This window comes from Haliotis cracherodii, unplaced genomic scaffold, assembly GCF_022045235.1.
Source record: "Haliotis cracherodii isolate W230 unplaced genomic scaffold, xgHalCrac1.p SCAF_12, whole genome shotgun sequence".
NCBI lineage: Eukaryota > Metazoa > Mollusca > Gastropoda > Lepetellida > Haliotidae > Haliotis > Haliotis cracherodii.
Window position 1 is genome coordinate 2,144,849 of NW_027266267.1, and position 72,089 is coordinate 2,216,937.

At 39.3% G+C, this 72,089-nt stretch overlaps 2 protein-coding genes, 1 long non-coding RNA gene and 3 pseudogenes across 4 annotated transcripts; 1 reads left to right on the top strand and 5 right to left on the bottom strand.

Annotated features, from left to right (window-relative positions):
- Positions 1–1,334: 1,334 nt before the first annotated feature.
- LOC139458054 (uncharacterized) lies at positions 1,335–1,874 on the top strand (annotated as a pseudogene).
- Positions 1,875–16,326: 14,452 nt separating this feature from the next.
- Positions 16,327–17,237, bottom strand: LOC139458055 (baculoviral IAP repeat-containing protein 7-like). Its single transcript, XM_071239368.1, has 2 exons — positions 16,909–17,237; positions 16,327–16,504 (listed from the first exon to the last, which is right to left on the bottom strand). Exons 1-2 carry the CDS (start codon positions 17,235–17,237, stop codon positions 16,327–16,329), a joined length of 507 nt encoding a protein of 168 aa, XP_071095469.1.
- Positions 17,238–18,781: 1,544 nt separating this feature from the next.
- LOC139458056 (uncharacterized protein F54H12.2-like) lies at positions 18,782–20,083 on the bottom strand. The gene has a single exon (XM_071239369.1). It carries the CDS (start codon positions 20,081–20,083, stop codon positions 18,782–18,784), a length of 1,302 nt encoding a protein of 433 aa, XP_071095470.1.
- Positions 20,084–20,903: 820 nt separating this feature from the next.
- LOC139458057 (uncharacterized) lies at positions 20,904–24,946 on the bottom strand (annotated as a pseudogene).
- A 9,084-nt stretch (positions 24,947–34,030) lies between these two features.
- On the bottom strand, positions 34,031–46,330 carry LOC139458058 (uncharacterized; annotated as a pseudogene).
- A 9,270-nt stretch (positions 46,331–55,600) lies between these two features.
- On the bottom strand, positions 55,601–59,170 carry LOC139458105 (uncharacterized). Of its 2 annotated transcripts, none has more exons than XR_011652650.1 (4): positions 58,946–59,170; positions 58,414–58,472; positions 57,198–57,269; positions 55,601–56,285 (listed from the first exon to the last, which is right to left on the bottom strand). It is a non-coding gene; the product is annotated as an uncharacterized lncRNA (long non-coding RNA). The 2 variants fall into 2 exon arrangements; XR_011652649.1 differs by having other exon boundaries at positions 57,191–57,269.
- Positions 59,171–72,089: the final 12,919 nt, after the last annotated feature.

Below are 72,089 nucleotides of genomic sequence, written 5' to 3' on the forward strand. Positions count from 1 at the left end.
GCTATCATCCTGGGTGTCATAGGAAACGGTAAATATTTCGTTGTCCCAATTGCCAGACCACGAAACCTCTTCCTACAATAGAAATTATAATTCAGGCTATTTTATAGTATATCCAAGGTTTTCATACTCGTTAAACAATTTGAACGGTAAGTAGTTGCACGCTTTGACTTGCTCAGAAAAAAACAGCCAAAAACAACATACCCCGAAATCAGATTCAAAATCCTGACTCTGTTCAGCGGGAACGTTTTCAACATTGGCAATTATGACGTCATCATCATCTTCCTCGTTGACCCTTTTGGCTTCCAATAGTCCCGCCAATAGCTCCAAATCTGTGCCGCCATCGCTCCACGAATCAGTGTCTGTTTCAGATGCTTTCTAAAATAGCGGTAATAATTCCATACATTACTAACGGTACAATTACACACGTTTTTTACATAACAAATGTGTCTATAAAATACATTAGCTACACACTAGTATTTTAGAAAACAATTTAAACATACCTCAAGATCAGCTTCCGTAGACATTTCTCGTTCTACATTCTTTAAGTGTTCTACTAAGATCGAGTCATCATCGTCATTTTCGAACTCATCTTCAACAGTGACCAATGGTTGGTCCTCTTCTTCCTCGCGGAGATGTTCTAAGAAGGCGAGAACTTTGTCTAGGTTATCAGAAGTCAAAGTCTTCAGGTACTCGGTTATTTGTTCTTGGGCCATGATCGTATCGTAGAAATGTACTTTCGAAAGGCGGACTGACCAGTTAATATAGCAGTTAACTATTGTCATTAAACGTCATGTATTGACGATAACGATCGAGTAACGCCTTGTCCACGATGTCAAACAATAATATGGTGGCACGACAGCCGGATTCAATTACGAATTGATCGATGTTAAAGGAGATATCGAGGACAAAGAGAGGTCAGATGTCCTCTCACTAATTAAGTAAATAGTTGTCCCTTGTAATACACTGGTCAGTGGAAAACTTAGCCCCCTTTGACACCTAGTCACAGCCACAGATGGGTCGACAGCATTCTCGTCGCCACGGCTTTTCATTAAAATAATTTTTATCATAAGGGTTGACCAGCGGTCATGAGTCGAAGGGTTACGAGTTGGAGATAAACTTATACATGCAATATCATTGAATGACACTGGTCAGATCCTGTCCAGATACTGTCCACATACAGACCAGCTGCTAACCAAATGCGGAGAATTGTATAGGTAATCTAACTTGTGCTATCTAATAACTACGTTTCTCGGACAAGGGACGGAGATTTAACGCACTATTTATTGGCGAACATCTACGTGTTTCATTCCTGCAGCAAACTACTCTTCGCAAACATGTCAGATAGTTCACGTCCCGTCAACGGCCAGTGCTGTCACCTGGAACTCGGCAATGATGTGTTCGTGGTAGCGTCTACTTGGCGAGGTGTCCTTAAAATTCATGTATGTGAATACAGAAGGTCGGGGGAAAAAGTACATCCCAACCAAACGAGGTATTACCTTAACATTACAACGGTGGAATGAGCTTGTATCAAACAGATCCAGGATCGAAGAAACTCTAGAAGGCGGTGAAGGCGGCGAATTGAAATGTCATCTTGGCGGGAATGTGTATGCTAATATGCAATCAGACTACCCCGGACTGGACATTCGCAAATGGTATTGGAATGGTGAAGAAGACACGATAAAACCGTACAGCCGTCAGGGAAATAAACTCTGGTGAAATCAGCTAGAGAGTCTGCTGCACTGTTTTATTTCACTGCCCGATTATGTGCCCGAACTAAACATACACGTACCGTGTTATATGGAAGCAATATGAACCAAATGGGTTATTTTATGTGTTCGGAGTGTAACCCGAATGGACTGTTGGTGTGGGACTAATACGTCGTTACCGATGACCCCTTTACCTGTAGCTTTGGTCATCCTGACAACTTTGTTCCCGTGGCGTCTACACGTTTTCTAAGAATAAACATACATCAATCGTTCTCAATGTTTTTGTCTTTATTCTGACCGTCTCTAGTGGACATTTCAGGTGTCAATATTGCTGGAGTATTGCTAAAAGCGGCGTAAAACCATTCCCACTCACTCACTCACTAAAGCCAATTTCACCTCTGTCTTTATTCGATATTTATAACGTTTTCTACTCGGGTGTTCGACATGAGGTCGACTGCCGCCGTCATGTCAGGACATGTAGAACTATCGTGGGATACATTCACGTTTAAACACCCTTTCCGCGTATTGATAAGTGGAAGTAGCGGTGCTGGAAAGACAACCTTTGTATATAAGTTATTGCAGAGTTAAGATAACGATTTACCACTGTGCGAAACACCCGATGTCATCGTGTTGGTATTTAGCGAACAACAGGTTCTGTACGATGAAATATCGTCTTTCTGCACAAAACACGGTATATCCATATATTTTATACGTAACGTCAGCGAAGCAGAAATGTTAGTTCGAGATAAGAGTTGGATAGTCGTAGACGATTTTCTGGGAGATATTACGTCCGAGGAAGAGTCAGAGTTACTTTGATGGTTCGTGAAAAAGTCGAGTCACAGAAATGTATCACTGATATATTTACAGCAAAATCTATTTGCTAAAACAAAACACCATCGAGCTATAAGTTTAAATAGTACTCATATGGTAGTTTATAAAAACCCGAGAGATGGGTCTCGAATCGAAACATTAGCTCGTCAAGTATATCATACGAAAATGAAATTTATACGAGAGGCGAGTGTTTGTCCATAATGTTACATCCGTTGTCTTAAAGGGGATGGTATAACGATGCTAGTATTATAAGAGGTTAACCCTAGAGGTTTATGCGCATTGTGAATTAGTTGGAACGTTTTATCAGGATGAACTACAGCCAGTTAAAGAGCCTGATATGTACGAAATTGATAACATCATATCAGAAAGAATTAATCCTGAAACTGGTCTGCCCGAGGCGTTTGTTTCTTGGAAAGGGTACTCAAAAATTTTCAATCAGTGGTTACCGAAAGATAGTATTTTACAAATCGTGTAGCTTATATATGGCTCGATCGAGAGATTAAAGGGGTAATACCGCAATGGATTCAAACCATACAAACTTTTACGTTACGCTACCGAGTGATGCCTCTATGGTTAACAGGCCTGAAAACAAAGCAAATGAGTACACGACTGATTTACCTTATCCATTACATTTCAATAGACACGAATGGGAAGTAGGGGTATCACAAGTTCAAATACCGTGACATGGCGAAACGTACATAACCCTCTCAACACCCTCAGCGTATCGATAGTCGGTAAAATCCTTACGACCTAAAGCGGTTCCCGTGGCAACGTGGATTTGCCTTTTGCGCATGCCTGTTCGCTAACCATTCCCGAAGGTCATTATACCGGCAGCCAATTAGTTGCAGTGATCAACGAATCGTTACAGAGAGGTATCAAGTCCGTTTTGTGACAAAGTCCGATGAACATGTGTTTACGTTACACGAGGAAAAGCAGGCGGCTACCTTACCCCTTCATACCCTTAAAGATCAAACATTCCATAACCTGTACCTGTACAGCGACATTATCGAGTTTCAAGTTGTTGGAAACGCGTTAACTCCATTACACACTCACGTACTCATTAGTAAAGCCATGTTGGACGATTTTGGCTACGTCAAAGACTATAACCCTATACTGTACATACCATTAGGATACAAAACTGAGCAAAGTATTAGTATCTATATTAAAGACGATGCGGGCAGAAGAGTATCATTTCAAAGCAGGGGGGTCAATGGTTAAACTACACTTTCGAAAGAGAAGCGCATAATGCTTCATCCATATCGTAGAAAGAGACGTTCTCGACTTCAGTTTGGTGGGGGCGTACGCGTTTATACGAGATGATATTATCAAGCTGGCGGAGGATTTGGGAACATACTCTGTGCTTTGGGGGGAATTGCGTTACCTATGATAAAATCGATTGGAAAGAAGAGCTGGGGAATTTTTGTCAGAAGGCGTTCAATCCGTGAACGGGTCAATACGTGCCCTGCCGGCTAAAATATGCAGAAAGAGGAAGAGAAATAAACCGCGTAGACGATGATTCGTGCTGAGGCTATAGAATGTGCAAAGTCTGAACTAGATTTATTTTCAGTACCGGGTGTAGTGACGAGCATGACCGATAGTCAATGGGTGCGATATACTCTGACAACCTTTACAATCGGGTCTGGACCCATACGATTCGATATCCTAAATCCCGTTAATAGTTATATCGATTTAGCGCAGTGTTATTTGCGAATTGTTGTCAAAGTAACTAAAAGTAATGGCGACAATACAAACCCGAGAGCATCAGGACAAGATAATAATATACCTCCGGACCACCTGGCGACTAGAAATAATTCCCTTCACAGTCTTTTCCGCGATGTAAGGGTACAACTCGGTCAAAATCAGCAGGAGGTCACGCCCAGTTTCGGTATGTACCCCTACCGGAGTTATGTCGATTCGCTTCTGTCCTTCGACGAAGAATCTAAACAGAGTTTTATGACGTGTCAAGGATGGCATATGGACGAAGCCAACAAATTTGACGATCTCAATATGGACAATGCTCGCTGCAACTCGGGGACGCAAAAACGGTGGAAATAAATAGTTCCCACGCGTGAAGTAGAATACGTGTCAAGACTTAATTGCGATATATTTTTACAACCCCGTTATCTCATAGACGGCGTTAATATAAAACTAGAACTCATTCGTTCATCGGATCAGTTTTGGTTGATGTACGCGGTGGTGGTGGGACTACTTATAAAAGTGAGATCGTCAGAGCGGAATTTTATGTCAGACAAGTGGAAGTTTCGCCACGAATAAGAGAACTACACATTAAAGCTTTACAGAAAGGGATAACTGCAAAATATCCTTTAACGCGAGTCAAGACAACTGCTCACCATATACCAACGGGTGTAAGAGATTATCATAATCAAACTATTGTCAACGGAGATCTCGCGAAACGTATGGTCGTTGGTTTGGTGGAAAATAATGCGTATGTCGGTACATGCCATTTGAACCCTTTCAAATTTGGTCATCAAAGTTTGACAAATCTAAATGTAAAATTGAATTGCCAAGAGGTACACGGTAAATTTATCCACGTAGATTACGACGACGACTCATCCAGATTGTATGAAACTTACTTAGACCTGTTTCGTAATGGCGGTGGACTGTGGCGAAATGGATTACACGGTATAACGGCCGAATTTACGGATTTACCCTGTACGTTATCAATTTTAGTAACGATCTAGGCGCGGATGAAGGACATCACTACCCTAAACAATCAGGCAAAGTAGGAATCGAACTGTACTTTTCACAACCTCTAGCTCACCCTTTGACCATGATTACCTATTTGGAAATGAATAACTGCATTGAAGTGGACGCATACCGTAACATTATGATGACGTAAAGATGCTGTACACCTCGGATATAGACGCTTTTGTGAGAGGCGACTACGAGTTAAAGGACGTCTACAAAGGCACATTACCTAGGGATTATTTACTATGTACGCATAAACAAGAGACTTTACCGGCAGCCTATATCGTGAACACTGCGCCAGCTTCCCATTCAGGATTACACTGAATTTGCTTTTACGTACCAAATAAGGATACCGTAAAAAGTTTTGATTCATTCGGTTTGAATAATTCGCTTATGTATGCTGAATTCAATAGTTTTAAATATCTATACGGTAGACGTGTGTACAAATATTTTAGTAGAAAGCTTCAATGTTACGATATTGTTTTTGGCGGTTACTATTGTCTGTATTTTCTATGTTATTGGTGTCGACACAACTCCATGAGTTGTATTTTAAACAGTTTCACCGATGACTGTACTATAAACGATGATATGGTACACTCTTGGTATTGGAATAAAAAAGCGTTAAAAACGTATATGCTACGATTTTGTTGTTTATTCGGATATTAAAGCAACGCACGGCTACAGGTTAAACGCTTGAAAATAAGTATGACATGTTGGTACATTCGATATAATCGGGTGTGAATAGCTCCCGTCAACGGATCGTCAGACGTAATCCGCATCAGCGATCCGTAATACCAGCTGCTGCGCAACAGCCTCTGGTGATTAACACGATAACAACGGTGATGCGGTCAGCGTCAATGTCGCTCACGCACGGTGTCATAACTATTGTTTAGAAGTGACAGTTTCAAAATGTTCACGACTATAGAAGGTAATGAAAACGGTATCTATTTCTTAATACATAAACGTGCTTAAATACGACATTTGGAAAGCTTAAGTATAAAGACAGTGTCTATTCACGACATATTATACGTTGTCTCGCCTATTATGGAAGGTCTACACTTTCCAGTAACGTTAAACAATCCGAGTTCAGTCTTTATCAAAGGTAGCAATTGAAGCATCGTTCTCCATTCTTCCATGGTCATTGCTATTCCTTTAATGGTCGACTTACCAGCCAGAAACATTCTCACGTCCAAAACTGTACGGTTTTCAACTCGACATACGTTTAGTCCGGTCACTGCCGACAATTTGAACTGATTTCGCCACGGGTGTTCAGACTTTTTATAGTCTCAGATCTGGGTAGATATTTTAATGTCTGGAAAATAGCGTTAGAGGCTTCGATCGGAGAATTATTAGTTGTCCTAGTGATCCTTTCGGCTACCGTAGAACCGGTTAGAAGACACATCAGGATAGATGTACCTAAAATAATAATACGTTTCTTTCCTTTAATGGACAAATTTCTACCCAACCACCCACATTTAGCGGTAGCGATCATGGGAGGTTCGTAAACAGGTTGTTCCATGCTTTCTCAACTGTTGAATTAGCTAGTCGTTCGCCGGTTACGTGTATACTATTTAATATACAAAAGTATATTTGCTGTGCATTCATACGAAGTATAAGTCCCATAAGCAGATTTGGAGTAAATTGTCAAAACCATCCATTTCTGTCATAGCTATGGAAAAGATCAGACTGGAATGTTTCCTGGAATGGTTGTTCTGCAGCACTTTGAAGAGACAGACTGGCTAGAAAACTTCAGAATGAGAAAGGAAACATTGGATTTCATTTGCAGAAGACTTGAAGGTGAACGCTCTCCTTCCCAAGACACTGTTGAAGAACCATTGGGTGTCCTAAGAAGGTAGCAATTGCCATTTACTGGCTTGCAGAATACAGAGTCGGTAATCTCTTTGGTGTTGACAGCATTTGACAGCATAGGTGTTGATGATGACCTTGTGCCCCATCTGAGCATTGTGTATCGCAATCATGTCCATGACGTCCCGGGCTTCAGTCAGCGAGGTCCACGATGCCCGCGTGTTTGCCAATTCCGATATTTACATTCAAGGTGATAATGGCATTCTTTTCCCCACATGGAACAAGAAGGTTGGTGATTCCAATATGCCAGTGGTACTACTTGGTGATGCGGCCTACCCATTAAAGATTTGGCTTTTAAAGCCTTTCTCCAACAGAGCCAATCTAACTTCTATTCAAGCCATATTCAACTATCGCCTCAGCAGGGCAAGGATGACGATAGAGAATGCCTTCAGTCGTTTGAAGGGACGGTGGAGATGCTTACAAAAGCGATTGGACATTGATGTGGAGTTTGCTTTCACGGTGATTGGCTGTTGCATTGTCTTGCATAACATATGAGAGTGTCAATGAAACCTTCAGGGATGAGTGGAATTAAGACACAGAGGATGACGCAGATGATGAACAAGTGGGCATACAGGATGAACCTGTCCGTTGTGCAAAGACCCTTAGGGATTAAGTTGTTCTTCAAAACAATTATCTTCCCTTAATCCTAAAAGACATCTCGTTTCATCGTCGCTCCATGCAGATCCACATTTTTGGCCCTCATTTGTTCTTTTTCTGCTAGCCATTTTTGACGGTCTGGTCTGTTTAAAGTCTGGACATCAACTGGTTTCATTCTGACCAATGAGGATTAAGCGTTGCCAATTTGTATATCTAAACTGCATATACTCACAGGTTGTAGCAAATTTGCACTTAGTCCCAACTAGGTGCAAATTTACTCATATGAGTAAAATCTGCACATGAGTAAATGCATCCATACGGTCAAATTTGCTCACATAAGCAAATTTGCACATATGCAAAAAAAACACACGTGTGCAAATGCCACCGTATAAACAGGGCTTAAGTCACCGGTTGGAGTGCAGGTCACAGACCTGGAACTGTCACGTGATTGTCCAGCGTTGGACGTTCATTGGTTATCCGGCTGGTCACGTGATTTTGATCGCCGGACTGTCATCGTGGATTTATCATTGCGGCTCGAGCTGTTGGAGATATCGGACGTGAAAATGGATTCTCCAGATTTAAGCGCGGATTGCGACGCTAGTGTCGACTACGGATGTAAATGTTTGGATGCGGATAGCTGTCGGAGTTCGTGGACTGTGAAGTCGGATATTATGGTCATTCCCGATCATCCTTCCTACAGATATTTTAAAAATCGTTTAGATACCTACTACAAATTTCCTATTCAAATTAAGCAGACTCCTCTCGTGCTGGCCAGGTGCGGCTATTCTACACGGGAATGAACGATTGCGTTCAGTGCTATATGTGCGGTATTAAACTGTACAGATGGAAATATGAAGACAAAATCTTACAAGAACACAGAAGACATTCCCCCAACTGCGTCTACCTGAAGACCGTATTTGGCTCACCATCCACGACGATCTAAGACGTCGTCAACATCCACGTGTACAGCGGACGCACAGGTTCCTTATGGAACCACCAAATCTCCCAAAAGAAAACTTTTAACATTTTGCTGAGACGCTTTCAATAAAGATATCCTTTCTCTATTTCTTTTTTTCAGCTGGAGAATTTCACTTTGTAATTTTAGAATTTCTTTTTTATTATTATTGTTTAGAATAGCATTCACTAGGTTTAATTATGAATAAGTTACATAACAGCGCTCAAATCATAATGGGGTGGGACCCGGGGTGGGACCCTGGGTGGGGGAGAGGACCCTGCGGGTAGAAATCAGCCAATGAGAGGACAGAAATATATGACGTCATTACTCTGGGTTGGGGGTTGGGGGAGGGGGACCCAGCGGGTAGAATCAGCCAATGGGAGGGCTGCAATATATGACGGGCAGAAATGAGCCAGTGGGAGGGCTGCAATTAAAAAACGGGCATAAGTGCACTATATACTACTGACATATACTGTATCATCCCCAGGAACTGCTGCAGTTCAACAGTGTTCGCAGGTGGAGGTAGATTGTGAATTTCCTGAACTTTTTCTGGATCAGGTTGTACACCTTGAGCATCATAATAGTTTCCAAAGAACTTGATCCTTTATTTTCTTATCTCACACTTCTCAATGTCTTGCTGCAACTTTCATAAGTTGATGCAGGTTTTGATCATGCTCCTCTACAGTCTTTCCATAGACTGCTGTATCATCACTGATACCAAGTGTTCCAGGACACTGTTCAAGGATCAAATCCATCTTCTCCTGAAATATGTCCTGTGATATTCTTAGTCCAAAAGGAAGTCTAAGAAACCGGTACCTTCCAAAAGGTGTATTGAATGTTGTAAATATACTCGAAAAACCCAAAGGGTGATGCTCCAATGTCCATGCCTAGCATCTAGTTTGCTAAACACTGTTGGTTCACTAAACTTGTGTGTTATTTCTTCCAGGGTCGGTGTCTTGTGGTAAGGTTTCATAATGGAACGGTTTAAATCACTAGGATCAAGACACTCTCAACTTGCCATTATCCTTCCTATTCCTGTCCTGTGAGGACACTCAATCAGTAGGTTCAGTTACCTTAGCTATCACACCTAAAGACTCCATTCTTACCAACTCAGATTTCAACTCATCCTTAAGTTTAATAGGATACTTTCTGGCTGGATGTGTCACGGGTACAGCGTCTTCTTTCAGAGCTAGATGACTCTTTCCAGGAAATTGACCAATGCCTTCAAATCTGCCTGGGTATAGCTTCTGTAGGGTTTCCTTGTTAGGGATAGGTGCAGATTCTCCACGCTATGCACTGAATTCGTGAGACAATTTGGTGTGATTAGATTCAGAGCAAGGATTGAAGGTAATCCAAGCAGAATAGGCACTGGTGCATCTGCAAGAAAGAACTCTGTGTCCAGCCATTTACCATCAAATTAACATGGTAAAGTAATACTACTATACTGGGGAATTTCAGTACTATTATAAGCACCCAGCTTGACATGTCTTGCCTTTGTAGTACCAGATTTAGGGAAACCTGATGCATCAATAAATTCTGGAAACATTCTTCTGTATACACGAAGTGCTAGTAGATTTCCTTGTAAGCCTGTATCCACTTTAACCTTTAAGGTGTGGCTGCCTTGACGGTTACACAGCTTAACATCTAGGTTTACTTTCAGTTCATCAACGTTGTCTTTGGCTACCTCATCAACAAAAGTAACAGATTCAAAATGGAAACATCCAAACTCCTCACTCACATAGCGAATATCATGTTGTTTTTTGTGAATGTTGGTATGACTTTTGCTTATGCTGAGACTGTCGTGACATATGTTCATCATTCCTATGAGACTGTCGTCCACGACTCCCTGGCCTAGACTGTTGATGGTGCCTTAACTGTCTTCGTCTATGCTGCGGTCTCTCTCTTCCCTGTTGACACATTGCCTGCCAATGCCCAATTTTACCACACATTTGCTGTTGACTGCTGGACATACATTTCTAGATTTGAAAGAGTGTTTTGTTCCACAAAACCAGCAAACATGCTGAATTTCATCAGCTTTTAAAACCTTACCATCTAGATTCTTAAACTGTGACATATGGTTAACACTTGCTTCATGTCTCCTACCAATATGAATGGCTTCCTGGAGGGTTAATTTTTCATCACGTCCTAGCAATGTTTTCTGTACCTCTGGGTATTGAACACCAGCAATGAAAACTTCAATCATTCTCTCCTCTAGTGCATCATTGTCTTTAAACAAACACTTCATAGCTTTAGCTTTACATCTTGTGATAAAGTCATCAACAGTCTCATTGTCCTTCTGTTTGTAACGAAGAAACGCTAATCTATGAATTCTGAAATTTTCAGGAGGTTCAATTTGAGAAGAAAACTTTTGCCATAAATTCTCGGGATTGTTTAAATTTTCATCAGTTAGATTCGATGTGTTGAACATTCTAAGACCTTCCTTGCCAGACCATAAAATAATGTAACTGTGTTGATCTTCTGGCTTGATACCTTTAATCTTAAACCAAAGTTCACTTGTTTGCTTAAATTCCTTAAAAGCTGACCTCTGTCCGGGTGTGACCAGTCCATGCAAGGTGACGGTATTGACTCTGCCATGGTGATTTTGCGATCGCTTCACAAGAAAACTTGGCGCTAAGGAGTGTGTACTCAGTGAAAAGATCATCAGTCACACTGGAGAAATATGCTACGGTACAATGTTCGTTCCTGAATTGTTCTGATTTCATACCAAATACTGATAGTTACTGGTAACATGCACAAAGCTGTGAATAGTTACGGTCACAGTGACATCCATGATTCACATGGCGCGAAACAGCACGCCGACTGTCAGATACGTAGATACAGTTCAAAACATGTCAAAAGGCATGAACAAGATCCAGTCGGTGATGCGTAGACTTCTTTGCAACGCTGCCACCATGTAATAGTTTCTGCCCATGGCAGAACACAAGAAGACTTCAATTTAAACTTTTAATAAACGTGAGCAACATGGCGTCATCAACATGTGAGAGATGATAACCTACTAACCAGATACTAATCTATGATCTAAAACGAAATAGGATCATATCACAAATAGGTTTCTCATCATCCCATACAACACACGGCACTTTTTTCCCTGTTCAACTTTTAACGACGTAAAACCATAACCATTCACTCACTTTCCTGGATGAAGCATGTGAAGGAATGTTGTTGGTAATTTCCAAGTCACCCTTTTCCATCCAGTTAATAATCGATAAGATGAACCAGTAACTGAACCCGGGATCAATGGTGTATGCCATCCAGATAATATAAAGCCAGTGGATTCACAGAGCATGACCATCAAATCCACAATTTAAACTGGTCATGTACATAGGATGCAGAATTAAGAGAAAAGAGTACAATATTTAGGAGGAGAAAACATGTATCTTTAACATGCAGACATTAACAGATATGGTTTGATGAAGAAACGTATTCTGTCCCAGAATTACTATTACCTCTTGTTCCTGGTCCAGGTTTTGCAGGACCTCATCAAGTATTCTAAGTAGTTTCCCTGGTGGCAACTTGAACTTGGTCTCCACATTCCCTTGCAAAACTGTCATCTCTTTGTCAATACCTTCCTGTATACTCCGTAACATGTCCGAAACAACCCAGTGGCGAGATTTTATATATTGGTGCATCTCTATTTAGAAAATGTTCCCCCAGGACAATTACTACTGCACATTTAATTGCATGCGACGTGATATTACTTTGTTAAACTGGAAATACTTTACTCCAGACGATTACCGCCAGTGTATACTGTAGATAGGTATTGTTCCTGAACACTTACTTATTTCATGGAGATATAGGCTACCAGTAGAGTTCCCTTTGTCCACTTGGATGTTGGCATGACTACTATTAGAATTCCCTCTGTCCACTTGGCTGTTGGCATGACTGCCAGTAGAATTCCCTTAGTCCACTTGGCTGTTGGCATGAGAACCAGTAGAATTCCCTGTGTCCACTTGGCTGTTGGCATGACTACCAGTAGAGTCCCCTTTGTCCACTTGGCTGTTGGCATGAGAACCAGTAGAATTCCCTTTGTCCACTTGGCTATTGGCATGACTACCAGTAGAGTTACCTTCGTCCACTTGGCTATTGGCATGACTGCAAGTAGAATTCTCTTTGTCCACTTGGCTGTTGGCATGACTACCAATAGAGTTCCCTTCGTCCGCTTGGCTGTTGGCATGACTACCAGTAGATTTCCCTTCGTCCACTTGACTGTTGGCATGACTACCAGTAAAGTTCCCTTTTTCCACTTGTCTGAAAACAGAATATGATATTTTGTAAAATATTCATCATGGAAAATAATATTAGTTTCGTTTTTTAGAATATAACGCAACTCTTAACATTGTTTCAGTCATGTCAAAGTTGTAGACAAACAACACTTACTTTCAAATTTGGAAACAAAATCCCCGATATCACGATCTTGTCCCCCTCCCTCATTTTGATTACGTAGATGTTAGAGTAGGGGGCACCCGCGACGTGTCTGTATGTGTCCCCACCCCTCGGGGGACACACAAGAATAGATCCGTTTGGTGTACATTTTGTTGTCGATATATACTTTTTTCCGACAACAAAACAAGAAAACCACAATATCGCAACCAAGATCCCGCGCTTCGTTATGGAATGATATCAGTCGAATGAATAACGTTCGCTTTTTATAGTGTTATAGGACATACCTGTACGTGCGAAAAAATTGACAACCCCGTTGACATGTCAATCAACGAGTCGACTTTGTACAACAAAAATAAGGCGGTGTATCATTGATCTTCTTTTGAAAGTGTAAAGATCACAAGTCGGCATTATGTCTTTTGAAATTATAAAACTTTGTAACTCATGAGAAAAGCCTGTCTGACATATGTCGGCATTTTGTTTTTTTGTTTTTTTAACTATCATTAACAATGTAATTCTTGGGAGAAACTTCGTCTCACCTTTAGACTCTATAAACATGGGATATCTAATTTTATCATGATAAATATAATAATGTTGACACGTGTATCTATTGTCTCACGCTGAGATGGTTAACCATACACACACACACACGGACACACACACACACACACAGAGCCTCAATTTGAGTGTTGCTTACCAAATTTGTGTGTAAGCTAATTATGTAGGTTAGCAAAGGTTATACCCACACGGTTAGAGGTTGTCAAATTAAGCTATTATGATTATATGCATATGGAAGCGTGAATTTAAAATGACAAGTTCTTTGACGGTTGAAAACTTCGAGTTCTATAATTAACAGATTATATCAAGAAATATGCAAACTTGTAATACTTACATTAGCACAAATGTTGAAATTGCTTCTGGAATTCAACACGTCGGATGGTAGCTTCACCTGAAATAATGAGCTCTGTTGCCTCCTTAATTTCGGCAACCTCCAAAATTGAAATAACTGAACAGTCCCTATTTTGAATCGATAGAGATCGTTGTTCTCTATCAAAACTAAATAATGTTCCGCCAACTGTTAAGGTGAGTTGGGCACAGTACGACAGGTTGAAAGTTCTGTTCTCGTAGAGATCAAGTTCGCTCAAAAAGTAAATTAATATGTTTTTAAGTTGTTCTGAGACGTTAAAGTCCAATACTTGATCAGAAGACGAATCTTCCCCGATTCTGAACTGGAAACTAGTTGTGGATACGTTGAAAATTAAAGTGAAACCCATCGTCTGGTAATCTTATGAAATTTTGAAAATTGAAATTTCATTTATATAGCTTCACTTCAAGTCCAACTGGGTGTTTCTAGCTGTGGTTAATTAATCTTTTTTGTTTTTTTGTTTTCAAATAACACAATATCGATATAGGGAGTGCTGAGTTCATATTTATTAAAGTGTTGTGTGAAAGAATCGTGACGCATGGGAACCTGTCAGACACGTTTTTTGTTTGTTTTTTTTGGTGGAGGGGCAAGCACGATGTGGTTGTTGGATGTGTTTTAAGCATAATAGGTATGCAACCCTGCTGTTGACAATCGTGGGGGCATACAATACCCGCAACACCTGCCTGCTGTTAATAAAAGACGGGTCCAGACTCCAGGGCGTGATGCCTACGGCTAAATGTCCATATGTATGAATGTAGGTTTAATAAAATAACTTTCATCAAGTAGAGTTTATTCAACACAGATGGTAAACAATGACCATTTTTTTTTTTTTAACAAAGATTCCAGTTTTTTTTTTCTTTCTAAAGTTACTTCAGTGAATAAACAATGTAGACTTAAACTTCTTCTCCTTGTATATCACTGTCCATCCTTGGAAAATAGAAGACTTCATACATTTAACACGCAAATTGACATCGGGAACCATCTTAATCAGGGGTGAGGTGAGGTGAAGTGAAGTAGGGTTTAACGTCGCGTCCAAGATTATTGCACTGATATAGCGATGTACCTGTACGTGTGTGTGTTTGTGTGGCTGCTTGTACAAGTCCGGACTGATGCTGATTTGTAGTGCTAGCTCATTGAGATACCATGCCGCAGTTTAACATGAATATCCCACTCAGACACAGTATACTGACTCCGAGCCGACCAGTCCCCTTGATGCCGAGCTCTTGACAGGGTAACAACAACTATCATCTTTTAACGTCTTTTGGTATGACGCGGTCGGGGATCGAACCCCGGACCTTCCGCTCTCCGTGCGGACGCTCTACCACTAGACCATGGAGCAGTCCTCTTAATCAAAGACAATGTAGTATGATGGTAAAGCATCTAACCCCTCAGTAACATGTCATTGATACAAAGTGATGGGATGTTTACTGCATTGTTTTACTGTAGAACCAACATGCCTTGGGATTTGAGTTTTACTGTAGAACCAAAAAACCTTGGGATTGAAGTTTGCAACTGCAATTAAATCATGTGCAAGCAAATGTAGACTTCTTCTCCTGTTTCAGTCCCCATATTTGGATATAGACTGCAACCATTGTGTAACGGGGTGTTCTCGAGGAAAGGGGATTTTTAAAAACAACACCGGTAAAAAGAAAAATGAGATCTACATTTTATTTAACACAATGAAATTATACATTGAGAAACAAAGAGTCTAACCTTTTTCAAAATTGACGAAAAGCATCAAGAGGTTAACAATGTTGATCAAAAGTAAACATTAGTTTGTCAAACTATCACAAACAATGTATTTCATTTTATGCATAATTTGTATCGACAACTTGTACATCATCTATATGGATATACATGTTCATGTGCATTAAAAAGCTTCTAACTTTCTCGATTTAGCGTTCCCGGGCACACCATCAACTGCTTTACGCTTGATAACTAAGGCTTTTACACGCATTTTTTTTTTGTCTTCCTTTTGTCTGCTTTTCACGAGATGCTTTGGAACGTTTAATTGTCTTAAAAGTTTACGAAATTCCTGGTAACCCTCCGGATGCCGTCTGCTTTGAACACGGGGTGACGTGATGACATAGCGAATCAAGTCCACAATGTTTGAATTATGCAATACATCTCCATTGCTCATCACAACTTGTAAATGTTTATTCAAACTCAATTGCCCACTCAGAATGTTTTCTTTGACGAACAACCACAAAGCCATTAACCTCCCTTTTGTCTTCGTAGAGGAAATGTCTCTGATTAACTGGTCAGGAACTTGAAGCATGAGCTTCCTTTCAGTTTGTCCCTCTGTAACAGGTAGTGATGTATCATTGTCAAGTCTATTAGAAATCGCTGTCTGAGGATCCTCCGCCGTCTGATTCACTGTCGTCTGTGGATTCTGTTCTTCTCCTTTGGTCATCAATCTTTGATACGTCTCCCTCGTCAGAAGAACCAAAGGTTTGCTCATGATGAACGTTATCTTCCGACTGTGCTGACGACGAGAGGTATGCTCGATAGGCTCTGATGCAAACCGGGAGAACAGAATGATGTGCGAGTATCAACTCACGTTTTTCACGTCGACTTACTGTCTTGCTGGCCAAGGATCGAATGCACTTCTTGTGACGCGACAGTCGAATTTTATCCTCATCCAATAAGTGTATATTCCCTCTTAAAATGTTGAATAACAGAGTGATAACACCCATAAACTGTTCACGCGATGCATGCGTCAGCAAAGCTTTTCTTTGCTTGGTGTTAGCTTGTTCAAGCATCAGTAGAAAAGTTAAATGTTTCTCCAGTAGTTCACTCATAATGGTGTTTACTGTTTGATTGTCTCGCTCTCAAATGAACAGGTGTATGCTTGCCAATAGTGTTTTATTGCATCTAAAAAAACCAAAAAAAACCCAACAGAGATTTCTTTTTTCTACCCTTCCTTGTTGACCTTGGGTTCTTCGCACACCATGTGGATATAGGTACAGCGAGGGGACAGTCTGAAGTGTTCCGTCATCGGGTCATCTTCTGGTATCCATTGGTGTACGCGAATTTTGCATTTGAAACAGTAGACTCTGTCGTTTTGTCCTGTGTATATAAATCCAGCCTCTGCCATGGATTTTGGAGACTGCTTCATCTGAAGAGGCCAGATAGCGAAGGATTTCAGTCTGTCGCTAAACTTTTCTCCGTACACATCTGTACTGCGCTCTATTATTTCTGCGCAGTCTGTAACTGAATCGACATCAAACCTCCCACATACATCCATCGTGTTTCGTGCCTTAGTTCTGTTCTGTTTGTGAGGTGAAAGCGAAATGAACCAAAAGGGTATAGCACATCTGTACTTCTTAGTCACACATCAACAATGTCATGCGCAATGGTTTGTTTTCTGTTGTTGTTGTTTTTTCCTTACTGTGGTAAGTACACCGTGCACACGTCACCTGGAAATATCCCCGTACGCAAACGTCCGTATTCCTCTTCTGCATAGGGCGACACATCCATAACGAGATACCCATATTTTTTCCTACTCACAGCATCCTGGAAGGAATCCGAAAAATATTTCGCTTGACCCGGAAATATTTGTGATGCTAAAATTTTGTATTCGTGTGCCGATCGTGGGTTGGACAACAGCACGAAGTAATGAGTGTTTAAAGACATGGTTCTGTTACACTCTCCTTTGGGATAGGCCGATTGCTGTATGTTTATGACGGAAATCCCGAGGTGATGGGATAAAGTACTGTAGAGACGTAAGAATAACTGATTTTTACACACTTGCTCCATATAATCATCGACGACCAGCAAACAGTTCTTGTCAGACTCCAATGAATACGATTTTAGTTCATCTTCTGTTGGTAGAGAATCCCGAAATCGAATGTTGTTGTTGACAGATCTCTCTATGTCACTGTACACATCTTGCCAAACAGCGTAACAGTAAATAATGAGGTTTGGTGCTGGGTCGAACATGCTATTGACTTCTTTTAGCAGTTGTGCAACCCAAAATGTTTTACCGCTCGATGACCCGCCCACCACTGATATGGTAGTAGGGGTTTGAAAAGGCAACAGACATTTCAATTCTTCTTCCATGGTGATGATGTGTCTTGGTCACTCTTTACCATAGAACTGTTTTTGATAGACTACTCACATAGGTATTTATACACAACATGACACAATGAGGACTAAAACTGATGTTTTATTGACTTCTACCACAGCATATAGACATGAAACAAAGCATTTCACTAACTACATGCCAATGTCATATGATTATCTCGTACATGACTCATGAATATGGCGTGAACAGGAATCTGTACAATATTTAAAATACCGACAAACAAATGCGGAAACGTATTCATCGTTGATTAAATGATCATTTGTATCGAACTGCTGTACAATATCATCCATGCGTAAATTGGATTTGAATTTACATAACAGATAATACAATGTAAAAAATCCGCATGTATCAGAGTTTGAAGATTGTAATTGCTTTCTATTGCGAGTGTAAGAGGAGCTATTCTCAGACTTCAAATAGTGATCGAATACTTTATCCACAGGTCGTTCTGATAAAGAATCAAACATTTCTGCTTTATTCCCTTTGAAATACATGGCGATCCAGTGACGACCTTCTCGTGTGCTAGTCTCTGTGTTGACAATGAGTCCCACACCTTTGGCACGCTGGCCAGGTGTCAGAGTGGGCAAAGTATCTTTGGCAAAAACACCTATGACATGAGATTGTAAACTCGGGTCACACCGTATAGCGCACCAAAGCTGAGAGGCTTTCATATTGTCTCTGCTTTTTTCTTTTAGATGAATTGAAAGTTACTTGACAAACACGTTGCGAGCCTGGTCGATTTCGATGATGGAATTCCTCTGAGTCAAGACGACGCAACTCAGCGTCGTGGTGAGTGGCCATTTGAATTCAAGTTCGAGCCTCACACTTCCAGATTTCACCAGGTTCAGGTACTCCGAATCTGCACACATTTTATCAATGTCGAAGACGAACAAGGCATTCCCCAAGAGAAATTCACTTCTGGTGATAGCGTTTCCCTTGTTTTCCTTCCACAGACCCATGCCGTCTAGCATGTTAACGTAACAGGCGACATCATCTGCTTCGGTGGGTTGACCCGGAACACTTACCCCATCGATGTACAACGTCATCTTTTTAAGCATGGACGACTTAAAATTAAACGGGTTGCCTGTATAGCTGCCATTTAGACTCGAACTGTCCACCAATCCGACGACGTATCTGTTGGCCACGGGGTTAGAGACGTTGTCTATGCAGTGAGTCTGCTGCGTGGTGGGGATGCTGGTGACCTTGACCTCATTTTTTGTATACGGGTAGAGAGCGTTCGTCTTTTCGAACAGCGTGTTGTGAGCCAAGATCAGGGTGGGGTTGACTTTGACTTTGCATACCTGCAGGTAGGCATCCAAGATTTGAACTTTGAATTCCTGCTCGGTCACGCTGCTCATCAAGCAGAATTTTGGATTCGATCTGTACATCTTCAATGTCAGGTCCACCTCGTTCAGCAGGTACCGATTCATGTCGAAGATATCTTCGTAGATGGGTCCGGACATGGTCAGTACTTTGCTGTCCGCTATGTAGGAGGCTCTCGATGACATTCCGCCATTGATAGATCCAGTGACGTCGCTGCTCTCCAGGTCGGAGTTTTGTTCGGCTACGTCCTTGTAGAACAGCTGAGCTGTCAACTGAGTGGTCTTTGCCTCGGCTCCGTACTCCAACAGAGTCTTCATCATACTTTTGTAAGCGTAATGGTTGTTGGTGGAAGACACGAGCTGATTCTGCAGATAGACCGTGACTTGAGAAAAGAGCGACTGCAAAAACAGGTTCACGGGGGCCACGTTTTCATCTTCTGCTAATGCTGTACCGTCCGTTTGTGTGACTTTGACATTGAGGTGCAGACGTGTGCGCTTCAGATCGACGTAGTCGCCTCCGGAATTGGACACGTGAAATTCCAAAGGCGTGGAATCGTTGATTTGGCTCAGAGGACGCACGTTGACGAAGTATTGTTTCTGAACGCTGGTTTGATAGGGAGGCAGAGTGAAGAGATTTAACGATTCGGGAACCAGTTCCTCGAATTCTTTGTCGTTCAACAGGGCCATGATTTAACTAAAGATGTCGTTTTCTTTCACTGGGGTACACTTGAGCACTTTAGCCGTCTTGGAAGGTGCGTTGATGTTGTCAGTTCGACGTATCTTCTTGGTTGTGACGCACTTAGCCCCCGCCTTGCGTTTTAAAGCCTTTTCTCTTTTGCCGTGTGCTTCTGCTCTCTCTACTTCGCTTTGGGATTCGGATGTCATTTGGAGAGTGACCTTAGTTGGAGGATCTGCCTTTTGTTGTTGTGTTGCCTGTCGGTGAACTGGAATCACCATCCTTTGCATCTTCCCATTAACCAGTCTGGAGGATGACCTTGTCGCGTGTTTGTCAAAGTGATGTTTAAACTTGGCGTAGTCGGGGAAATACAATGGGCGCGAAGCATCCATGTTTACTCCACAAAAGGATAACGTCTTAAGTGAAGTGTGGCGTAGGTCTCTTCCGTTAAGAATGACGGTGTAGAGGTACTCCCCGACTTTAAATACAGCTCAATATTGTCGGTTTCTTTTAATTTGACACGAATGGTAAATTCACTACCAAACGTATAGGTTGGCCCCTGTCTCAGATCGATGCGTCTCAATAAGGCCAGTTGAGTTTCCCCTACCAACGAGCTGTCACATAAGTTACATAACACGTCCACGTAGGGGTCACCACCGGGGATTTTTTTCGGATACAGCTTTCCAAAATTGAGCTCGATTAAAGACACCACCCAGAATCCGTCAAAGACTAACCTTTGATTTAATTTGACTCGAAAATGATAGGGTGAATTCTCTGGAAAGGAGGTTGTTTTGGAGTCTGAGCTTTTGAGAAAAATGTACTTTTCCATCATCAGAGGTCTTTCAGTTCGCTCTCTTCTACGTAGGAATCAAAGGAACTGGGCCACCCTAGCCAACGCACTAGAACATGGGTCTTGCCTTTCACCTTTTTTCTTTTCAGAATTTTGTCGACTTGCCACAGCACATCACCCTCTTTCTCGACCTTCTGTAGTTCGTTCGCGTAAAAGCTACCTATCAAGGGTTCGTCGTGGAAATCTTTCAGCTTGTACTGAGGGAACGTTTGCTTCTTGTAACGTCGAGCCACTTTAAACAGTTCTTCTGTCCACTTGAGATCGAGTTCCTTGGTGAAAGGTTTCATGAGGTATGAGATGCGAACCAGGTCGCCCACTTTAAATAAGTATTTCTTGATGTTGGGTTTGACTTTTCTCAGAGGTTCCAGATAGAGGTGATCCCACACTATCACTTCGTTGGTTTTATCGACATCTGCAGGAGAGAGATGAGGGAGAGACGAATGAAGGGTGTGATTATAATTGGATACTAAATGCGCCAGAACGTCCAGATAACGTTTGGTGTTATTGTGGGTCATGTATCTGGTGATCAGTTATTTCAGTGTTCTGTTAAAACGTTCAACGTAATTACTTTTGATGTTTTCATTGCGAGCTATGGTGAGTTTTATCTTTTGTTTTTCTAAAAACGTCTTGAACGCCCCCTTAAATTCGCTTCCGCCATCTACTCTCACCTTCCCGGGACGTCGCTGTTCAGGATTTGTTTGAAAGCTTTCAAGACGGTTTCGGGTTTCTTATTGTCTAACGGAAGGGCGAATGCAAAGCGGCTCAATATGTCGATGGCCACCAGCAAGTATCTCACACCATCGTTCCACTTCGTAAACCTAGACAGGTCGGCCAAATCCACGTCGACCATTTCGTCGATAGAATTCACTCTGACTTTCATTCGTTTGAAACGGTATCTGACGGGTTTGTGTAAACTGTAAGCATCTTGATTGTTGACAAACCGTCTGACACTGCTCGCTGGAACTTTCAATTGACGTTTTAACACCTTTTTGAGTTTACTCGGACCCAAAAACGCGCCCGGATTTCTGGGAGTGAAATAATAATCTTCCAGTACTTTGTCAGAAGTTATCTCTCGAGAGCTCATCGTGTAATGATAGAATATCATGGATGATGTTTCGTTTTATATCATTGTTGTTGTGCGTCTGTGTGTGTCTGTTCGCAGGTACCAGGCCGAAGCTCGCAGGTGTCACTGCATCACATAACCACATTGGTGATGCAGGCTTTTCCTCCTGCAGCTATAAACCCTGCCGCCATGGTATAACGGAAAACAATTGTTGAAAACGGCATTAAACCCTAACTCACTCACTCACTCGCTCATTATGTGTGACTGAAGATAAAATACAAACAAAATACAAATTTTCAACATTGATTTTTATTATCAATATCAGAATTAAAATAAACAAACAAAACATTCATTCAATTAGTCCCAAGAAAAAACATTTCACATTCTTTTGTCTAACTTTAACATTTTCTCGACGCGTTCTTTCAATCCCTCCTTCCATTGAGACGTTTTAAATTGAGAGTCACGATAGTCCTTGCATCGATACGGGACCAAGTTAAAGTCCCTCACATCTCGAAAACTTGGGTCTTCTAGCAGCAGTTTTATCCAGCTCTCGTGCACCTCTCCATCGTCTACGTCGGATAATGTCATGTTAAAGTATTTCTCCACCAGTTGTTGTTCTGACATATCGCAGGTGTGGTCCCGTTCACCTTCTGCATCGAACATGCACCCGAAACACAATTCACGAGACAGTCGTTTGATCATCTTGGTGAGTTGAAGACAGTAGCATAAAGTCAACAAGTTTTCAACGAGTTTCATCTTCTCCGCCACGGCGACTTCGTCCGCGGAGAGTGCCCAGCAAGATTTTTTTATAATCACTCGCTTAGTGACGTTGAAATCGTCTCGAAACTTGCGCTTGGCGTTTTTCACGCATTCGTCACGATTTGGAAACCATTCGTGAGATTGGTGAATGACTGCCTCGTTTAGGGTGTGCGGCATTTTCATGACCTGCTTCCAGGAAAAGAATGTAGATTTGTCTTTTCTTCCCACTCTGTTAAAAAGATAGTATGAAGAGGTTCAGAAATTGACAATATCATGTTATAGCTGAGCAGCAGCAGCATTAAGATATTCTTGGTTCGCTGATTGTCTTGCATGCATCAGCTTCTCAAGAGTACTTATCATAAAGCTATACCTATTGTAGTGATTACTAAATAAAAATTAATTGAGTGAACTAAGAAAAATTGCACAAACCTTGCCGACATGGTACACTGTTTTTTACGAACACAACTTCTGTCTCTGAGGGTAGACGATGAAATGAGTGATATAGGCGTGATTTTGTGCATGTCACTATTTTAGTATTTGAAATTCACTGGTTGATAGGATTTTATGTTTATCACGTGTTAAGAAAATAACAACCCACCTATGATGATTGGATGTGGTTATGTAAATATTTAAATTCAAAGAATCTCATTGGTTGATGACTAAGTGTATGTGTGTAAGTGTAATTTGGTTACATTCCATTCAAACTCTCTCATGATAAATATAAATAAAAACATTCTGTTTTCTTCTTTCATGATAACATCAACAAAGAAAAGACATACACGAATGAAAACACAAATGGATTTTATTTTAAAATTATATCATGAATCAATTTCTTTGATTATTACCATGAGAATTTGAACTATAAACATTAGTAAACCTTGTGTCTTGGATTACAATAGAATAATAAAAAATTGTTGTTTTTTTAGTGTGACATCACTGTCTTCTCCGAGAGGATCAAAGCAATCAGAGTTATGCCCCTTCCTCATGAGCTAATCAGTATCATGTCTCTTGATGTAGAAACACTAGTATGAGGTAAATGTGATAAAATCATCGTCACATTCAAAAAGTCTCTCATTTTCTCTCTCAGCTTCTGTTCTACTCGTTCTTTTCTACTCGAAGTAAAGAAATGAGTGTTCAAGTATTGTTCGTTTTCATAGCATTTGGTGTTAAGGAGTGAAAATAAAAGTCTGGATGATGATGTCATTTGCTCTCTTGTCTTTTCGAGGATAAGCCTGGGAGACATTGTTGACAGTGCATCATCAAAATAACTATCAACTCTCTCATCAGCAGTCATCATCAGACACGGATGATGGACTTGAGATAAATGATCGACTTCACATCAGTAACAGTCTTTATTGCACAATTCATTAACTTTGCTCTGAAGTTCATCCACATAAACAGATGTCATCACAGATTCAAACACTGAACGAATGTGTTTCTTCAGGTTATGGTTTCTTTTGTGACGCCACCGTCTTGAAATAACAACTTCTTGGCTGGTCACAGAGAAGGGTCCCCGGTGAAGCAGACTCTCTGCTGCTCCATTCACCTGATGTCTCAGCATTCTCTCGAGACATCGAGAACCGGTAAGACAAGCCGCAAGGTGACTTCTTTGGAGAATTCTTCCTTCCTTCAGCACTTCTCCTTGGCTTCCAGTCACCCTGAATCGATTTCCAATCATCCTGTAAGAGCAAACAAAAAATGTGTTAATTATCAATTAATATTTTTCCCCATCATGCAAATTTTAGTTCATGTTATACAAGTTTTTGTTTTCTGACATATACATTTAGTTTCTAACATACAAGTTTTTAGTTTCTGTCATACATGTATAAGTTTTAGTTTCTGACATGTTTTTTTTTCATACAGAAGTTTACCAGCAATAAAAGGTTATTTATCTTTGATAAGATAAGTAAATTAAAGTTTCTTTTTACATCGTTTGTGAAAAACATTTTGCATAAGAAATACCTTTTCACAGGGACACAGGGATGAAGTTTCCATATGCTATATCATCCATGTTTGCTAGACACTTATAGTACTAATGAGAGGGAATTGTTTAGAATTTTTCTTGAAATGAACAGGTTACAAAAGGTTCTAAATAGGATTAAATCCATAGGCTCGAGATTCGATGCCACCTGCCAACAGGTATCGCTTGTCATCTTGAGGCGTTAAAGCCAATTTGGTCACTTTGTCTGTGTAGAGGGTGTTATGAATGGAGTTTTGTCAAAAATAAAACTATAGTTTTTGGGACGAAGTCCGACAAACTCTCTGATGGTTTTGCCACCCACTTCATCTTTCATCAAACCGATGGCCTTGTGTCTTTCCATGGAATGAAGTGGGTTGTCTACGGGATAGTTTGAGGTGTCAAAGAGGTGGGTGTTAGCTAACATAAAGTCTTGAGGATCGCGGACAGGAGTACCCACGGGGGACCAGATTTGATAAAACAAGCTATACGTGTCTGTTATGAGGACCCTGACATTGTCACTATCGTATTCCTTCAACATGACATTGTAGTGAAAGTCATAAAGAAGTCTTTTAGCGTGTTCCAAAATGGTGAAGCCCACGGCGACGGGTTGGTTCAAAGTCACAGACACCTTATCCATGCTCACCACGACCAAATTTTCCGAAAAGATGTTGACACTTTTGAAATTGGGTTTTGATGAAAACCTTCGCAGTCTTTCCTCGGTCGCAATTAATTCAATTTGTTTGTAATTTCTTACATTTTGCAACTGTTTCCCATACACGGCATTTGAGAGCAGTTTAAACAAATCTTTCGAAAAGTCATCCGTGGCTTCTTTTCGTTTCTGAGTGTTAAAGTCAATGTAGGGCTTCATCCATTTGGTCTGAGTAAATTTCAAAACTTTGTGTACTTTTTTCAGTTTCAAACCCAATTGTAAATATTGCTGCAAAGTAGCAAAGTAAATGATATAATTTTCTTTGTCTTTCAATGTGCCAAAAAGTTTGGTTCCCGTGGCTTTCATCCCTTTGATACCAAGCTCTGCGAGCAATTCCCTATGATAGGGGGACATATCTTCACAGAGAATGCTTTCTTTGGTGGGAGCGAGGGGCAGCGACTGATGGACAGAATGAAGGTGACGTTGATATTCCAAATCACATTCTAAAATGTACCCCACCTCACCTTCAGGGTCGAGTTGCAACCAATCTATAGCATCTATTTGTGTTTCGTCTACCCATTCAAAATGACCTTGAGGTAAAGGACAACTCATGGCTGCACCATACAAATTGTTAATGTCAAAGTACATCAGGTGAGATTCGGGTTTGGACGGGTCGAAATCGGACATGTGTTTGTGATTGGCTTGAGCGTGGCGATGATTGATACTCGCCACGCCTCCTCTCACTGCGTTTGAGACAAAGTTGTACATATCGGGATCGGTCATAAGATCTAAGCTCACCCCCGTCATCAAAAGACAAGCATCCATGGCCATCCCCGGGAGAGTAAAGTACTGACACGGGTCCAATCTGTAGTAGCTCAGACACATGTCACGGAATGCTTCGAACACATCGGTCAAAATCAAAGTGTCTACGGCAACGTACAATTCCATGAACTGTCTCACCGATGTAATTTTGAAAGTCTCCCAAATGTGACGGGCGAAGGCATAGTCTTGTTCAGAAATGGTGTCTTCCGATAAGGAAGAATAAAAGTCTTCACGACTCGGAAATTCTGTTCGATCTAATTTTTCAAAACTGTCCACATATTCATAAAAGTAGGGTAACTTTCGAGTCAGCAAATCCACATGTTCGGGAAAGTTTTTTGCCAAACAGACAAATTGTTCTTGGCCTTTGCTTCTCAAATTATTGGCCAAATTTTGTAAGCTGGTGTTTAAAAATTTGAAACTGTCCAAGAAACGAAGTTGATCTATTTGAAACATGATGAAGTGTTCCAAATTTTGACCTATGCACGTCAACTTTCGATCGCCAAACAGTTCTGCTGCTTGAGTCAAGTCAAGTCAAAGAAGTTTATTGTACAAAAGGCCACCGGCCCATATACAAGAAAGAGTTACGCATGTAGATACAATTACATTTGTTACACATTGGGATATACACGTTGTTTGATTAATTCATTTCTTTTGGCTAATGCATGCTTAATATAAAGAGAAAGATTTAATATATTTGATTCGTTCTTTGTCGTCAGCATAACTACAAAGGCGTTTATCGGTGACATTGCTATTAAATAATCTTTTATATATTTCTTTCGGAGATCATTGTAAAATGGACAGACAAACACAAAATGAATTTCATTTTCTATCTCTAGCTTACACAATGGACAAATTCTTTTCACTTTTTCAATGGACAGTTTTCTTCCTTCATTTACAAATAGGTCTAGCAAACCAAGTCGATATTTAATTAACTGTTTTCTTAAGTTTTCCGTAGTGAGTACTGATAAATATATTTCTGGTTGAAGTAAAGTCTTGAAAGTTTTGTAATATTCAAAACGCGAACTATCCTCTAAAGTGGAGTGCCATTCTTGGTAGAACATATTTATAGACCGATTCCGAAATTCATTAAGAAACATATTTACATTTCCAACTGACTGACATAGCCATATAAAACCAAAACCATGCGAAAATAAAAGATTTCTTATATGCGATGTCCAAGTATTCTTTCCCATGTTATCTAAATGTAGAAGCATGTTATAGGCTAATTTGGGGAGACGTTGTTCATGCATATGAAGAATTTTAAACCAGTATTTTAAACATCTGATCTGAGAATTAATATATAATGGGTATCTACCACATTCACCATAAACCATGCAATTTGGTGTAGAAGATCCGACACAAAGAAACTTTTTACATGCTAATAAATGAACCTTCTCTAAACAGTCATAACGTTGAAATCCCCATACTTCAGAACCATACAATAAAATTGGTTGTATCTGGGTATCGAAAAGCTTAAAGAAGATATTAGGTGACATCGATCCCACTTTATGAGAAATAGACATTACACTTATTAAAGCTTTCTTTGCACGCAAGGACAAGTCAAGGGCACATTTTTTCCAATTCATTGTGTGTGAGAACCAGATTCCTAAATAAGTGTAGTGATCTACTATATTGACTAACTGACCATCGAATGACCATCTCTCTTTCGACGCTATTGGACCACCTTTTCTGAAGATCACAATTTTAGTTTTTTCCAAGTTTACGGATAATTTCCATTCTTTGGTGTACGTACTTAAAATATTTAATTGCCTTTGAAGACCGACAACAGTATCTGACACTAAAATGACATCATCTGCGAAAAGTAGCATTAGTATTTCTATCCAATCTGGGAACATTTGGATACCATGTTTACCACTGGCAGCTATTTCGTAATATAATTCATTAATGAAAAATGAAAATAAGATCGGACTCAAAATACAGCCTTGTCTTAGGCCCAAAGGACAATCAAAGAAATCTGTTAAACTATCCCCACAACGAACACATGATCTCACATTAGAATACATTGATTTTAGAATAGTAAACATTTTCCCACGTAAACCAGTTTTTCGTAGACATGTCCATAGCTTAAAGCGATTGACAGAATCAAAAGCCTTTTTAAAATCTACAAATGCTACATACAGTTTATGCTTACGCTGTGACAAGGTTTTTTGAATAAGTGCATATAGTGTAAATACATGATCTACGGTGGAATAACTTTTTCTGAAGCCAGCTTGAAATTCAGGAATCTTATCACGCATGGTCGCCCATTTTGAAATTCTATTGTTTAATATTGTAGTAAATACTTTTCCTAAAATGCTCATTAATGAAATGCCTCTATAGTTATCTGGGTCACTCCTGTCTCCTTTTTTATGCAGGGGGATTATTATAGAACATGACCAATTGCTTGGGAAAACACCATTTTCAAATAGCTTATTAAAACATTTGCAAAGAAAAGGCATAACTTCAAATTTAGAACACTTCAACATTTCGATAACTACATCATCAGGACCAGCTGCTTTTCCCTTCTTGAGGTGATTTATCGCATCTAATATTTCGTTTTCAACAATGGGTGAATCTAGCAGAACTTCATCAACATCCGTGTAGCTTTCATTAAAATCATTTTGCATATCATCAGTTGCCATAGTGAATATTGCATCATTTGAAAAAACCTTCTTAAAATGACTAAGCCACTGCGACTTTGTTATGTCATCTGTAGCTATTCTTAAGAGATCGTACTTGTTTCCAGAACGCTGAAGGGTCGTTAATAGACTTTTTCAGTTTGTCTTGTCTATGTCTACGCATATCGAATTTGTATTTCCGACAGCAACCTTTATATTTATTCCTGCTTTCGCAATATTTTTTTCTGTCAAGACTAGTACGGGTTGTTCTAAATCTTCGCAGCGCTTTGCGGGCGTTACGCCTTGCGATTCTACATCCAGTATTAAAAGTTTTAGTTTTATCCATGTTCAGTTTTAATTCTTTTCTCATACAAGCTGCTGAAGTTAGCATAATTTCAACAAAGTCATCAATTGCCCCCTCAATATTGTTATCAAGTTTATCTAGAAGTAACTGTTTAGAATATGTTATACTTTCTTGTAGTTTGCTTAGAAAGTTGTTCGAAAGTTCTTCATTCCATATTAGTTTCTTCTTAGTGACACCCTCATGTATTAATTTGGTATGTGTTTGATTCATATGAGGGAACTTACAGGTCAATTCCAAAGGTAAATGATCAGATTCTAGACGATCGCCAATATTCAACATCTTAATATAATCGAAGAAATCGGGGGAACATATAAAATAATCATTAACGCTCGCACCTTGGTTTCCACAATAGGTAAATTCTCCAAGGGTATCCCCATACACTCTCCCATTGACAATGAACAACTGAAATGTATACAACATATCTAGCAGTATCTGACCAAATTTATTTATAACGGTGTCATGGGATTTCCGATCTCCAACACATACGTTTTCATCTTCTGGGTATGAACAATTACTATGAACAAAATCGTTTTGTATATCGACTAGAGGATTGTTTTGTTGACCAGTACGAGCATTCATATCTCCACAGACTACACTGATAGAATCTTTGAAGAATCAAATGATTGTCATACCTCGAAGCATTGTGACAAATGACATTGACAAATTTGGCTTCGTTGTAGTTGACGTTGCAGTAATTGTGACACAGACCCCTGACTCGACCTGTCAAATGATCGTGATCGATATGTTGATCTTTCTGGTGTACTTTCTCCCCGCAAAGAGGGGTTTCTGAAGCTAAAGTCAACCTTTCCTCATCTGTTAATTTCATGGGCACAGGATGATTTAAAATGTCCATGATTTGATCGTAATCCTCCAAAAGGTGTGTCATGAAATGCTCTGAGGCCCGTTCCCCGCTATAGGTTCTCAATGGAAATGTGTACATGTCGGGTTCTCGACATACAATTTGATAACTGTAACCACAGGGAATGTGCTCATGGACGTGGTGACTTCTCCTCTCCGATGTCTCATTATGTTCTAAAGGTGACAACACAGATTCAAAATCGCAGTAGATCACAAAGGGGACTTTGACTGTTTTGGCATAGTGACCCAATCCAAACCTTCTAAAGGCTTTGTTTGGTTCAGGCATTTTAATTCGTTGAGCTTTGTGATAACAGTAAGGGGTGTGCTTTTGTAATCTATCATCAGATGTAAACGTCCACAAACATTTTCGACAAATGTATTTGCTGTGACAGTCTCCAGTTTTTCTGATCAAAGCTGGCAAACTGGAGATCAGAACATAATGAGACAGTGGGGGTTCGTCTTCCTCCTCTACTTCTTGAGTTAACAGGAGGAGATCGATGTGACGATATTTGGGTACTTCGGAAGTTACTGAACTGATTCGTAAAGGAAAGATGACATGCTGTTGATTATCATCTTCGTCAAAACCATAGACATTGATACTTACATTGTTTGTTTTTTCAAATTTTGAAATATGACTCATGCTCATAGGAAATCCACACCCTTTCAAATCTAACTGGTGTAGTTTGTCCTTGTAGTGATTCACTTGTTCTCCGACCAGATCAGACTGAACGGGGAACAGATGAGCCAAAATGCAATAGGCAAAACAGAGGTCATCGTCCACGTTTTTAATGTTTAACAGACAGCGCTTGTTCTCTAGCGAAGGAGGGAGGGGGAGATATGAGCTTCCGCGAAAGGGTTGAAATTTTACCACGGATAATTTCACGCTCAACACAGTTTCAAAGTTTAAGTTCTCCTTCATAATTGTCCATCAGTTTCATGATTGTTTTTGTGGCTTCGGTGTACAACGCATCCAAATCATCGGTTTGGGTGGCTGGAGACATTTTGGTTCGAAAGAAAGGTTCAGTAAATGAATTCAGACCGTCCGAGTTTGTTTTGCTGAATCTAAATTGGGTACAAAGTCCCCACTTGATACTATGTTTTGTTTCAATTTCTGTTTTCAAGTGATGAATCATGTCAGGTTGAATTTTCACAAAATAATAGTAGGGATCATTTCCCTCTTGGTCCTGAGGAATAAAATCAAATTCCCCGACATTTCCATTTATTGCTTGTCTGGAACATGACTGTTGATTATCTACATTAGTTTTCCTACGTTTAGCTGCAGCCCCGCCACCACTTTGTTGATTTGAATGGGTTTGTCTCCTGTGTTTAGTGAGATCTTTCACTGATGGGAAAGTGGTTGAACATGTATGACAAGTAAAAGTAAAGGTAGAAGTAGAAGTAGATGGTTGTGGATCTTTGTGTTGACTTTTTATGTGTCTTTGTAAGTTATCACTACGGTTGAATGATTTGGAACATAATTGACAATCAAAATGTTTGGAAGCTGGGCCACAATTCCTCTGATGTCTAACAATGTGCTGTTTGTTACTGTAGGATTTTTGACAAAACTCACATGTATACACAGGTGTTGTAAATGGGGTAGACATTTTATTTTACATAAAGTCTAGCAAACAATGTGCTTGGAACACTTCTATTTTCTGAAATAAATAAATAGATAATAAATAGAATAGTTTGTCTTTCAGACTATTAAAGTCAACATGACAATTTAAAGAGTTCAAAGTGTTCTTCATAATCAAAACTATGATAGATCTTGGGACAAAATTTACACTGTTTTAAAATTGATGCAAGGATGTAATACTTGTGATATACTGAAATTATAATTATTATTAGAAGATCTTTTTAATATGATTGTTTATGAAATTTAAAACATGAAACTCTTACCTTTTGTACGAAGAATAATTCTCCTGAATAAAACTCCTGAGTCACCTTTTGGTAGGTAGCAAAATAAAATGGCACAGATAGGCACAATGTTCATTTATGAATCAAGAGAGACGGAATGTGAGGTTTAGATGACAGCTCTGCTATTTATAGGGCAAAATTGATACATATTCAACACCCCCTGTTGTGTTGACACATGTGTTTTCATTCGTGAGACCTGTTTGTTCAGTCAACAGGCGTGTCTGTTACAGGGTGTCTATATTCAATCCGGGAGGACACACGCCTGTGTTGACACAGGTGTTTTCATTTGTAAGACCTGTTTGTTCAGTCAACAGGCGTGTCCGCTACAACCCAATATTCCTAACACGCCTCTGTTGACACAGCTGTTTCCGTTCAACATAGTTGTTTGCTTAGTCAACAGGCGTGTCCGCTACAACCCAATATTCCTAACACGCCCTTCTATTCCACAGCTGTTTCTATTCACCAGATTGTTTAAGAACAAGAGTTTCATGCATTAAAACTGAAACACGCTTGTATTTTTTTTTTCAATGAAATAAACGTGAGACAAGATATTTTTTTCATTGAAAAATGTTGACAAGTGAAAGAATATTGTATAAATTTTCTTGAAACTACGTTATTTCAGTCTAATTTTTTTTCATGAAAAATGATTCATGGTAAGGGTTAAACGAGTATTTTTTCCATTGAAATAGGAAACTGAACCGACATTTTGAACTCAAACATCTTTTAGAAAAAAGAATAGAATTTTACAGTATTAAAACGTCATATACCAGACTGGCATACATTACAGACTTCAACACACGGGTTTCGCGATACCGACTCTATATTTCTCCGAGCTGACCTCTAGCTAGGAGTCAAGACTGTTAACCCTTATTTTTATATATAGTTGTCATGGCAACTAAATGTTAAAAGGAACTTATAAGAGGTAGCACTAGAAGAGTTAAGAACTGGACAGTCATTACTACGCGAAATACATGCATCAATGGAATATGTCTAACAATGACATTCCTTTCCCCGTGAATCACATTTGAACCTCGTAGTAGCCACTTCCATATAGGGACACTCATTACTACGCTTCGTTCTCACTTAATGAAGGACTCATTAACACATTTCCTTCGTGCATTGGAACAACAGACCTCTCATTACCCTTTCTATCCTGTGACGTCATGATTATATTTGACTATGAATGAGTTATTGCACTTATGGATCAACTTAGCCTGAGATGTGGAATGGGGTCCCATGGAACTGACTTGTAGGTCAGGCGCGAGATTCAAACCGAGGACACGTGACGCCCGTGAGCGTTCATAGCAACGTCCGCCATCTTGTTTTTAAACACGTGTTCTTCTACGTTTAACGAATGGTCAAGTAATTAATTGCAGGATTGCATACGGTCAGTTGACCCTTAATGAATGTAATTGAATATCGGGAGATCTTTCTACATGAACCTGTTCCTGAGGCTTTTAAATATTACCACACATAGCCCGCCACCGAATGCCCACAGAGAAATGTCTTCAATGCAAAAGGTTCAAATGTTCACCACATGTTCTCCCGCCAAAATGGTCTCACAATGACATTCCATTCCGCGTGAGTCAAGACCCAACCCAACCCCGGTCGTAGTATCATGTCCATATAGGGACATTCATTACTATCCCGTGTTCTACGGTTAACGAATGGTCAAGTCATTAATTGCATGATTGCATCTGGTCAGTTGACCCTTTATTAACCTAATCGACCTGTGACGTCATGCATACATTTGCATATTAATGAGTTATTCTGCATATTAATGAGACAATGACGTTGACAACACCCCCCACCCCCAACCCCAAGGTCAAGGTTATGTGACGTCATCAGTCACGTGGGGTTACTAGGTGCACTTGTGACGTCATCTAATGAGGGTGAGGGTGGATGGTTATCCAAAGTTATCTACTGTTCGCTATATCCGTGTTCGTTATATCCGTGTTCTACTGTAAGTTATATTTATCTTCAAAAACAACAAACGGTATCACCTAAATCATGACATATTTACACACGACGACGTGAATGGCACACCACGTCAGTGTCAGCGTCCTTCTCCACCGTCTACACCAACAGAACACTGACTTCAATGAGCGCCACGGGACACGAGGAGATCCACCATTTGCTGATGTTTATAGGATCTCGCCCAGGGGGCTGCTGTCAGCCCGTATTTGTTTCTGGCGTCGACAAACTTCACCGTCGTCACATCTCCTCCCCGACATGCGAAGTGAAGGGTGTTGTCACCGTCCTTGTCCACCAGTGACACATCAACCCCTTCACTCACCAGGAGCTCCACCACTTCTCTGTGTACCCCCACTGCGGCCCACATTATCGGTGTCCTGCTCCACCTTCCTCTACTGTTGATGTCCACCACGTTCAGGGACAGCACAAACGTCACCGTCTCCATGCGTCCTCTCATACAGGCGTGGTGAAGGGTGTTGTCACCGTTACCGTCCACCAGTGACACATCAGCTCCTCCAGGAGCTCACCAGGAGCTCTACCACCTCTCTGTGTCCTCTTTCTGCTGCCGCCATCACCGGTGTCCTGCTCCCCCACCGTCTGCAGTTGACGTTGACGTTCAGTGATATGAGCCGCTTCACCTCCTCCAGGTTCCCGTCCCTGCTGGCGACATAGAGGGGGGTGCAGTCTGCTGGTGATGGAGTCGCTGTACCACAAAGTAAACTCTGTACACACCCCGACATCTTCGACATACATCTACATTATTCACACCTCAAAGTGTTGATAAGCGACACCAAACACTTCCTACATGGCTTACAATACAACAATTAGGGGGAATGACGACAGCTGGTTCATGTTATCAAGAATTATGTTTTCAACGTTTAAAATCTTTCTGTTACATCCAGTTATTGTAACATTGTTCTGTGTATGGCTGGAGAGTGTTAACGTTTGATGAACTAATCGTTATAAGATGATACTGTCAGTACAGTTGCTGTTTGCAAGTGTTAGGAAAAAAAGATATGACATTGGTTTATGTCAATCCGTTTTCTCTGTTGTTTTACGCCGCACCTAGCAGTAGTCCAGCACTAAGTGGGCGGAGTCTGGTACAGACAGTCCAGTGGTTGCCAACATGAGCACCGATCGACACAACTAAGATACGATAGCATGCAAGAAGCAAGTCAGAGCCCCCACGGGTCTATACCCCAGCTTGTTAATTGATGGAGGGATTGAAGTGTGGGCTTTTTACCTGCTGGGTTCTCCCACCTACCCTGTGTAGCAGGCTTTTCTTGTGGTCGTCACTGGGTCCCCTCAGTCCGACTCGGATCACTCGAGGCTGAAACACAGAACATGCTGTTCAGAAAACAATACAGGCAACATAAGCATTATACATACAAAATATGGCCATTCGACAAATTTTATGTATTTTAAATTTTCACTGATGATTTTACAATTTCAAATACGTTTATCGTAGTAGAGGTATAAATATGAGGTAGTCTAGCGACTGACAAATCACTTAAACGACAATCATAAATATACAACACAAACACTGCGATTGCTGTTCATCTGAGCCGCGTGTCTGTAAACGCTTGTTGGATTGAGCCTTATGGTGGTACTGTCAATACAATTGTTGACTTGTTTCAAATTAATAGGATAATAAGAGATTACATTTATCAGTTTGTTATTGTAGAGACTGTTTACATGAAGGTTTGTCGAGGGAACTTTCTGTCTTATATTTGTTACATGTTGATGTGACCACATCTTGTACAAAGTTGGACAGTGACAGTATCTCCTGACTACCAGTACCATGTAGATCATACTCTTGGGTCGTCACTGTCGTCATCTGTGCAGCCGTTTCTCTGTGGCTCTGGTGCCGACTCGGGTCGCTCGAGGCTGAAACACAAAATATGCTGCTCAGGTGGGTTGGGTGACTTGGGTTTGACACGCTCTTAGCAATCTTTCAGCAATATCTGGGCGGGGAACACCAGACATGGGCTTCACACATTGTACCCATGTGGGGGAATCGATCCGGGGTTTTCGGCGTGAAGAGCGAACGCTTTACCCACTAGGCTACCCACCAACCAACCACCACCCCCATACATGCTGTTCAGAAAATTATATATTGCAGGAAAACTACTGGCCTCAGGGAAGTTATTGCCTTTCAACAAAAGTGTGACTTTCAAACTTATTCACTGATGAGGTAGTTTTATCATATTTTTGCTGTAGCAGAGGTATCATTAATATACTGTAGCATGGTGACTGACAAATCATGGAAATAGCTTTAATTGATTAAGATATGGCCATTCAACAAATTTTATGCATTTGACATTTTCACTGATGAATACAATTTCAAATACCTTTTTCTAAGTAGACGTATAAATATAAGGCAGTAGAATGTGTGCATTTATTATATTGGAACATCAGATGGGGCCACCAGGTTCTTATATCAGCTACCTGCTCATAATTCCCAATTATGGAATGATTAATATTTTAGTCTGACTTCGTTAATTGTTTGCGGAATTGTTATGACAAGGAAATGCCCCCCACGTGGTTCTACAAAGTTATAAGATTGAAATGCCGATTGCCCGCGTGACATGTGCGAAATTGTTTTCGCATTTAACGTCCGTTCTAACTTAGTCCTAAAATAATGAGAATCATGCACATTTGCCCTTATATATTCTACATTTCCTTGCCATTCTTCAAAAACGATGTTGGTGCCCTGCAGAAATACATTTTTCCACATAATACTTCCGGACTGGAAGAACAAAGCTGCAGGCCTTGAGTGTGAACAAACTGAGGCTGATACATTTGACCCTGGTCTGTAGTGGGGATATGTTTCAGTAGATTTCTGCCATTCTATGATGCAGAACAACGTTTCAAAAAATATAAGCGCAAAAACACACCCGACACTTGACTGAACAGATTTAGAATAATCTTATATAGTCTTCAGTCTCAGTTGTAAATAATTGTTATTAGTTCAGAGATGAAACTTACAAGCATATCTTTTGCAACATACTGATAAAAATAGAACAAGCTTTTCAGTTGAAACGAGGTTTGAATGTTTACATCCAGACGTTCGTTATCCCCGGTGACAGGCTAAACAGACGTCTAGGTGTAGATATTGTGTGAAGCAAGCACCTGATTCCTTAAAAATGTATTCTGTTGTACATCAATCTTAAATTATTTACAATGTTTGTTTCATTTAATTTCCTGACAAAATTATTAAGTTCAAACTGAAAACTTACCCACCGTTTACGTCCTAACACGAGTGACACATCTCACTGCCAGTCAAGAAATGGCTTGACTGGCGATACTACGAGTTAGTTAGGAGCATAGCATAGTTTGGCGCTCAACTGCTTGTGCCGATCAACCACTAGTGGCGTTACTAGGCCTACTGTAGCCAATACTATGCCATCCCCTGACGTCACTCTAAGAATAATACGGTGTGGAGTGATACTAGATCTACAAGTCTTACTTCAGTCTCACCTCATATCCTTTCCTATTGAATGTTTAGGGACAAAATTATGCCTACTTCATTGGTTAAGAAGTTTAGCTCATCATCGTTCGTAAAATATGTCTATATTCTAAGATGCTTTGGTAAAAGATCAAAGTCCCCGACCATACTTTGTCCTGCGATAAAGCATTGTGTCCTTTAAAAGTTGCATAACCACAGCATGTACACCTAGCTGTTGCTCAGCGTACGGCATTAAACAATATACAGCAGTCAAACAAACCGGCCGCTGTTGCTCCGCCAACGTCTACGCCATATCACGCCCCCGGCCGTCGATCCCCGTCGGTTACGGTAACATGTAGCGTAATCCACTCGGTAAACACACTATTTTATGCTGCAACTTGATCTATTAACTGTAACGACTCGATTTATTGACTGTAATGACTCGATCTATTAACTGTAACGACTCGATCTATTGACTGCAACGACTCGATCTATTGACTGTAACGACTCGATCTATTGACTGTAACGAATCGATCTATTGACTGTAACGAATCGATCTATTAACTGTAACGACTCGATCTATAAACTGTAACGACTCGATCTATTGACTGTAACGACTCGATATATTAACTGTAACGACTCGATCTATTAACCGGAACGACTCGATCTATTAACTGTAACGACTCGATCTATTAACTGTAACGATTCGATCTTTTAACTGTAACGAATCGATTTATTGACTGTAACGACTCGATCTATTGACTGTGACGACACAATCTATTGACTGTAACGACTCGATGTAGTGACTGCAAGCCTGCATTTCTCACTTCACCATGGGAACATGTTTTTAAACTAGTCGAGCCCGACTTGCCTGGCCCATGTCCTGAGACATCATTTTGATTCGTTAAAACCATCAGACCATGTACTCATGTTTGTGTTTTCATCGGAAAATTACCAGTTGCACAACTTTTCACAAGCAAACACAGCATCGAAGCTATCGCGACGGTAGCTACTATTTTGAATATCGAATTTGTAAACATTTTCGGCCGCTGACATAATAGTGATGAAATGTCGCCTTGTCGCTGTAATAATTCTTATTGCTTATTTTCAAAATCTATACTTAACATGAAATTTGATTTTAAATGAATGCGCTCAGGTATTTAACTCAGTCACAACAATAACACATGTGCATACTTGAGTCCGTAAAGAAGAAGCTAAATCTGTGTGTTAAAGAGTCGTTGGTTATCTGAAGTTTGATGTAGTAAGCATATCAACAATCGTCGTCCACACATTATTTAGAAATGATCTTCAATGTATCGATAAACGACCGTCAAAAAGGATATCCTGAATGACTATTATTTCGCGCCGCTTTTAACATTATTTCGGTTATGCGACGGTGTGTCAGCTTCATGTGAGAGGAAAATCAGAAGTATGACATGGTGCTGGGATTCGAACTCAGGATTATAGTTTTCTGGCACGCCTAGGGGACGCAACTCGGCACGGCGACTTGCGCTGCCTAAAACGACTTGGTCAACCGTGCCTACTCATCAATTTGAAAAGTTGTTGGAGATCGGAATGAAATGAAAAAGAAATGCAAATAAATTGTTTCTTGTTGTGAAAACACGTTGTTTGTTTGCCTGTCTGTCTGTCTGTCCGTTAAGTAAGATAACTCTATTTACGGGACTAAATTTTAGTCAACTCGACTCTCCTAAAAGAGTCAATATTGTTCTGCTTTGTCTCTTATTAGGTAAGCCAGCTATACAGGTGTGAATATGCAGGTCGCTATACCTGCTTTGTACCAATTATCAGAATACTTATCTATATCTACAGAGCGTTAGAAAACCCTTGACAATGCGTTTCTGGCAATTCAATCAGGAGGACGAGTTATTTTAAAATGGAACTTGTGTAGTTATTCTGCGCCGGAACCTTCGGTGTCTGTGATATGACAGCTATACCTCCTGTATCCAGGATCAGAATCTATATTTCTGTAGAGCGTTAGAAACCTATCGACAGTGGGGTTCTGCAAACAATTGTCTTCCGACTTATCAGACAAACAGTTGTTTTGAAACGGGACTCACAACGGTGACAAGTTTGCTCTCAAAATCCTTATCCTTAATCTGAATCCACATTTATTTAAATGTTTGGAATGCCCATGTGAATGTGGTAAGGGGGTTGTGGGTTGAAGAAGTCGTGGGTGCCGATGATGTATATGACGATGGAGGCGATGATTCGGAAGAGCCTGCTTGTAAGGCGGTCTGTCGGTGTACAGTGTTGAGGTCAAGTACATGTGCGGCGGAAGGATAACATATTTGCATTTCAATTTCCGTCTACGCCTTGTCACACATTCGCGTTACTTCGCGTGTCCGGCCGTGATATCGGCGGAATATTGCTAAAAGCATACTCACTCACTCACTAACTTCGCGTGTCACACAAATATACCTTTCACAGATATGCCAGGCACCTTTATCACACTAAGGTCGGATTAATGATCAATCAATAATATTTTAATTTATGCTTTAAAATAATTTTCTACTTTAATGTTCCGACAAGGGGGGTTCCATCGCCACTGTTCATATTTATTTTTATTTCAACCCTGAAATGCGTGACATTTGAGAGAAAGTTTACCGCAATGATGAGCGTGAGACAGTGAGATCATCGTCCTGTAGATAGCATCACTTGAGGCAAAACGATTCGGCTTGGTACGTCGAGTGCCATTGTTACAGGCGGACATACAGTATAGTTTATTAACGATATGTAAAAAATGTGCATGGCATATCAATTACGCCACAGATATAAATTATTTGAGTTAATAGTGAGTCACTGATTGAGAGAGTTCAATCTAAGGCCGCATATAAGCCATGTAACGAGGAGAGGAGTTATACATTCATAAAGAGCATGTCCACTAAGGTTGTAAAGTAAATATCACAGAAACATCAGATAGATCAAAGTACAACATATCTTGACATCAATATGAACTGGATGTCATGCACCTGAATACCATAAACAGTTAAAACAAAACCATGCTTATTTTAGTAATCTGAACTGAACGTAAAGATAATCAGTGAGATGACAGATTTCATTCTATATACAGATGACATGAAACTATATACCCTGTGTTTTTACGATCCATTTATCTTCTTTTTGTCAACCTCTGGGTGCCCCTGCCTTTACTGCCAGTCTTTCCTGCCTCACATGCACGAAAGAAATCACATTTATGTAACTAGAAATATTATGTTTGCTCCATCACTCTGCGTTGAAGGTGTCATAACATGATACTCTGCGTTGAAGGTGTCATAACATGATGCACACGCAACTCGAGTTGAAGAAGAGCGAGATGCTTGTTTCAGTACCCTCCTATGAAAAGCCCTTGAATCTGCAGGATACACCACGAAGTGCGAACTAAACCCAAAGAAAGATCAAACTCAAAAACAGAAAAAGCAAAGAAAATAGAAAATCATTTGATTCAACTCTCCCTTCAGCAAGAGTGTCAAGACGAATGTAGGCAAGAACGCCTTGAAACTTATTCACAAATATTTTCAAAGGACAGCATACTCAATATATTCAACAGATCATAAGTTAAAGTCAGCTGCAGTTGCATGGAAAACATTCAACAAATAATCAAGGCACATAGGTGATGAAGTCAGCAAACCAATCAATCAAATCAAAGGAGATTGCAGACAAAACGTCAAATGCCCAATGAACGGTAAATGCCTCACTCGTGACGTCGTCTATAAGGCCACGGTTACAACAGATACCAATGATGTTACCTACATTGGGTTAGCAAGCGGTCCCTTCAAGACAAGGTATAACAACCACACAAAATCGTTCATAATTGAGAAATATGAAAAAGAGACAATCCTCCAAGCACATCTGGAACGTAATATAAGGGTAACGGGCTTGATAATGGCCCGTCGTCAAGCAATATGAGGGCAATATCAAGTTACAGTGGCCCGCTGATTTCTGATAACGTGCGGGCGGTTTAATGATAATTCTATCCATTTCAGCTATAAAAAGAAACAATGCCAACTACAACATCCAATGGGGCATCATCAATAAATCAAATACCAACAAACGAGACTCATGATTTGCAATCAAGGCATGGACGAGAAGCTCGAGATTCTCATGAAAACATCTAACGAGCAAAACAAAAGAAGCGAGCTCATTTCCACCTGTCGCCATGGTAAATTCCCAAGCCGAGCAAAAAAGAAAGGGTAAAACTAAAAACCATGTTTCATTTTGCCTGATGATCGTACGCAATAGCATGGGTGCGTGAAACTCAGAGTTGCAAAATGATATAAAGAAAGTGTATCCAAATCTGTATTTTTGCTCTACTTTGTATTGAGCGCTCTCTTTTGCAATTGGATAATACTTGTGTATATAAACTGGGCGGCAAAAGAAAGTTTAGGTCGAGTTCCATGATCGATAAAAAAAAATAACAAGAAAAGGTTTTGTTGTGAATTATAATATAATCTAGGGAGGGGTAACACATGATTGATCAACCACAGTTTGAATGAAATTGTGCAATCACAGGTACTCTAACCTCAAGGTAAACAATGGTGGGGTAAGAAATTTCTTTTTCAAAAGTTGTCTGAAATGAAATGTCACCAAAAAATTGTCAGACACAAGTTCATTGACGACACAGTTGCCTTCAATAGCGTGTATGACCTCCAGCTGCCTCAATGCATGCTGTGATACGCCTCATTGATGAAGTCAGTCTTCTGATGACTTGGACTGGAATCCGTTGCCACTCGTCTCTCAGGGCCTGCTGCAATTATTGTCTGTTGACGGGAGGCTGATGGCGTGCTCCAATCTGTCTGTTGAGATCGTCCCACAGATGTTCAATCGGGTGAGTGGGCAGGCCAGGGCAAAACGTCAACGTTCTGCTGCTTTAGAAAGTTCTGAGACAGTCTTGCAGTATGGGGCCTGGCATTGTCGTTTTGAAACAATGTCCCCTGCTGTTGGTTTTGCAAGAACGGAAGCAAAACTGGCTGCAACACTTGGGTCTCTGTACTGCACAGCGTTCAGGTTTCCCTGTGTAATCACCAAAGCAGTCCTCTGATCTCCACAAATACTGCCCCACACCATGACACCTCCCCCGCCGAATGGATGGACCTCTCGAATACACGCCGGAACCAAACGTTCCCCTCTGCGTCGATAAACTCGATCTCTGCCGTCATTTCGAAACAAGTTTACCCGACTTTCATCAATAAACAGCACTCGATGCCAATTTCTCACTTGCCAGCGTCAAACCTGCCTCGCCCATCGCAGTCTCAGGCGTCGAGGTTGAGCAGTCAGTACCATTCCTCGGAAAGGACGATACGCTCGGATTCCAGCAGCACGAAGTCGTAGTAGTTCTGTACGTTGGCTAATGGGTTGTCCCCAACGCTGTTGCTGCCGTTGCCGTCGCCGTTACGAATCTGTTTCGCAGGTGAATGAGCCGTATCTGGCCGTCTTCCAGTGGTGTTGTCACTCGGAGTCGTCCGGTTCTAGGTCTGTCCTGTGTCCTCCCTGTCTGCCTGTACCGTTGAATCAGCCTGGCTACTGTCAATGGTGTACAACCAAACTCTACCGATGGCTCTCTCTCTCTCTCTCTCTCTCTGCTGTGACAGTCGTGGCATTTCTTTTGTGCGCTTTCATCACGTGTGATTATACCCTGCAGGCGGGAAACCTGTTTCACCACTTCGGTCACCGCACGAGCGCCGTGAAAGGTGGCGCGTTCGGGTGAGGTGTTTTTTGGTACCTGTTCCTGGGCAGTCATATTCCCAATACCTACTTTCCACTAGTTATCGCTGTTTTTAGGAAAATTACAAATTGCCAACCTATACTTTCTTTTGCCGCTTAGTTTATATATAAATATATATATAAATATAAACTAAGCGGCAAGAAAAGATTAGGTTGGCAATTCGTAATTTTCCTAAAAACAGCGCGCGCGCGCGCGTGCGTGCGTGCGTGCGTGCGTGCGTGTGTGTGTGTGTGTGTGTGTGTGTGTGTGTGTGTCCAGTCTCAGGTCAGACGTCTCAATTTTCTGAGTCAGGTATGTAAGGTAACACTGACTCGGTCTCATGATCAATCCATGCCAGTTACTAACCGTGGCCACTGCTAGTTATTTGCGCTAACATATCAGATGAAATAAACGTACAATGAATTCTCGTTAAGTAGAAACCTTTAAGTAGAAAAAAGATCATCATGTAGATACCTTCCTTTGGTCCCGGCATGACATGAGACATGAGATGTGTTATTTATATATCTAAATAATATTTCTTCATTCATTTTTGGGGGCCACGGGTGGCCCAGTCGTCTAAGGCGCCGCGATTCGCTATGCAGAGTTTCGTCCCTTGGGCATGCCAGAAACCTCTGATTGTGGGTTCGAATCCCGCTTGGCCCCGAATATGTTTCTAGGTTTGTCAGCACCATACCCGTGCTCGTGGGTTTCACCGAAGTGGTAAACGTCTAAGACCTGCATCACTTCTGGCTTTCCTCCCACATTAAGCTGACACGCCGCGATATAACTGGAATACTGTTAAAATCGGCGTTAAACCAAACTCACTCACTCTTCATTCATTGTGACACTACAGGTATGTAGTGTGTATGACTAATGTATTGCCAGATTGTTATTACAGACGAAAACTTACCACCTTCATTTATTTGCTAACTCTACAGTTTTCAAAGTTCTAATAGATTCTAAGAACCCAACATTTCTGTTAACATTAACCTTTGTCATATGAAATTACCTGTTTTTACCCCACTGAATAATCCAAAGCTCTATTTAGGGTTTGTATATCTTCAGTTAGGGCTGGCATCTTTGCGGACTGGTTAGGGGATGACGATATGTTTTAAATTCCATGATACAGAAAATCGTTAACCCCGTTGTTAGTGTTTGAGGGTGTATGTCCAAGGTACAAAATTATTACAAGCGAGACAGTGACACGTTGACATGCCCTATACACACCATGCCGATATGTCCTGTAAACCCTATGTTTACATGTCCTGTAAACCCTATGTTTACATGTCCTGTAAACCCTATGTTGACATGTCCTGTAAACCCTATGTTGACATGTCTTGTAAACCCTATGTTAACATGTCCTGTAAACCTTATGTTGACATGTCCTGTAAACCCTATGTTGACATGTCCTGTAAACCCTATGTTAACATGTCCTGTAAACCCTATGTTAACATGTCCTGTAAACCCTATGTTTACATGTCCTGTAATCCCTATGTTAACATGTCCTGTAAACCCTATGTTGACATGTCCTGTAAACCCTACGTTGACATGTCCTGTAAACCCTATGTTTACATGTCCTGTAAACCCTATGTTGACATGTCCTGTAAACCCTATGTTGACATGTCCTGTAAACCCTATGTTGACATGTCATGTAAACCCTATGTTGACATGTCCTGTAAACCCTGTGTTTACATGTCCTGTAAACCCTATGTTGACATGTCCTGTAAACCCTATGTTAACATGTCCTGTAAACCCTATGTTGACATGTCCTGTAAACCCTATGTTGACATGTCCTGTAAACCCTATGTTTACATGTCTTGTAAACCCTATGTTGACATGTCCTGTAAACCCTATGTTAACATGTCCTGTAAACCCTATGTTGACATGTCCTGTAAACCCTATGTTGACATGTCCTGTAAACCCTATGTTGACATGTCATATAAACCCTATGTTGACATGTCATGTAAACCCTATGTTTATATGTCCTGTAAACCCTATGTTTACATGCCCTGTAAACCCTATGTTGACATGTCCTGTAAACCCTATGTTGAGATGTCTTGTAAACCCTATGTCGACATGCCCAAAAAACTTCATGTTGACATGCTCCGTAAGTATGTTGTCATTTCTAATGCTATATACAATCTTTTAAATTAGCTTTTCTACATTTAAAACATAGAAAGTTAAGACATATTTTTAAAGGCAGAAGAAGGCATATCATGCATGCATTCGATATATTGTTTGAAATTCAAGACATACATTAATGCTTTTGTTCAAAGAAAATAATATATTCCATGTATCTTTCGCATGGCATGTTAAGAGAGACGGTTGTAAATTAAGCGACAAAACAGTTTCCATAATCATAAGAAATCTCTGCTAAAAGTCTCACCTCCTGCAGCACCAGGGAACGTAGGGGGCGATGTTGTGAATGGCACCTGTGACAACGACGATGTAGACAGCGAAGTTTCATTAACATCGCTCTCTTTAATATCTCTCTTCACCAAGCGGCTTGTATTCAGAATCAACATGTCCTCTGTAAGATCAGTGATTCTTTGCTCTGAATCATGCAGATCATCAATGGTCTGATTTAGTTGATTGTTTAAACTCTGAATGTCTGTCCTTAACCTTTGTTGCATTTCCTGCAAGCCCTCCCTGTATGATTGTTCATCATTGGTGCGCGCTTCTATCTCTTCTCTCATCATCACACAGCTTGTATTCAGTGTCATCAAATCCTGTCTGAGAGCAGTGTTCACCATCTTTGCATCACGAAGACCAGCTGCCGTCTCATTCAGCTGCAGCTGTAAACTATGGATGTGTTTTGTCAGCTCGCCGCGTAGTTTTACAAGACTCTCTACGTAAGTGTCTCTCTCACGTTCAACATGTCTGAACTGTTGTGTTACTGCCTGAAGTTGTGTCTTTGTGTTGTGTACACTAGCTTTCAGGCTGTTGACTTCATATAGAACGCGTCGGCTGATTAATATCCCCAATGTAATATTCTTTCAGGATGCCAGTAATTGCTTGCTTGACTAGACCCTTCATCAAGGCTGGAATGAACGTGTTAGTCAGGCTCTCTTTCAGTGATGACTCCAGCGTGCTATATTTATAATTCGTTTTAGTCTCAAGATTAACAGCTGTATGTTCCGATGCGTTGATCTCTCCCTCTAGTAGGTTCAGTCGTGCAGAATCTCAGTGTCGTACATGCTGACACCACACAACGACACAAGACCGAAGACGATTACTGTTGATACCGTCTCCATGGCGCAGTTTACTGAGTACGGCAACACCATATATACCATGGCCCGACCCAAGTGTTTGGCCGAAAGCCAGCTCAGGGAAACAGATGCTCTATAAGTACTTCCTGTGTGTACATGTGGCATCGTAACAGCAAACATGACTAACAGATTCATCAGAATATTGTGTTTCATACCCGGAATACTTCTAAAGTTTGTGAATTTATATTGTAAACAGGAGGACGTGAAACGCACCCAGCCAATAAAGTGAACTTTAACATACAGTACATATTTACATTCTCTTACAATACTTTATGGTGGATCCAACAAACAAGACGCTTCACTCAAACGTCCAATATACGAAATTCACATGTCAGCGTGAATCGTTTGACTTTGCAATGATTATGATTTAGTTACGTTTACATATTTTTTTAGTGGAAATATCAGTGAGGATCAGTGATTGCAGAAAGTCCCAGTTTAGGCAAGTTGAGTTCATGGCAGGCTTAGCCGATGTCAATGTGACCTTACATGAGAACCACAGTTCAGGAAGGGGGTGGGGATTTCGAAATTCGAAAAAAAATAAGAAAATAAAACTTTGAAAATAAAACAACACAGCTCTATTATTTTATCAAATAAAACCCTCGGCCTCCACAAATCTCATCTCCACTGACACACACTCTTCCATCTGCTTGGAAAAGCTGGAATCTCCTGTGAACATGACTCTTTTTTCAAGTGAATAATTGAATTGCATTTGCATGCGTTTGTGACGGGTTCCACCGGTGGGGCAGGATGCGCTCATCGTATCGCGAACACCTGGTATCACCACTATTTGATAGTGATTCATAGTCTGATATAGTCTGAATCGTGCAATCTACTCAGAGATTTGGCAGAGATTTCTTATTTATATGGAAAGGGTTTTCTTGCTTTCATGTTCCAGGATTGTAAAAAATCATTGCCTCAATTTGTAAAAGTGTTCTGTGCACATCCGCTCTCCCACTGATGCCGTTGCCTCCATAGATAAACGTAGACTACAGCTGCTTGGGAGTCTCTGTAACAACTCATGTGCCTCAATTTGTGAGATGTATATCTGTGTAGCCTGTATGTATACGGGAAGACACTGTTTCCACCTTTTTGAGATATATTTGTGTAGCCTTTGTGAGATATATATGTGTAGCCTGCATTAATGCAGGACACTGTTCCCACCTTTTTGGGATATATGTGTGTAGCCTTTGTGATATATATCTGTGTAGCCTGTATGTATGCGGGAGGATACTGTACCCACCTTTGTGAGATATGTGTGTAACCTCTATCTATGCGGGACACTGTTCACGCCTTCGTGAGATATATGTGTGTGTAGCCTGTATGTATGCGGGACACTATTCCCACCTTTGTGAGATATATATTTGTGTAGCCTGTATGTATGCGGGACACTATTCCCACCTTTGTGATATATATATGTGTGTAGCCTGCATTAATGCAGGACACTGTACCCACCTTTGTGAGATATATATGTGTGTAGCCTGTATGTATGCGGGACAATATTCCCACCTTTGTGAGATATATATTTGTGTAGCCTGTATGTATGCGGGACACTATTACCACCTTTGTGATATATATCTGTGCAGCCTGTATGTATGCGGGACACTATTACCACCTTTGTGAGATATATATTTGTGTAGCCTGTATGTATGCGGGACACTATTCCCACCTTTGTGAGATATATATTTGTGTAGCCTGTATGTTTGCGGGACACTATTCCCACCTTTGTGAGATATATATGTGTGTAGCCTGTATGTATGCGTGACACTATTCCCAACTTTGTGAGATATATATGTGTGTAGCCTGTATGTGTGCGGGACACTGTTCCCACCTTTGTGAGATATATGTGTGTGTAGCCTGTATGTGTGCGGGACACTGTTCCCACCTTTGTGAGATATATGTGTGTGTAGCCTGTATGTGTGCGGGACACTATTCCCACCTTTGTGAGATATATGTGTGTAGCCTGTATGTGTGCGGGACACTGTTCCCACCTTTGTGAGATATATGTGTTTAGCCTGTATGTGTGCGGGACACTGTTCCCACCTTTGTGAGATATATCTGTGAAGCCTGTGTGTATGCGGGAAACTGTTCCAAACTTTGTGAGATATATTTGTGTAGCCTTTGTGATTTATATGTACTTATTATCCTCCATAGTGTGACTGACCAATCAGAGAGAAGAACCACTGTCCCCATATGAGCCCGTATACTGTCAGTAAAATTTCAAGATGGTTGTTACTGACCTAATATGATACACTGTACTGTCAGTGACAGCCATTGTGGATTTTCCAACTCCCGCCTCACATATTTCACATGTAAATTCGGGTACAGAAATTCGTTATTCGACACTGTTTTGTGTTTTAGTATCATTAATTGTGATGCACAAAGACATTAATGTTTAAGACACCAAATTCGTGACTTTATTAAGAAATAGAATAGAGAAGACAAGGTTACAACGGAGGTCACTGAGTTTCAATGGTAACGTCACAGAACATAATATATAGGACGTCACAGAACATAATATATAGGACGTCACAGAACATAATATATAGGACGTCACAGAACATAATACAGGATGACGTCACAAACAAGAAACGTGACGCAAATTACTTCACGAAGCAATAGACTAGATTGCTGAGCAACCCGTCTCTGGGAGAAAGCGGACTGCTATAGGGGCATTTACACGGTACAACTAGTTGTGTGCAATTTGTTTTATGCAACCAATTGCATCGTGTGAACACACACGTCGGACCAACGTTTGACGTATGCAACTTGTTTCACGTGAGCTGTACGAAATAGGACATGCTCTAGATCTATTGTCATGCGACAAGCCAAATCCTGTGCTCTGAAACCTACCAGTGGGCCTTCTCGTTTGAAAATGTATATAAAGAAAGCAAACTTCTATTACTTAACATTTTCTACTATACCGAGAGCTTCAGTCGTCAATTTGTTGCATACATAAGCTCAGATTATTACGAATATGCATGGGTCGATAATCGTTGCAAAAATTGAGGAATTAATAATTAGAGTATAAATACTTATTTGGAAAAGTCAACAGAAATCGTTCCACGTGACGCCATGATTGACGCCAAATCACGCACACTGATGACGGTATTGGTCTGCCTTTCCACGTTGTATCGAGGCGAGAATGGAAACCTAAAAACAAATAAAACCTGTTGATTTCAGATTGATTCTAATTACTTAACTAACATGACTCATTAATGTGTATATGCGATCCTTGCATCACGGTAAAACATTCCGCGTAATGCTATCAGTGAATTCTCTATGTTATGACGGGAAGTTATCGGTAGTGATGTCTTATTAGTATACGTGAACATCAACATCGTTGTACATATTTGTTATTTTCTTTGAGGCGCGGGTGAATTAGTAAACAACGCTTTAAGTTTTATGAAATAGTTTACTTTTTCAATCTCGAATTATAACTTGAATATATCTTCAATATGTTTTCACCCAGTAAAAACATGCACACCTGCAAAATGCCATAGAATCTATGAAACTCTTAATAATCAGCTATTTGTTTGAAGATAGAAATTGGCATTCATCGTGTTATTCTTCCTATATGATGCTTTTTGAACACACTGCAACATATACATATCTCCTTTGGAGAATTGTGAAATATTTATTATGGCAAATTTATATAGATAGGTCAATTAAAACAGGCACTTCATTTCTTAAATTAATAGTAGATTTATATCTGAAGGAAATTCGTCACGTTATATTCTTATTAATTTATAACTCATGTGTGGACAACGATTTGTTTTTACATTTGCATTTTTACGTTTAATTGGCGCAACAATGACAGCTAAAAATTGCATCAGGTGGGCGTTTCAAAATAGGGGCCGACCGTAAGATATTCTCGGGTTGAGGCGGGTCATGGTCTGTTGGTTTGGGTTTGCGTTCTAGGGTGAGGGTGTGGTGTGGGGTTGTGGAGTGTTGTAGTGATAAAGCCCAAGTAGTAGATAAGTGATAAGTATCCATCCACACATCCACATTTGATGACGTCACAAGTGCACCTAGTAACCTCACGTGACTGATGACGTCACATAACCTTGACCTTGGGGGGGTGGGGGGTGTTGATGTTGTTGTCATGCGATCAATGACCTCGTATAACCTTGACCAATAACCTCGTTTAACAGTTGTATCAACAAACCATTTCCGGACAGTTGAAAGGAAAAACACTTGTGTAAACACGAGATTGTTTTGAAAGGAAACACTTAAATCAACGAGCGCGTATTTGAAACGTCTCCAGTTACTCAGATTGTTTTTTATCAGTTGTATCAACAAGGCATTTCCGGACAGTTGAATGGAAAAACACTTGTGTAAACACGAGATTGTTTTGAAAGGAAACACTGAAATCAAAAAGCGCGTATTTGAAACGTCTCCAGTTACTGTTAGTCGAGTGAGTGAAGGTACAGATTAGATTTTATCAGTTGTATCAACAAGGCATTCCCGGACAATTGAAAGGAAAAACACTCGTGTAAACACGAAGCTGTTTTGAAAGGAAATACTTAAATCAACGAGGGCGTGTTAGAAACGTCACCATTTACTGTTATTCGAATGAAGCTACAGATTATTTTTTATCAGTTGTATCAACAAGGCGTTCCCGGACAGTTGAAAGGAAAAACACTCTTGTAAACACGAGGCTGTTTTGAAAAGGGAACTACTCATATCAACAAGGCCGTCTCCAGTTAGTGTTTGAGAAAGGTCACATGTATATGAAAAAAAAAAATATGAATAAATGCAGGAGTTGGTGATAGTTTTTTTTCATTTACCATGGAGGAGTCAGCAGTACACACATCCATGACTCGTTCCACCTCAACCGACTCATGGAAGCTCTTTGGGAAAAGAATACCCAAAACAGAAGCTGTCTTTTTTTCTCAAATCGTTATCATTTATATCGTAGTGATAACTTGCATCGTGAATTTGAGTCTAAACCAAACCAATTCCAACATGTGGACCGCATTGCTCAGTTCGTGTCTGGGTTACATACTACCTAACCCAAAAATCAAATCTAAAAGGAGCGACGCTTAACCTGTACGTGTGATATCGATAAAGAAGCCAGTGGTTTTAATTTCATTAAAGCAGAACGTTTTAGACACACAGAACAAGTTACATATTTTTTTTCCCCGACTGTTGAGATGGAGGACAGTGAACCTACGGATTTCACATGAGTGAAAGATAACATCTACGTCAACATTGTGATGGTGCAGTTCCCACGGAAGGGCCTTCCAAAACAGCTGAAAGGAAAAACACTTGCGTAACCACGATACTGTCTTGAAAGGAAATACTAGGCGTTTCCCGGACAGTTGAAAGGAAAAACACTTGTGTAAACACGAGATTGTTTTGAAAGGAAATCCTTAAATCAACGAGGGCGTATTTGTAACGTCTCTAGTTACTGTTATTCGAGTGAACCTACAGATTATATTTTAACAGCTGTATCAACAAGACGTTGAAAGGGAAAAAAAAAACACACGTGTAAACACGAGACTGTTTTGAAAAGGGAACTGCTGATATTAACAACACCGTATCTGAAACTACTGTGACACTCCCATCAAGTAAATAACCCCTGTGAGAAGAAGAAAAAACAAAAACAAGAAAGACTATAAAGAGTGTATATTTCAAGTCTGAACACATTCTATCTGATCCACGCCTAAACAATATCACCACCATCCTCAAATTATGACAAAGTCTCTAAAGCGGACGTCAACAGAAGTTGATGATATCATCGTCACCAACAAGGTCTTTAAACCCGAAGTCGTTATTGTTTCAAAGGAAGAGCTTATGTCTAAGCTAGACGATAACGGTGGTCTCCAGGAATGTACAATCCGATGCAAAGTGAGTGATCTACCCAAAAACATATTGTTAGAGATCTTGTCCTCTGAAACTTTCAAAATCCACGATGAAGATGTTTGCAAGACTATCCTATCGACTGTCGAGAAGAAAGGAGGTGATAACAGATTTGATGTTCTCCTGAACCATCAATACTTGGATGCCCTTGAAGATTCCACTCACATGGTATTCACAGGACAGGGTACTTCCAAAAACAAAAGGAAATTCAACATCCTGAAGTTCTTCAAATGCGTCGAAGACAGACGTATCTCTATGGGAGAACAGATTCAAAGTCAGAGTAAGGTGAGAATTATTTTTCAATTATTTATGATAATGGACTAGTTTTATTCTACTCTTAAGTCAACACGCATTATCAATCACATCTGTTACTATACTAACATTTAAAAACTATTCAATTTTCTGTATAGTCAATGTAGAATTATGTTTCTTTGTCAAGTTAGATTTACTATTATGGATGACAATGTCTATATTGCGAAATGGTGCAACGTTTCACTGTTCTCAACCAAAGGTGATATATAATATAATAATAATATGCATGCTAAACTATTTGATGGAATTTTAGAACTCTGCGTGCTATGAGCTTTGGTCGTGGCTATCTGTGACCATGACAACAAAACACTACGGATGACGCAGGTCAACCACTCATGCAAGACCTAATTGTCTGCATACAATTAACAAGAAAGAATTAAATTGAAAGATAATAGGACTTTTTATTTTATATATAGGTATAATATTTGACAAATATTTCATCGATGTAGGATTAAGTTTCATAGTTGTAGTTGATCTTGTGGACTACTGTTGAAAGCAATAACTACCTTTCAAATCGAACACTCGTGCATGGACAGGTTAGAAATTATTGATTGCCTAACTAGTTCACATGTCCATGATATCACAATTTCTCATCCATGAGTTAATACATGCATTGACGTATGTAGGTTAGTCACACAATCGTTTTATCACTGAGTAAATGAGCTAACTTAATGTGATTACATTAACAACCCTTAATGAGTTTGCTTAGTAACGCAGCAATTAACTTGTGATTCAGCCCATACAATACCAATCTAGGTACTTAGTTTCATAATATATTAGATCACAGAATAAATATTGTTTTAAAGAATTATCTGTTGGTTCTGTTGTTGTTCTATACTGATTTAATGCATTGCTTACTTCTTTTTATTTTCAGTGACCAGTATCCACAGCTCAATAGAGAAAGAGGATTTCCCTGTGAACTTTCATGAAAAAACTTACAGAAGTTAGCAGTAGAAGATAGCTGTAATCATAGAACTGTGTATTCAATAGAGGACGATGTCATTGTTCGTTTTTTTTTATTAAAGAACTATGTAATCTTCTTTGACCTGTTTGTTTTTTATGTCTTAAAACGGGGGGGGGGGACACGGAGGAGCCCAGTCGCTGTGCAGAGTTGCGTCCCTTGGGCACGTCAGAAAAAATGTGGGTTCGAATCCCGGTTCGCCCCGATTATGTTTCTAGGTTTGTCGGCACCATACCCGTGCTCGTAGGTTTCACCGAAGTGGTAAACGTCCGAGATCTGCATCAATTCGGGCTTTCCTCCCACATTAAGCTGACACGCCGCGATATAACTGGAATACTGTTAAAAGCGGCGTTAAACACAACTCACTCACTCACTCACAAGTTCTTAAAACAAAAAACAGTCTATTGTCTCAAGTTGAATGTAAGTGAATGAACTGAGCAGGAGACTGGAAACCTTAGAGCTTATTTAGACAGCTTATATCGAAATTGAAACTCGTTATTTGACAAATAAAACCTGTATGAAATTTCATATCAGGTGTTAAACGTGGTTTTTTTTAATAATTCAACTGGAGTAATCTTGAAAACTTACCTTAATTCAAATGAAAAAATCTGTTTCGAAACTCGGTAAGTTGGAGTGTTGTGACGCTTGAAATGATCTGCTCGACGGCTTCCTTGAGATCACTAACATCCAACAGAGCGATATGGTTATATCCCGTGGTTTGAACAGATAGTGTTTTCATTTGCCTGTCGCAAATGAATAACGTGTCATCGATGGCGAGTGATAATTGGGCGTTGTATGCCATGCACAGCAAAAAAAGTGTAGGTTTCCGTCTTCCGGAAACCTTCCGGAAACCTTCCGGATACCTTCCCATTTTGGATCCGGCCCGGATACCTTCCGGAAACCTTCCGGAAACCTTCCAAAAAAAATGTCAAAATTTGGGGGGTGCATTTTGTTCACTTAAGTGTGAAACACATAAAAAAATTAACTTGAAAATACCAAGCAATTTGAAGGTTGTTGAAGGCATCTGGAAGGTTTCCGGAAGGTTTCCGGAAGGTATCCGGATGCAAATTTTCTTCATGACTTGCTTCTGGTAAATAATGTTAGCCTGTGCATTACAGATACCTGTTGTAATATTCTGTGTTATTTTAATGGTAAATATCCTCCTAAAACATTTTTGGAGAAGAAAATTGTTCAATTTCATATTTTGTCCTTTTCGGATGTTAATGGTATTTAATGAACAAACATCAGTTCTTGTATAATGATATCCTTAAATTTCATGTCCAGACTTCCAGTTTGTACTGAGAAAAAGAAAAAGTCATTGACAATGTGCTCACTTGGGCCTTTGGTCCTAGTGAGATGATAATAAGACTATTTGTAACGGTACATGTACTTGTTATATTCAAAATACTAACTTCATTGACATTTGCCTCACCCTAGTTGTATGGTACTACAGTAAGCTCTTCCTCAGTTACTGTGAATTATTTTATTAAAAGGGATTGACAGTTAATTTGACACTGGAGTTGTAACCACTGCACATATATGTGTATTCAAATAATATAACAACGATGTGCTTAATACTTCACAAATATCTCCAGAAATAGGCATTTTAGTTATAATTGCAGAAATACTTTATGAATGACCCCTTCACTGTTGCCTTGATCTTACACTTCAACCCCTCATGAATTATCACTTTTGAGTGTGAATTTGACCTTCAATATCAGTGATAAATATTTCAAAAACATTTCAAAGAGCTATCCAGCACATAAACCAAATATGCAGTCCTTTGGTAGAATTCAACATATCATTGACCAAAATATGGAAGTAATGTAACCAGTATATGTATAAGAGTTACTAAGACTTCTGTAGAAAAGGCAATTTAAGGGAAAATGTAGTATATATAGATCACACACGACCTTTTTCCAACTTCGACCCCTGCCCAAAGGAAGAGTTAGACCACAAACAAACTTTTTGTCTGGTTGTGACTTTAACCTTTGACATAACAGATCAATGTGTCATCAGACGTTTTCAGAGCAAAGGAAACATGTGTTATTTATCTTGAGATGCCCAAGCAATGCATGGTTTCATAAGATAAGTGTGGCTATTAAACTGAGGCAAAATCATGAAACATCCCCATTTACACAGCTGGCAAATGAAACATAAGCAACAATCAAATTATCAATTTCTTTTATTCATATGCCTATAGTATATCGCACATTGAACAGTGTCCACATGATGGTTCCTGATGCAGAATGCAATTTCATCCTATTCTTCAATACTCATAACAGAGTGTGATAACTGTTCGCTTGACAGTACCTACGGATTATGTTCACCAGTTCAGATAACTTACTTTCCCTCAATCCTCCTTTTCTTTCTATATTGCCATGGATGAACAGGAACCAGGATGAGGGGATACCAGTTAGACTCTATCTCTGCTGCATTGTGTTAGTAGAATTGTGAACTTTCCATTTGGTGTTTGGGTCCACATTTAAAGACAATAAGTCCCATTTATCATTCCTTTCAAGTGTTTACAAGAATTTCCTGAATGTCCTGGAAGAATTCCACTCCAGCTTGGCATTGGTTGGTCTTCTCACATTAGCCAGACCAGCCTTTGTGTGTCCCAGTACCATTTGGCATACAATTTCTCGGTCGGCCTCCATTGAAATAACAGGACCCTCATCATCGCTGTCTGCAAATCACCTCTGATATCTGAAGGGGTGCAGCCTCTGTTTAGGACTCCCTTGTCTGGTCCTTCCAGACTGTCAACCTGGAGTACTCATCCAGGGATCTCAAGCAGGACTTCAGTTTCTGCAGCATTATGTAAAAAGATTTTAGCAATCAAAAAGAATTGTTGCCACATGTACTTACAGATAGAAGGCAGCAAAATCACTTAAGTTGTCATATGTGAGTCTTGTTATATGCTAAACATTTAAGATAATCACATCTCAAATCTCAACCAGACAAACCAGTGACTAATGTTATGAACTCGGTCCAGACAAACCGATGATAACTATTATGGACAATATCCCACATCACTGTGGTATGATTACATGTGATCAATGAGCCTACTCAATCACAACCTTATCTATTAATTAGGCTTGGAATGCTGGGAATCTTTTTAAGAGATGTCATTTAGTGATTGTTTCAACTCATCAACATGGAAAAATATATATTCACAATCCTTGTCATATAGCCAAACTTTTGCTGGATGCAGTGTTAAATAAATGATTTGGCTTTAACACTGCTTTGAACAGTATTCCAGATATATCACCGCATGTTAGTTTGATGTGGGAAGAAAGTCTTAAGTGATGCAGGTCTTTGATGAATCCCACGAGTATGTGTATAATGCTGACAAACCTAGCAACATAATCGGGGAGAACCACTGACTGACTGAGTATGGTTTTACGCCGCTTTTAGCAATATTCCAGCAATATCACGGCGGGGGACACCAGAAATGGGCTTCACACATTGTACCCATGTCGGGAATCGAACCCGGGTCTTCGGCGTGACGAGCGAACGCTTTAACCCGGGGAGAACCAGGATTTGAACCCATGACTATAGGTTTCTGCTAAGCCCAAGAGATGCAACTCTGCACAGAAAATTGTAGTGCCTTAGATAATAGGACATCCGTGCCTACAGCGATAAGGAACAAACTGAAGACATATTTGCAAAATAACCATATGAACCAAACAGAATAATTTCAAAATATTTACCACTCACTGTTGCTCTTCTATGGTCTTTCTTTGCATTGATGCTGCACGGATGACTGTCTCTTTTATTCATCCGGACATTCTACAAACATAAGTAGCATTCACATCACAGAAATGTCCAAACTGTACATGTTGTACATTTGATTCAAATGAAAAGACCCCGGGTGTGATTCCGACTTAGAACTACCCTAATCATAATAATTCATGTCAAACATTCAGAGATGACATTTATCCCCATATTTAACAAATGTTAAAACAATATTTTGACAACAAAGTCAGGGTCATTCAACACATACATTACATAGGAAATAACTTGTTCGACAATGCAGAGGGATCCTCACCGAGGTGAATATCATTCCATGAATTATTGCCACATTTTCTTGAAATGCAGATTAATGCAATGCAGTATTTACTTTTATTTCTAGGCTATTTGTTTGGCTTTTCCATGGCACTGTTTTGACAGAGATCTAACCTTGATATGACACTTTGTTCAGAAATGATATAAATAAGAAAATACTTTATTATTCCAGAGAAAATTTGGGTTACATTGTAAAAGCACAGAGAAACAAGTATAAGATTCATGATTTAAGTTAAATACACTCGACCCGTGAAGATTCCGGGGTAGACTAGGTCTTCAGCAACCCATGCTTGCCGTAAAAGGCCATTATGCTTGTCGTAAAAGGCGACTAACGGGATTGGGTGGTCAGACTCTCTGACTTGGTTGATGCATGTCATTGATCTAAATTCCGTGGCTCGATGCTCATGATATGAATCACTGGGTTTTCTGGTCCAGACATTATTTACAGACCGTCGTCATATAGCTGAGTGCGGCGTTAAACAACAAACCAACCTAAATACACTCATACATACACACACAAACACAACATCCAAACACCAGGGTTAGAAATTGGCACTAGTCATTTTGACATTTTAAAGGTTTTGCTATATGCTATCATTTTAGGACTAGTGGACTGAAAGTGTTAGTTTCTACCGCTGCAAACACTAATCAACTAATGAATTGAGTGGTCAGACTAGGTTGTCATCATACTCTGAGGGCATGGATCTTGGCTGAAAATAACAATCACTAGATTGCCTGGTCCATGTTCAATTATTTACAGGCTGCCATCACAGAGCTGGACTATTGTGAGTGTGATGTTTCACATTACATTGAAATATACCATGATGAATACATGTAGTTTGTATTTATCACAAACAAAAATACTCACTCAATACTTGGTATCCTCCCTGAGGATGTCTGTGAACCTGCCCAGAAACCCTGAACATGCTGAAACAGAAAACAACTAACTTGTCTTTATCCTTTCAATGTTTCAGTGTGAATTTGTTAAAGATTGATAAGCTGTCATTATTCATTGTAATCCATATCTCACTTTCAGGTGGTTCAGGTGGCAACACATGATTGGAATTGAATGCCACGTTTTGTTTGACATGCACTTTGCCAGATTTATACCCTTGGTAACTAACCCTCATCATCAAATCCCAGCGTTATGTTGAGAATAAGGACACGACCCTTAAAAGTCCTGCACCTGTAGCTCTTATGCAATCCCAAATAGAAATACCATGTCACAACAAACACTTGATCATAATAATAACAAAGGGTTTCCGAAAACAACAAAACTAAAAGGCCCTTGACGTTTACAGTAGTAACATGGAGATCAGGAAAATATCTAAATCAATCCATTTCATAAGATCTCTGTATAGAAATCATGGAACATTATGTCTCGAAGCCCTGCTACGTACCTGGCATCTGCAAGCTGCTCTTCCTTCCTTCGGCTGTCAATCGAGTTTTCGAAATACTTGACGTCCTCGTTGTGGATGGCTCAGGTGGATTTCGACCGGGATTTCCGAGTTAGAGGTGATTGAGAACAATGTATCGATACACGAGGTAAGCATATCGCAATCAAGCATCACGGTGTACATCGATTACACGAGGTTTGAGTGTTTGTTTACATTTGTGTTCCAAAATGGCGCCCTCGGCCATACAGGGAATTATGGGTAGACTTGCTTGTCCCGGAATAACACGAGTTGGTCACGAATGACGAGCGGTCATTTCTGCAGCAGTTACGGAAAGAGACGAGGTTGGCCGATTACAGTTCATACAGGCCATATTGGGAGCCGCGGGGATTTCGACAGTGTGTATTAGGAAGTATACCTATGTGGTGTATGGAATATGCGTTTGCCTACCATGCCAGGCAGTGTGACAAGGGATATCCCAGCGGATGTAATATTCCTACAGCAGAAATGTTTCACAACCTCGATTGCAGGGAGCTGAAGATGTGACATATTCAGACAGAGACCATAATACATAGACTGTTATATGGTTCAGGTAAGGAATATGTTAATAATATTGATCACGTATTAAAGTTCTTTATCTTCTGTAAGCCACTTATTCTGTTTTACATATGTTAGTAAATGTGTGATTTAATTTTTGTAGGATAAGCAATCTACCTAACTTATGTTAATCCTTGCTAATGTATATGATGTAGAAATATGTTTGCTTATTTATATTCCTTTATCTAGAAACTCTATAGTGACTCATTTTTTTAGTTCATACCGTACCGACTAAACTTACTTTTGCAGGTGTGAATAATCAAGAACAAATTAAATGACAGGAGTTTTGCAACAGTGAACATTGTGAAGTGGAAGATAAGACATTTGAAAGGTATGGATATTTTCACTTGTTGAAGAATACCGTGATGACAAGTTTATTATGTTGGGAATTTTGGCGGTGGGGTAGCCTAGTGGTTGTAGTGCTGAAGACCAAGGTTCGATTCTTGTCATGGGTACAATGTGTGAAGTCTATGTCAGGTGTCCCTTGCCGTGGTATTGCTAAAAACAGCATAAAACCATACCCACTCATTTGGGGATTCCGGGTTGGAATTGGTCCCCATCAACCTATGCTAGTTGTAAGAGAGGGTTATACTATAAAGGGAAATAGTACCTCGCCTACTATTGCCTGGTGAAAACAGCACCTTGTTATTTTTTTTACCTTGGGTCTGAATATGCCCGAATACATGAAATTAAACTTGCATGGTCACTTGTAAACACAAATAACTGAGAAATGTTCAAAAAGGTTTACATTAAAAAATAGCATCTACTTGCCGACTCTGATTTGGAGATGCAACTAAACTTATTGTGAAAATATAATATGCTTTGATTTCTTTGAAGTAAAATAAATGCAATTAAACTTGCAAACACAAATAATTGTTAAATGTTAGTCACCTAAAAATAGTTTACATTAGAAATCAGCCTCTGCTCAAATTTACTCATGATTCTGATTGGGAGGTGCAACTAAACTTATCATTGAAAGATCACATGCTTTGAAGTTTTAAGTAGCTTTACTCAGATTAGCTCAATGTCAAGCTGAACCTGAGTCTGGCGAAAATGTCAAGAAACTGGACAACAGGTATACTATATATGTCATATTTATTTTAGTAAGTAGGAAATAAATAGTTATTTTATAGAAATTTCATTTATATATATTTCGGCCAGGAATCAACATGTCTCTCCAGATAACAGACAACAATTAGTAGCCCTTTTTGCCAAATCAAGGTGCTGTTTTCGTTGGAGAAATCAGTGACATTTTGCTGAGGTGCCGTTTTAGCCTCACCCATAAGAGATAACCTAATAGATCAGGTGATAGGCTCGGTGACCTGGTTCATGGCATCTGACAGTGACCATCTAACAGTGTGGATTGATGTTCACAATATCAATCACTGGATTGTCTAGAATTTTGGGCCTACCTTTAGAATACAGTACCTAACTTTTCAAACAGGTCACAGTACCCTGTGATGTAATTCGTAGTATTCTGTTGCCTGACACACTGGCAAAACAATGCCTTGTGATGTCAGGGGTCATTGGATGTGCATATATATGCTCTTTTCAGTGGTCTATCGTCTCCACACGCTATGTTGTTGCATGAGTTTAAATTATTTGTTTACTAAATATTGTTTTAAACATTTATATGTGAACTGGATGGGTAAACAAGCAAAAACTTATTTGAATACCGCTCCAGAATTAGAATACAATATGATATGACAAAAGTAAAGTCAAGGAATACAATTATATACATGTTCTTATTATAGAAACTACGTTGTCGGCGCTGTCAGGTCGCATTTTTAGTAGTAATAGTGTACTGCAATATACGGCAAGGAATAGTATTATAAATTTAAGATGCTATGTACAATCACAAAACCTATTGGATAGCTGAATGTAGTCTTCTACTGATTTAAGAATTTCTAAGTTTATTTTTGACGTCCTTTCAGGATTACCTAACAGAATTGAATTTAGATCATATCCCTTAACATAATAGTACATATTCTGTCTTAAATCATTGTAATTTGGACATATGAGAAAGAAGTGAAGTGCATCTTCAGTGTGATGGCCACAGCTACATGCAGGATTATCTTATAAATATTGCCTGCGGATGCACATTTTATAACAAGTGCTTGTTTATTTTCTATATACTTTTATTTCATTTTTTACTTATTACAGTGGTTAAAATGATTATAAATATAAATTGAAACTAATAATGTGCAATAAGCGGGTTATAGCTGAAATGACACCTTAGCAAAACAGCACTGACTGGCGAAATACTCGCCGAAAGCGAAAACGGCGATTATTACTTGACGAAAATGACACCTTATTTTTTTTTTACCTTGGTAAAATGAATGAAATTAAACTAGGATTGATAACTTGCAAAGACCAATAATTGTGAAATGTTAAAACAAGTTTACAATAGAAATTAGCCTCTACTCCAACTTATCCTATACCCGACTCAATTTATTGTGATAACATGCTTTGAAGTGAAATATATGGAATTAAACACACGTCGTCTCATACAAACACAAATGCATGTAGTTGTTAAACGTTGAAACAAGTTTACCTTCGAAATTAGTCCCCTACTCCAATTTACTCACCGACTCTGATTGGCAGACACAGCTCACTTGTTGTGAATGTATTTTTCACTTTAAAGTTTAAAGTACTCAATGTCAAGCTGAAACTGTATTTAAGAATCCTAACATGGTGCAATTTTTCACAATGGCCTTTTGATGTGTCATTTGAACATGTTGAAAGGTTTTACAAGGGATATTTGTAACCCAATACTTTCCGTTACGGGCGACAATGCTCGCCTAAAGAGTTGACTAACGCCATCAGGTGGCGATCAGACTCGGTGACTTGGTTGATGCATGTCATTGATTCCAATTGTGTGGGTCGATACTCATGATGTCAATCACTGGACTGTCTGGTCCAGACTCGATTATTTACATATAGCCGGAATATTGCTTGAGTGCGGCATAAAACAGAAAACCAAATCATAAGTGTGGGATGAATGATTTGAAATTAGCAAGTTTAATGTGACCTTCAATCACTACAACCTGATCTGAGTCTTGAAAAGATATGACTTTGATTCATTGAAAATTTGCATCATGATAGTTTCAACTGTAGATACAGTTAATCTGTTTGTTGTACAGTTTCTGTATATCAATATATATGTTGTTCAAATAAGCTTTGCCTCTTCACCAACCCTATTCCTCTTTTGGAATAAATAGTGTCTAATAATTCAAACACCATCACCATCATCCTAGTGAACACAACAAAGAAATGCACATCAAAAACGTCATTATTATTATTTCTGATCTCTGATAAATTAGAAAAAAACTGTTATCCAGCAAGATACATTTCCTTGGTCCCTAGAAGCATGTTACATAGTAAACTGACTCGATAAGTTGTATAGCAGTTGTAAAGGCACAACTGACTAAGCCGTCACTACTCAATTAAGTAATTAACAGACAATTGCAAGTACTAATACCCACCCGACACTAATTGCCCTGTTAATCCCTAGTCCACAATGAGTTGACATTGAGTTCATTTTGCTAATTAGCTGTTTTTAGAGTAGCAAGGTAATAAACATCAAAGGTGGGGCAGGCTTTGATCATGTGTTCTGTAGAAGAGATGGTGTCACTTGTTTTATGTTTATTTAGGATTAGCTACATCCCTTGATGCTACCAAGGCAGCCCTTGAGATTATCAGACAGTTTGGCTAGACACAAACTGATGTCTCCCTTGTAGCACACTATGTGTCAGACACAGACTTTGACCACTCTGTGCAGATGCATATCAATGCATAAAGAACATTGGGTAGATGATTCAACAATGCCACACAAGTCAAAGTTGGGTTTCACTGTATTTAGAAACAGACGATGGATCCAAAACTTTATAACAGTAATTATGATTAATTTAAACTTTGCCAGGCCAATATTTTGGCAGATTTGCATGTTATTGTTAATCTTCATTTAGTTAATTTTCAAAAAAGATAGGATGAATGATAAAATATGATAATGAGTCATGAATATTTGAATTCAGATCAGAACAAACAGGGAGGGTCACCCCAAAATGTGAGAGTCTCTAGGGGAGACTTTTGACAAAATGGACAATAAAATATAAAGTGCTTTGCATTTTCTTTCAGGGAGGGTTGTGTCAAAAATGAATGAGAACATACCGGTAATACATGACCGGCCCCTTTAATGTAATATACATAGTTTTTAGTTGATGGTTCAGGTTGTACTTTTCAGTTGAATTTCTTATCACTGTCTATGATGGACTACCAATTAACGGTAGATAATTAATATCCATAATAACTTAGATAAATGCTTCTACAGTCTCATCCTAATTTGTCAAAATTTGAATTTCAATATAGCTTCCATTAATGAATTAATGAATTTGGTGAGAATATCTATTGTCTGAATTCCTAATATACTTTCTTTTGTATTTGGTGTGCAAGGGTAGCCTAGTGGGTGAAACAGTCTCTGAAACCCGGGTTCAATTCACCACATGGGTACAATGTGTGAAGCCCATAGCTGGAATATTGCTAACAAGCTGCATGAAACTATACCAACTCACTCGCTCATTATGTTGTATTTTGAGATCACTTACATGACATGTGTTTTGATAATTATGAATAGTTGCATTTATGTATTTATGTATAAGAACCTATGTAACTTAGTTTTGCATAGTCTTGTTTACCCTTCGTTACATTTTGATGTAATGCAAACATTCAAGCAAAATTCAGGTGAACCTTGTGATATTGTTTTAGAAGACCGGATACATTTTTGTATTTTCTGAACACTTTTCTGTTTGCAATGGCTTATTTACATGTTCAAAGATTGGTTAAATATCAGTTGCAAGATAAATTGTCAATACCTCACTGTTTGAGAAAACAACTTTAAACATTTGTAAATATGTGTGTGTTTCATAACTTTTGACTAACAAGTTTCTAAAGATGTTATGAAATGTTTCAGGTACCTGGATTTCACAATCTGACACCAGCTACATTTAAGAAGATCTTGCTCACACAATTCAGACAAGGGACTCGCCGGAAGATGAACAGTACTCCTGATAACAAGCAACAGATTCACCTCAGAAAGTGATGATTCTGAATGAATAATGCCACATCAGTGTGACTGTAGGTGGTTTTATTATGACACTAATGAAGTCTGAATGAATTTATGCCAAAGCACTGTGACTATGTCCAGGTTGTGTACACCGATGCTGACCATACAAATCTGAATGACTTTTGTGGTTTACTGCAGAAACATAATTGACTTTAGATATTCTTCTTCAATAAAATTCTTCTGAGATTTGACTAATTTGTTTATTTAGAAAATGGCATTGAAGCGTCTGTTCTGTAAGGCCTTGCAAACACCACTGGTTACTTTATGCTAGTTCCTCTTCTTGCTTGATCAAATTTCAATTTGTGATATGTACCAATGAAATGCCATATAATCAATAAATAAGATTTTTTTCCAAAAACATGATTTGTTTTGCTTCATTAGCATAAAGATATATAATACTGATCAGCCATAACATAGGTGCTGAACAAATATGAAATGTACTAATGCCCTGAATGTTTTCCTACTATAAATACTTAACAAAAGTTGTAGTTCCACCTTAGTAGACAAATGACATTGATATTTTTTCTGTACTTTATTTAGGTGTTTTCTATGGATGCCATTAGTCTTATGCACCAATTTGGGACAATTGTATTCTGTTTTATATTCCCATGAAACTACACTGTCCCGATATAACAAGTACTGATACCATTCCAAACTAATCTGTTAATCTCACCAGGGCCAAATGCCAAAGCACATAGCCAATGACTTTCCATTTTTTTCTGAGTGAGAATGCTGTTTTGCCACTTTTAGCAATATTGCAACAATATCATGGTGGCGGACACCAGCAATAAGCTTCACACATTGGACCCATGTCGCAAAACAACTTGTGAACAATGCATGCCCACATATCTCAGTTTGAAGAGGATATTTACCATTAAAATAACACAGAATATTACAACAGGTACCTGTAACTTTTTCTTTTTCTCAGTACAAACTGGAAGTCTGGACATGAAATTTAAGGATATCATTATACAAGAACTGATGTTTGTTCATTAAATACCATTAACATCCGAAAAGGACAAAATATGAAATTGAACAATTTTCTTCTCCAAAAATGTTTTAGGAGGATATTTACCATTAAGATAACACAGAATATTACAACAGGTACCTGTAATGCACAGGCTAACATTATTTACCAGAAGCAAGTCATGAAGAAAATTTGCATCCGGATACCTTCCGGAAACCTTCCGGAAACCTTCCGGAAACCTTCCAGATGCCTTCAACAACCTTCAAATTGCTTGGTATTTTCAAGTTAATTTTTTTATGTGTTTCACACTTAAGTGAACAAAATGCACCCCCCAAATTTTTTACATTTTTTTTGGAAGGTTTCCGGAAGGTTTCCGGAAGGTATCCGGGCCGGATCCAAAATGGGAAGGTATCCGGAAGGTTTCCGGAAGGTTTCCGGAAGACGGAAACCTACACTTTTTTTGCTGTGATGGAGAAACTTTTCTGTTGGAAACAGTCAATTTCGGACAGGAAGTAGATGAAAATATCCTTCACTTGACGAGATACATTAAAGTCTAAAATCTGATTACTCAGACCTTGAGGATCATTCCCAATTTGAAACCTGAAATTCGATGTAGTATCATCAAAGATTAGTGTGAACACCATGATTCGCAAATCCGCTCTTTTGAAAGAAAATTCCCTAAACCTTATTTAAAATATACGCAAAACGTATTTTTATGCATGTGTCGAGAAGAAATGCACTTTGTCGCCACCCATCTCAAATATATGAGATGTACAGATGTAAAGTTTTGCTGGTCTCAAGTTCTAGGGATGTGGATGCAATGTCAAGATCATTTCGTCGGTAGGGAGCAACAATGAGCTTCAAATTCGCATCATTTCGGAAAACACATCAGACGTTTATTTACACGAACACATAGGTTTGAAACAGTATACCCAATATAGCTATAAAAACCCAACAAAAAAACAAAACATACGACATATACGATGCAGTGCAATGTCTCCCGATATTCTATACGACTCTCGAAAGCTACAGGCTTACCGAATTTCCTCTATTTGAAGCTCTGAACAGCTGAAGAAAAACTAAAAGCAAAAAAAACAACACCCAACTATTACTTACAATAGAACTCGGTTCTCCAATACAGACCGGCTTCTGATATTGAGGAAAATACGGTAGTTGGCAAATGTCAAACATGTGGTGTATACATATGTACATCGAATAGGCGTGGGACACTCAGCACACTCATTGCAGAGAGCGTATAAAATTTGTGATTTTAGGAACAGAATGCTTTCCTAAGCATTGCAAGAGTTGTTTTTCACAAAGAAAGTATAATATAACGTTTTCACTTATTCATCCTGTGATATATAATCATGGCGTGTCTCTCTCTCTCTCTCTCTGCGTGTGTGTGTATGTGTGTGTGTGTGGTCGTTTTTCAAGACGTTCATCAAAACTTGAACTTTTATTTTATTGAAATAGAGAGGCCACTGACATTACAGCAAGAACGGTGTATGTGTGTGTGCGTGTGTTTTATTTTCCAAAGGATCGTACAAGACTGGGGTTTGTAACCAGCCTATTCATTCTCAGTTCAGAAACATTACTTCGTGAACTTGCGTCCTTGGAGTCAAAACTGTTGTTGTTTATCATTTTTATTGTGTATATTTTTTAAAATTTCATTAATTTTTTGTTTTGAAATAATTTTTAATTTTATCTTAATACATTTTGTTTGAAAACATGGCTGAAAGGGAGATCATTTCTAAGTACGATTTGCTTGGTGTACCTAAAAAAAGAATTGATAAATTCAAAAATGATATGAGTTTCCGTGTCGATAACGATTTGATTCGACGAGTAATGGGAAGAGGACGTGGGCACTATTTAGAAGGTGAACGTGTACTGGATAAATCAATGATCGCATCTGACTTTCGAACTAATGAAATTTGCAAATATCTCATAGACAGTAACGAAGGAACTAATCGAATTATTAATCAAAATTCAAACAAACCCGTGGCAATCGTTCCTCCATTTAATAATATATCTGTAGGAGAAAATTCAAGACTACCTAGACAATAATGTGATGTATTATTTTTTGTTGTTGTCTTTCTTTCAAGACGGGGAAACACCAAGTAGATCATACTTGAAAGCTTACAAATTGTCATTTAAGTTATCTTTTTTTTTCTTCGACAAGCATTTTGGTTTTCACTCTTTTTATTTTTTTATTGAAAGTTTTAGACATATTTAAATAAACAACATCAGCAGCAACCGACAGTTATGAGAACATTATGGGAAAACATATGATGGATCCAGGGACTTAAAAGTGTCACATCATATTTGGAGAGCGGGATTTTCACCGTGAGATGAAGGTAAAACATTTTATTGTTCAATTATACAAACAAAAATATTTGCTGCTTACTATAGAAGATTATTAGACTATTGTGGGATAATCCGATGCCGTTGCTAAGCCATTTGAACCACACAAAAAAAAAAAACAACAACGTTTCTCGTGTCTATTTTCATTGTACGACGCGACTTTTGAGATAATACTTTCCTTCAAACAAGTGTTTTTATATGAACCAAACATATATGTTGTGTGAACTTACATCAACGCAATTCTTATACATTTATGTCACTAAAATCTGATTCAATAATCTTCTTTTTTAAATTTTAGTTATTGAAAGCATCAAACATTAGAAAAGAATACCATTACAAATACAACTGTAATTAAATCTTCATTTTAAATAGCGGTAAGGGGAATAGTTTTATCAACAGATCATCGCTCACACTTCGGCACAGTTGCGAGTCAGCATAACACTGCTTCTTACAGGCATCAGAAATCAGTACAGAACGAACTATTGCAACTAATCGGAGGGTGCGCTTTACATATTGTTTGGCATAATTATATAGATATGCTACTGCACCTGCGACAGTGAGTTGCATGACAATATATATCTATTTATACACCAAAGCGACCGTATCGCTAGCTCTCCGTGGGGCTTCGATGAGAGCACGTGTGTAGCGACCAGAACTGGGATACGACCAGAACTGGGATAAACAGTCCACAATTTCGCAAAACCCCATTTACTGCGGTAATGCTTTCGGTTAGCTCTAAAACACATGGCGATATATATGCGGAGTATGAATTAGTTTATATTTTGGGGGGGACCGTACTGAATATGATCTTTTGTATATTTCCATGTCCCATTCCAAATAAATAACGCACATTAAATTCTTCACTATAAATTGGAAACATCTTTAGTTATTATTATTATTTTGTTATTTTGTTCTTGACAAATATTCACACGCCTTTCTGTGCGGCAATTCACATTTATGCACAAATGTCACAGTGTCTGTGCGATATTTCTTTTAACAAATTATGTTATAATTAGATCAATAATTGAAATCAAGGATGTGTTTCTACATCACATTGTGGTCACAATAGTGTATAGAATGTAATGGAATCGGCCATATTACAAAAGTAAAAGCGGTAACTCGAGGGGTTTATGAAATATTTCGGATTGTGGCCGTTAAATAAAAGAGCCCCGACACATTATGCATTCCATTTAGATTTTGTTTTGTTTGTAACTGTAAACAATTTTCCGTATTCTGTTGTTTGTGGGCCAATTTAACGTGCGGTCTCCTCCAATCCCACGATCTGAATAGAAATGCAAAACATGTATCCTCATTAATTTATTTAATGTAACTGTGCTGAATGGAATCCTTGTAATTCACACATGAGTAGATGTGAGAAATCATATTTATATAATTTCAAAACAATTATTTCACTTGCCTCTGTATTTAGACAAGCTCTTTCCACTTCTTTTAATTAGTTCGATGGGTTAATTGTATATGGTTTGCCAGAAGATTGAGGCGAAAATTACACAAGATGAAAGTGTTTTATAATTCTTCTTTACAAAGTTACGGGGAAGTACACAGGTACATCGGACATAAAATATACATTACTCAGAATGAAACGCGGGGTGTTGTATATCAGACATGTTATATACATCATTATAAATGAAAGACGCGGGGGAGTATGTATATCGCATATAAACTATACATCACTCAGAACGATAGATAACGATAGAGGGTTTGTATCGGATGTATTATATTTTACATACTTCAGAATGCTGTAGATGCAGACCAATGTAAGCTTTGAAACATGCTAAGAAGTATCCAAGCTTGATATTGACGATTGTTTCAGAATGGCATTCTACCCACATATACAAGTTAGTGGTAACCTCAAATACCTCCTTAACTTAACCCTATCACATATACATGATGCAGGTAATGCAAGTTCAGAAGTTTGGTGTGCAAATTTATAATAAATGTATAAATATAAATGTAGAACTAACAGATATAAGCGGTAAGACGGATATGACTCCTCATGCACCCATGCATGCACCGGTAAACCAGACCTAACAGAAAGGAGTATAGAGTTACTCCATAGTGTTTTAGGAACCAGGCAGCTTCAATTTGAAATAAAGGAAAGATATATTGAAGCAAGTCGAAATAATATATTTATATATCTATCCTAAAATCATGATGATCCATGGACAGTGCATTGTGTATGTCTATGTTGGGCATTGCTTAAAATATACCCATCGCTTCGCTTGTCATGTTAGGCGACAATCGATGGTTGGTTGGTTGGTTGTTTAACGCCGCACTGAGCAATATTCCAGCTATATGACGGCGGTCTGTAAATAATCGAGTCTGGACCAGACAACACGGACAATCCGGTGATAGACATCATGAGCATCGATCCATGCATTTGGGATACGATGACATGCATCAACCAAGTCAGTGAGCCAGACCACCCGATCCCGTTAGTTGCCGTTTACGAGAAGCATAGTCGCCTTTTAGGGCAAGCATGGATTGCTGAAAAGACCTATTCTACCCCGGGTCTTCACGGGCACCACAATCGATGGACCGGGTGGGCATGCTTGTATAGTGACTTCGTTAATTGTGTGTCATGTACCCCGATATAAATACATGTAAATAAACGATTGGTTTAAGTATGAACAACGTCCCACGCCGACATGTACGATGTCTCGCAATCAACCAAATAACGAACCTGACTACCCGAGGCTCGTTAGTCACCTCTCATTATACGATTCTAAGCCGGACTCCACATCCGATCATGGGAATATTACCTGCATGGTCAGCTTTGCTGTTACTGGTTCTTGCAGTAAAATGTTGGTGCACATGGGCAGAGAGCAAAATAGTGATTGATATTATAAGCAAACATCCAGAACGTCGGAGGACCTTGAACCTCCGATCCATGAAGTCGCCTAGTAAGACAATTAAAATTAAGCATGTGTTGCTGGGGACCACTTCTACACGAAATCAACTGCCTGAGTGGTCTAGTGGATAGACGTCTGCAGAAGGAGTGAGTAAGTGGGTGAATATGTATTTACACTGCTTTTAGCAGCATTCCTGGAGTATCATGGCACGGGACACCAGAAATAGGGTTTACTCATTGAACACATGATGGGAATCGAACCCGAGCCTTCGACGTGACGAGCGAACGCTTTGACCAATAGGCTAACCAATCGCACCCCAGACAGCGGAAGGTAAAATACACGGAATAAGATAGTACCCGTGCTTGACGATTGGCATTACATGGATAAACGTGGATAAACACAGTACATATTCTGTTTTACAAAACTCATGTAAGAATCCATGTATTACCTTCACCCTCACTGGGTAAATACAAGAATTTCTGAATTCTGACACTCCTTGTGTAACACACTTACTGGTATAACATTCCCTATAAAAGTACCAATCATGACGTCCCTCAATATTTGCTAAGTTTGTGGTCCTAATCACTTTCAAAAGCTAAAAATAATTATAAAGATTCAACAGTTAATAAATTTTAAATGTGTTATGACGCTTCTGCACGGCTTAATTACAGTAATACAAGGGTAAATATCTAATCGATAATTAATAAAAATCAGCTACAAGTATTCCATTATTTGTACATGTGAAAGGGCTATCCCATTTCTGGTCAAAGGGACATGAGTGATAATATAGTAAAAGGTCTCTTATAAATAGCAGTATTGACCCATTACATTAAGATTCTGCTCATAAGTGCGAAATATTATTTACTATCATCAACCGACAAGAAATCTTAAGATTCCATTAAATGTAGATTTTAAAGGCATTATCCCACTTCTGGTCAAGGTGATATGAGTCATAATATAGTCAAAAATCTCTTATAATTAGAAATATTGTCCTATTACATTAAGATTCAGTCCACAAGTGTGAAACTTTATTTACTATCATCAACCGACAAGAAATCTTAAGATTCCATTAAATGTAGATTTTAAAGGCATTATCCCACTTCTGGTCAAGGTGATATGAGTCATGATATAGTAAAAAATCTCTTATAATTAGAAATATTGTCCTATTACATTAAGATTCAGTCCACAAGTGTGAAATATTATTTACTATCATCAACCAACAAGAAATCTTAA

What these genes read in the sequence shown, in the direction of transcription:
- LOC139458056 (XM_071239369.1), bottom strand. Translation starts at nt 20,083, where the DNA reads ATGGCCCTGTTGAACGACAAAGAATTCGAGGAACTGGTTCCCGAATCG.
- LOC139458055 (XM_071239368.1), bottom strand. Translation starts at nt 17,237, where the DNA reads ATGGATGTATGTGGGAGGTTTGATGTCGATTCAGTTACAGACTGCGCA. An exon ending in CCCAAGGTCAACAAGGAAGG is followed by an intron (nt 16,505 to 16,908) that starts GTAGAAAAAAGA and finishes GGTTTGCATCAG; the next exon opens with AGCCTATCGAGCATACCTCT.